The 72089-nt window shown below is 43.2% G+C and overlaps 1 protein-coding gene across 2 annotated transcripts; it reads left to right on the forward strand.

Moving 5' to 3' along the window:
• Positions 1-442: 442 nt before the first annotated feature.
• On the forward strand, positions 443-53913 carry cd2ap (CD2-associated protein). 2 transcript variants are annotated; one of them, XM_079180223.1, is made up of 19 exons: positions 443-722; positions 10636-10793; positions 20421-20598; positions 21624-21724; positions 23163-23289; positions 24549-24727; positions 28175-28262; positions 28585-28679; positions 30610-30708; positions 31702-31755; positions 33961-33997; positions 36193-36255; positions 40495-40645; positions 40802-40911; positions 45511-45626; positions 46965-47051; positions 50523-50731; positions 50956-51019; positions 53766-53913. In XM_079180223.1, the coding sequence occupies exons 1-19, from the start codon at positions 719-721 to the stop codon at positions 53805-53807; spliced, it is 1962 nt and encodes a 653-aa protein (XP_079036349.1). In that variant the 5' UTR covers positions 443-718; the 3' UTR covers positions 53808-53913. The 2 variants fall into 2 exon arrangements, with proteins under 2 accessions (XP_079036349.1, XP_079036350.1); XM_079180224.1 differs by lacking the exon at positions 443-722 and adding an exon at positions 10120-10235.
• Positions 53914-72089: the final 18176 nt, after the last annotated feature.

Genomic DNA, 72089 nt, shown 5'->3' on the forward strand with positions numbered 1-72089 from the left:
ATCAACTGACTTGAATCATATTTCAAATTCTCCTTAAGCATTATCGGTTCATATGAGTGGTAACGGTATTATTTTGTACTGTAACTTGCTTTCACGGCTGAGTTGGTTTACATCCCCATTAAATCGTGAAACCCTAATGAGTTGTGGTCCAGTAAAAAAGACACAAAAAAACACAAATGTCATAATAGCTGGCAAGAGCTCGAGTGAGTGACAAAAGTTGATCTCGCGCACCCACCTACAGTAGTTACTGTACTTGCTGAGTGGGCCAATAATTCAAGGAGGGAGGGGGGTAAACCAACATTCCATTAAACATTCCTCTCGCGGGGACTGTCCGAGGCGGAAACATCGCGAAGTTTCCTGCTATTTTGTATTTTGGTGGCAGCAGCCAGCAGCAGCAGCAACCCGTGGAGACAAGTCCAAGAAAGGTGGAGACTCCTTGGTTAACTTCCTGCACAATAATCTTGAAGCACCACCAAGAGAGGAGAACTGGGGACGCTGCTGCTGCCGCCGCCGCTGCTGTTGCTCCTGGGGCTAGGACGAATGGATATACGGCTTATTTCTTTTTCTGTCTTTTCGGCTGTTGTGAATCGGCAAAAGAAAACCCCACTTTGCGGTTGATTACATCTACCTGGCTAATAGCTAGCTAGCAGCGAGACTGCTGCTGCTGCTGGATAAGAGACTCCCAGCGTTTGATAGCGAGGCGGTGCGAAGCACGGGAATGGGTGAGTTTTTCCATGATGTGGCGCCTGCGTTTTAATATGTTCACTGCCGCCTTCTTTTCGACTCGACGCACGAAGCGAGTCGAACACACGCAAGGCGTTCACACCGAATGCCGGTGACATTAAATTGCGCTGTCTTTTTGCCAGCGGGGGAGTTCAAAGTTAGCAAGCCTAGTTAGCTAGCTGCTTAGCCTAGCCAGCTAGCTGTCCGCTTAACAGGATAACGCCACCTCCATCCTTGAATGCACGTCTAGCTAATGTGAACACGGAGCTGCCTCAAAGCTGATGTCAACATGGCACCGCTTTACGCCATAAACGCTGCTGGGACGTTAGTTGCTCTAAATTCACAGTTTGTTCTCGTCTGGCCGGGCAAAGTTAGGACTCCTTGCGGTTAAAGTGTTAAAGAACTCCACATACAATAAACTTAAAGGCATTAAGTTAGCTTCTTCTGATATGTTAGCTCCCCCTTTTGACATTTGGAATAGGTGCACGTTACTGTGCACTGTGTGTGTGTGTGTGTGTGTGTGTGTGTGTGTGTGTGTGTGTGTGTGTGTGTGTGGTGACTATCCACGACAGTGACGGACTTACTGTAAGTTCCCACTACTCAAATGCATGTGTGTGTATTGTCCCCACGTAACACAGGACCAGGGGTCTGGTTTTCTGGTGTGGCCCCAGGACCCCCATCTTTACCTTTACAGCAGCGTGTGAGGTCTTTTATCAATCGCTTTGGCTCTTTATTTCATGAAACTATTCTGTAAGCACAATCACTGTTTCATGGGACATCCCAACTCTTTTGCATGCATGCAAAAGAAGTAGTAACTCATCAAAACATTCTCATTCATGCTTTAGTCCCTATTGGCCAATGCCACTGAGATAGAAAGTGCTTCCTGTGAGCCGGGCTGGTCAATATGTTTGTATGTTGTTTGTTTCTCCCCATAGCAGTGAAGCCTGGAAGTGTTTCCTATCTACAGATCTCTGTTTTAGTTTTACTCATGTGTTGACACTGACTACTTACTGTACTATACACGTTTGTCCAGCTGAGTGCTATTTAGATTCTGATTTCTACAGTACATTTATTTGTGTGCCAATACATCTACTGTACCAGGAAAGTCACCTGTGATCTGTCACTTAAAGTTATATACAGTGAGTAGAATATTTGCCTCAAAATGACATCCATGCAAAAAAACCACAACCCTTGCAACAATGAAAAAAACCTGTTAATTCAGTAAAAAAACTAAACAAAGTGTACCTCCTCACACTACGTTAACACCATCATAGATATTAATGGGATATACTCATGTGTTTGACAGATTGTGATGACCGAGTGGTTCATTTTGCGAGTGTTGGCTCAAAGGATGAAAGAAGGTTAAGAAGTTGTAAAGAGATAACACCAGGAGTGAGCGATGCTCGTTGTCTAGTGGTCGCTGTGATGATTGAATGTAGAGGAATTAATCTGATCGGTGATCTGCCAGCATCTGTACTGTACTATGAAACCCGCCCACTGCGTCTTGCTCGATGTGCTGTCTGTGGTTTGTGAGGTAGTGAGCGGTAGGACTATGTTGTAAAACAGGTTATGAGCCCAGCCTTGCTTTGCCCTCAGACGTGGTGCTTTTCACATTGTAACTGCTTCCACACAAGACTGCTCTGCGTGAACTCTGTTGCTTACACTTAGTATTAAACACTACAGTGTAAACACAACAGTGATACACTACAGTGATACACCACTGACAGGATATAGCAGACATGTGAAGCTAACACTGCGTTTAATTAGCTACGAGAATAACAAAAAACACTGCAGGAGGAAAGCAGACAAAGAATGTGAGCCCACAGCTAATACAGATCTTCCTCTAGGATTCATTAGAATATCTAATCACTACGCATGAGAATCCAGCAAAACAGGCTTCTTAACTCGTGTCCATTTATAGAAGTCTACGTTCACATGTAGTGCATTGTCCTCCTCTTTGGTATGCGGCTCATCTCTGAGGATATCTTAGCTGTGTTTGAACATGTCCGAGCTGTGTGTGTGTGTGTGTGTGTGTGTGTGTGTGTGTGTGTGTGTGTGTGTGTGTGTGTGTGTGTGTGTGTGTGTGTGTGTGAGAGCCCCTGACATTATGTGTTAGTGTTCTCTGAACCTAGCTCAGGCCGCATGCCTCCTGCTACTAGTGGATCGACTAAAATCCACCAGTGCAGATACCGTGACTGTGGCGGCCCGCGATAGTCTGTTTTGTCCCGCCAAAGTTTCATATGAACATTTTAGCACTGTGGTATGGCTAGCCCTCGCCGGGGGCATGTCCTGCTCTGCGGCGGCGCCGAGAGCGGCCCAGGGTGAAAGCTGCTATCGCCCCATTATCTTATCATATCTTTAGTGATTTAGCACCAGTTCCTCTTTAATCCCCGGTTCCGGTACCCATCCCTACTTGTTACATTTCACCACTGCTAGAGCACAAACTTCCTCATAGATCTAGCTTCTTAATTTGGCTCTCAGAGTGCACCAGATTACCGCATTTCACTTTCAAATGATTCCGGGGGAAGCATGCCTCCGGACCTCAGTGCACCCACCACAGTCTTGCAAAGTCCGTGTTATAAACGGATCCAAAAACTGTAATTTTGTGTTGTCTGGTCTTCTTCTCTCCAGCCAGCAGCTGTTCTTCAACCGTGTGTTGTATTTATTTGTGCATTATTCCCCCTTTTTTGTTTGTTTTGAGCAGGGACGACGTAGTGCTCTCTTTCACGAGTCAACCTCACTGCAGGATCCCAGAGCACCACTGAAACAAAGACTGGACTTGTGCCACAATGTCTGATTGAATATTAACCTCACTGGCCTCAACTAATATTTACCAGCGAGTGGTTTTGTGATGATTTCCCACTGAGGTTTTAATTCAACCAATGAAGGCCAGTTAGCTTGGTGTGGTTAATCTGGTGTTGAAAGATGCAACGTGTGACATTATCAACAGAACGTGGAGAGGTTCCAGTGTTGACGTTATGTCTATGTATTGTGTGGCCTAATATCATTTTCAAATTGCAGGAGGCACAATATTTGTCAGTGAAATGTGCCTTAACAAACTGTTTAATTAAAATACTCTGGTGCTGCAGAGATGACTGGGTCCACACATCATATTATAAAACCCCGCAAAAGTCACACAACCATCATTTTAATATTTTCTTCAAAGAAGATGAGAATAATTAAGTTATTGTATCGTATAACAATTGCAATATCTTAACAGAAAATGTAGATGTTTTTTCAAAATCGGTCAGCTTTAAGACGTATGTATCGTTATGTAAGTTTGGATGCATTCACGAGAGAAAACAACGCTCAGCTGTTCTAGATCTTAAAGTGAACCCGTCACAATCTTTTGTCCGTCTCACCTGAACCAACACCTGCTTCAGGTACAAACCGTGTAGCCGGACACGTCAGGCAGATGTTAGCATCGTAACACCAGCCTTTGACCAAATGTGTTCAATTCATTAATGTAAGTAAGGAGAAAGCACCAAACCCTCATATTTGAGACGCTACTGAACTCTTAAACGTTGGAAACATGGCGTAGTTTCTGCATCATTTCCAAATGTGCTCATCTCATTGTTTCTTGAGTAATGTTTGAGGTAGGTGGTTTTTTCACGTTCCTCTCAATAAAAGTCAAAAGATAATCAATATTCTTATCACACGATGTAAAGAAAAGCAGCGATTCTCCACGTTCAAGAAATTGCAATTTCCGGTTAAATAGATTTATTGGCTAATAGTTGGCGCTGCAAAAACTGCAAAATGACGTGAAATACAAGAGGCACTTTGCACACATGGATACAAGCGCATTAATTATTGGCAGGAGCTACACTTGAATTAGCAGATAGTACCATAAAACAAGCGATAGATGTTAACACTCCTGCACCCACCACGGCCGTCTGATCCGTGCATCACAGCCGTAATACGCAGCACCGTTTACGCCTCCTCTCTGACTCATGGACACGTTTCACGGGCACCGCCGTTGTGTGCGCGCGGCTGTAGGCCTTTTAGTTCGCTAACGGAACTCTTGGTTATGTACATTGTGAAACAGGACGCGTTTCAATAGCGATGCAGTCACCGTTCAGAGCCTGTGCTGCTCCCAGGTGTGTGTGTGTGTGTGTGTGTGTGTGTGTGTGTGTGTGTGTGTAGAACGCACACATGTCGAGCTATTAGCCTCACACTCTGTGCCGTGGGTGACACGCAGGTGAACGGGAGGGTTGTCTTTTCATTGACTGAAGCGACTCACTCGCTGACACCGTGCCCTCCGTATCAGCTTCCTGTCAGCTCGCGGGGGAAGGAATGCAGTTGTGAGTTTCCTCCTCGCTGATTGTGTGAGCGACTCGAGAGAAGCACAGAGAGCGCACAGATCTTTTTTGACTTGTCTGCCTGGCAGTCGGCTTGCCTGCGTGGCCTCGGGTATTTCCCCTCTTTCCTTCTCTGCCCCCCTCCCCCCTCGTTACATACCCCGGTCTGTCACTGGCTTTACACAAGAGCCATATTGTTACAACACTCCTTACCTGGAAGCGTCGTGCGAGGAAAGGAAAACAATAACCTGGAAGTTCCGTCCCTTCTCCGGCACACTGACGGGAAGCGACGTCCAAAAATGTGCCGTGCACTCTGGGTTAGATAGCTACACTTGAGAGTGGAGATGACACTTAGAACATGATGTGGTATGCTTCAAGAAGTCTTGGAAATATGTCTAGTGAAGACTGAGATTCTCACTCTGTTAGTTTAACTCTTCGGCCACTGAGCCAGTTCAGTGAAACGACAGTGTGTGTGTGTGTGTGTGTGTGTGTGTGGGGGGGGGGGGGGGGGGGGGGGGGGGGGGGGGGGGGGGGGGGGGGGGCGGAATCTGATAAGAAGAAGACGGTTTAGAACAAGAGCTGGCATGACGGAGGTATGCTGAGGAGGCGATAGCACACACTCAAAAGACATGCGGAGCGGCGTACAGGCAGTAGCACTACTCTCTGTGATGAGTGCAGTAATCCCATCCTAGAGAGACAATGGTGTGCTGAGAGAACGAGTCCTGAAACCTGGAGATGAGTCAGCGTTTTAGCACATCCGGTTCCGTCCTCTCGAAGTCCATGTGTTGTTGTTTATAAATGTGTTTTTGGATAGGTGCCTGAAATAAGGTCGGTGGTTAAGGCGAGCTTAACATATGTTAATGTTTTGCTCTACGACATAAAATACGTCAGTAAATGCCCATCCTGTGAATTTTGAAGCTTTGACATGTGTTTAAAAAGGAGGCTGTATGACTGTATTCTTTTAATGATGAAACCACTCCCACAGGCCTAGGTGTCATGCCACTGTTAATGAGAAAGATAACAGGTTTCCTCAGTCAGTGTTAGTTTTGATAAGAAATTTTAATTTAGTTTTGGTCTCTTACTGAAAGTTGTAATCACATTTTAGTCAATTTGTTTAGTTTAAAAATCTAGTCAATGTTTTAGTGATCATGTTCTTTTTTCATGACATATGGATTCTATTAAAGGGTATGTCTCTGGCGTTCCTTGTGTTCAGCCATCTAGCTGCTAAATTGGTCGTCATTTTTCACTCAGTCGAACTCGTGATTCGATGAATGGTCAGTTACAAAAGTGTATGAAGAGCGTCGTTAAGGCAGATGAGCATCATCGTTATCTTGCTGATGTCATTATTTCTCGTGAATGTGTCGCTGATGTTTGGCGTGCACGCAGCAAGCTGGAAAGGGGAAATGTTGTTTTTGAAAGGCTAAACGGCAACAAATTGAAGCGGAATATTTCATTGGATGAAAACGCGTTGTGTATTGTAATTACCCATGTAGCCCAGAGAAAGATGTCCGCTCTCGTTAGAAAAAAAAACAGAGGCAATTCTTTGGTTTTAAACCAAACCAGAACATAAACAAGTCGGAAAATAGAAAATATTTCTACGGTGTCTGTAATATCCCATCGTGGTTGCCAGAAGACCCCAGAGCACCTCCTCGTATCTCGTCTCACTCTCTGGCTTTGGACTCTCGCTCTGCTGCCATCATCTGCTCAACAGCACACCATTTAGTGGATGCACGTTTGACAACGGCTCTCAGCTTTTTGACCTATTTCTGCATTTGTGTTGGAACAAAGAACAAATCTTGAGTGTTTGTGGCTGCTGCTGCTGCTGGGGCCCCATGATGTTGTTTTTGATCTTATATTGTTCAATAATGTGTTCAGGAATCGAATATAAATGAACCTCACATCAGCGACTCCCTCTGAGTGCTCTGCTTGTGCGACACCCGGAACGGGATGAAAGCTTCACATTGTACCGTTTGTACAGTCTGACCATGGATGACGAGCTGACCCGCTGACCCACATCCACATGTTGCATCAACTTCGCTTCCTGCTCTACCAGTGAAAGCTGTTGGCTTTAAACTCACAGAATTATTTCATTAAAGTGGACACATCATGAAGAAACTTGAGAACTACCTGTGCCATATTTTAGTTTTGTCGGGAGACAGGCTTAAAGAGACTGAATACAGGTATATTCAGACAGACTGCGTCCACGCCGGCCAGAGGAATTATGTTTTCGGGGTTGTCCGTCCGTCCCATTCTCGCCAACTCAGTCTCAGGAAACGCCTCGAGGGAATTTCTTTAAATTTGGGCCAAACTTGCACCTGGACTCGAGGATACACATCTACAAGTGTTGATATGCTAACTATGACAATTTCACACAAGTGTCCAAAAAGGATAAAATGAGTGCTGACATTTAGGACAAACGTGGATGTAAACTGCAGCCTGACAGGTCGACGGAGGCAAAACGAGGTGGTAGTTCCACTTTAAGCATTAAAGTGTGTAAACATGTTCTAGCGGAAACCCAAATGTGTGAAACTGAGAATGAGCATATGTCCCTTAACATCTTATTAGCATTCAAAAACGCATGCAATGTACTTACTTTGGCTGCTAAAGCTAAATATTTAGCCAGTATGAACATTGTAGCTGTTCCTGGTCCCCCCCCCCCCCCACTGTTTGCTGGCTGTGTTTAATGTACTTGGAAAGGCATTTCCTCCGAGGAACAAACCCAGAAGACTTTGTCCACAGCCCCACTGCTGGTCTTTCACAGGCCAACACCCATCACTCACTGCTCTCATTCAGCAGCAGCAGCCAGGAGGCTGTGAGCACCAGACCATCAGACTTCATCTGTGTGGTGCTTGTCCTCACACAAATACAAAGAGGAGACATTTTGAGACTACTGCCATAAGCGCCACACATTTCAAGCTTAGTTAATTATGCTCCTTTAAAACAACCCATTTTTATTGAGTCAGGTGAAACAAAGGCTTTCAGGTATAGAAGGATTCAGGAGGTCAACGAGCCACGAGTAGTGTGGTGGCCTCTCACTTAATGACTGTAATGTATGTTAAGGATTTCAATGTCAGAACCTCAATCTAATGCCATTCAAAATAAAGGTTATAATGTACAAATGTTAAAGGTTTGAAATTAAGAGCATTAATATACAATGTGCATATAATCTCTATTGTGCCCCACTTGCTAGCTAATTGAATCTAGCACCTTTAAGCTTTTCAATGAAGTTTTAATCTAGTCTTTGGACAAAAAGCCGCCTGTCAGTGTTTGTGTCATAAGCAATGTCACACTAGTACCTTCATATGATGTCAATGGATGTGCCCATACACCTGATGGGAACGCTGATAGGGCAGTTTTTGGTACATGTTCCAAGTGTTTTTTCCCCTCATTACAATGTAGTACAAATGAGAAGAAAACTAATCTTGATGCAGCTTACAGTGTTGCTTTTTCCTCCACTGGAGAACACAAACAATATTTAACACTGTATTATCGGCGTCTTCAAGATAAAGCAAAACCCTAACACAATGCATAAGCAAGTGTGCAGCAGTGTGATTAGAGGGGACTTGAGTGACACCGGGTTGTGTTTGTGCGGTTGCAGAGAGTCCCTCTGCTCCACATCCAGTCGTCTGGAAGATGCCCCATCAGCTCAGCGGAGCGGGACTCCTGCCCGTCGGTGTCGCCTCTTGTTCTGTTTACTACAGCGGACTGTTTATCTCTTCCTGTGGCTCCACGGACAGATAGGCCCAAATTACTGTCAGGGGGGGGGGGGGGGGGGGGCCTCGGCCCAGTGGTTTATTTGTGTACGTCTCAACTTGTGCTGTGTGATTCATGTGTCTAGACACAGTGTGCTGCTTAGGGCCTTGCTCACAGAACTGGACCCATTATTGACGGCGTGTGTGTCTTTTGTATGTGGATTTACGACCGCAGCAGCATGCTACTTCACCAGTCCGCAGGATTCAAGGACCTTTTATTGTCATTATGCAACACAGGGATGGGTAGCCCATTAGTGACTCAACAAACACAGTAGTACATTCCTGTAGAGCATTTTTAGAATTTGCGTCATAAGGAATGTAAACCGCAGCAACAATTCTCTGGGCAGACAACATGGCCGACATCTTCCCATTAAACATACAGGAGGAAAACATTGACCATCGACTGTGACTGTGTTTGAGCACAAGCGTCATGATGTCAGACAGCTAGCGGCAGGCTGGGTAGTGGAGTAGCCTCAGCTGGGTTAGCTTAGCTTCCATCTCTGCTCTCCTCCCTGGGCCAGTTGGGTGGCATATGGTCTGGCTGGTTGGTCGGCCCTGGCCGGTGATCTTCTCAAAGTCTGCTGCACTTAATACCATCCCCACGCCTCCTTTTCATGTGTTAATGAATGTGTTCTGTCATATGCCATTAGTGATAAACACAAAACCGCAAATAAAGACAAAAATGTAGCAGAATTCACGGGAGCTACAGGCCGTGGCAAAAAGATGAAGGTGATTGGTATCTGCTCCATCAGCCCACTCTGACCACATGGCTCATAGAGCCGCTGCTCTTTTCAGTCTTTCGGCGTTTGACGTAGTGGAGAAAGCTGCTCTGAGATCATTGGATGTGGGCCCGGGCTGCTGTAGCGTTGAGGCCAAGGTCGGTGATGTCAGAGGGGAGAGCCGGCGGTGGGAACGGCCAAGTTCAACAGCAGTTAATCTTGTGCTGCTGGACCACTGTAGCTGTGGTGCTGAATGACTCTGCCCAGGTGTGCCATTTTGTGTGTGTGTGTGTGTGTTTACGTGTGTATGTGCACCCTTCTTGTACTTGTTTTGGCTGTGCTCTGTGTGAAGTCGGCCGTGCCAGTGGAGCGTCTCTCCGCCGTGAGTCATGTGTTTTTAAAGGGCCAGACCGCACGGTGAAATACCTGACTACCAGTTAGTCCTCTGCAGCCCTGCTGTTATTTTTAGAGGCTGCTCAACCTGCTGCTCTGGAAGCAGTCAGGAGGCCTGCCAAACAGCCTCTCACTCTCACTCGCTGTTCTTGTGATCACAAACGTATTCGAGCCGCTCGGAATATCACACGCAGTGTGTACACGGATACTTGAGTACCTGTTTGAATTGCAAAGACCTCCACCTGGACTCGAGGGGGAACTGAATGGATGAATTGGGTGGTCAAAGGTCACTGTGACCTCACGTCCATCCCGTTCTGCTGATAACTCAGGAACGTCTACTCGCACTCTAGGTAAAAGCGATTTTATAATTGGGTGGTCAAAGGTCCCTGTGACCTCACAAAACAGGTTTTTGGCCATAGCTCAAGAACCTGTATGCTAATTATGTTTGATGTTGTGAGTACTGCAGGCTATTCTAACTACTGAACTGCCCTAGAGGTTTCTATACAAACTGCCAGAATGACAAAAGTTATTGCAACTATTGTGTTTTATCGCTCTGGAAAGAGTTAAGATGTCATTTTGATATTCAGTTAATAACTGTGTCTTATTGTTTCTCTTATCGCCCCCTCAAACCCTTATTCTCTTCCTGCTCCCCCCCCCCCCCCCCCGGCTTCCTCTCTTTCTTCCACCATTCCCCCCCCCCCCCCCCCCCGCCCTCCCATCTACTTCCCTCCCTCACCCTGTCCTGAGCAGAGGTCGTGGTGGAGTACGATTACGACGCGCTCCACGAGGACGAGCTGACCCTGCGGCCGGGCGACGTCATCAAGAACGTGCGCTACATAGAGGAGGACGGCTGGATGGAGGGGGACCTCAACGGGAAAAGGGGCCTCTTCCCTGACAACTTTGTTAAGGTGAGAGGAAGAGGAAGGCTCGATCACAATTGACTCTTCACTAGAGCTGACCTCGCGCTTCCTCTGAGGTTGCAAAGGCTGTGTTTCCATCAGAGATAATCTCATTGAAGCTGCGAGGGCTGTCACATCTGTGTTGGAGATGTGGGGGCGGATTTCTTAGAGTCACATCTGGATTTGTTGGATCCTGTAGATGTTTTTGCAGGAAATTACAGTAAAAAAGAGCATATGAGCAGGTGTTAAGGCGCACGGTATGGGGACGACTCGATTTCCATCAAAAGCTGTTGAAACTGCTGTGCTTGTAAATGACTCTGTGTACTTAGTCAGTTCATCAAGTCCATTAAAAAGTGTGAGACAGCGATCCCACAGTAAAAAAAAAAAAGCCCTGAGTCGTGACTGTACTAGACACCTCGTGCCTGTGCGCTCCCCTCTAATAGTACTAATAATACAGTTATCTCTTCATAAATATACTCATCAGAAGCATTGAAGTGCTGCATACATGTCTGGAATATCATTTCCCCACGTTGGTCCTGATGATGCAGGATGATAATCTCCAAAACTGTCCAATCTAACGAGTTACCCGTCAGTCTCTATGACTTCATGTTTACTCCTCCTGGCTTTGTTTGTGAGAAGTCAGTGTGAACAGGAACCAGAACTAAAAGAAGGCGGGTCTAGAGAGGCCGTTTGACCGATGGTTGTTGTGCTTTTGCTTGGATGAAGGACGTGCGCTGATTGACCGTTATAAGAGGTTATAGTCCAGCCTTTATTGATATCAGATTTGATGGACTATTTAAAAGCAGCACTTAATGGATCCATTAAGTCCTGATAGCGCGGGACTGAAAGCACGAGTTAGCGCAGTGTGTCCTGTCTGTCCCTGCAGGAAGCCTTTTGCTTGTCGATGAAGAGCATTTGTTTTCCGATTAACACAGAGCTGTGTTATTGTCGTCCATTCATCATGGTTAGAAGAAAAACAATCCTGATTGTCATCGACAATGAGGATTTTTGAATGAGGAACACACATTTTACTCTTTGAATTAGAGCTGGACAATATAGTGCATTCGTTCACATTTTTCCAATGTGTAAATCAAGTTATTACAATGCGCACAAAAAGGTTATTTTTAGCCAAAAAGTAACTTAAATGAAAACTGGTGACATTAGGCGGCTTGAGACTCAACAATCCTTTTAAAGGAATACTTCATTTATCATTAAAACCTTACTGTTTAAAACGCTTGCACAACGTGAGTGTTCATGCTGAAGTAAATATTATGGTTTTAGCAAATATGCATGTTGTGCAGTAGTGAGCATACGACTGGATAAACGAGTTATGTGAGATGTTTTATATACTGATGTTTTGCAATAGTTTTGCTGCTGTTATTTCGATTTACTAGGACATTTCTCGTTTTTTAAATTCTTTTTTTTCCGTTCCCTGCGGAGGAAGTGATGTCGTGAATAAGTGGCAATCTCGTAAAAATCTACCAGAGGAACAGACTGATAGAAGACCCTGTGTTCTTTTGATGAGCTATCAGTTATGGGTGTAGCCACTCAGTCTGTGGTTAAATGCAGGGGAGTTAGCGTTAGCTAGCCAGCTGCCTGCGGCTAACAGGCCATATATTATTTTTTTATGGCTGGTTATTTTACATTCACGACTGAATATAATATGTATTAAAAAAAACCTGTAAACTGAAGGTTTTACTTGTTTAGGGTTTGCTTGTCCCCACAAAATGATCCAATATATGAAGAAACCAGAATGAGCAAAACAGTTGCAGAGATGACAGCTTAGTGAAAAACAGGATCAAGAACTTAAAAATACGTTGGACATTCCAACAGGCTTCTCTTTCTTCATCGCTCTCTTCTGTTCTTGAATGTGCAGTGGGAGCCTCTCCCAGCTGTTAACAGTGTCACGCTGCTAGCTGTCCCGTTTATAAAGTTACCCAGCATGCCGTTTGGCGGTCTAAATTCTTAAATGCACGCTCATTTGTATGCATCATAAATTGTTGTATGCCCTGGCGTTTACCCTAACCCTCTGAAACCCAAGCAGTCACATTCTACTCTGTGTCCTTGACTTTCACTGCAATAAGTGCTGCACCTCTGTCGAAACGGCACACACGGCTAGAAGTAGAGAAGACTCACACACGTCTTATGTGCAGTTTAAGACCGTTAGAATGCCAGAAATCATGAAAAGGATAAACAACTCAGAAACAAACCAGTTTTCCAAGTTGCTACAAGTGTTATCAATGTTGTAAATAAGAATTGAGGCTCTACTTGCTATATATATTGAAATATTTACATTTTTACAACTTCTACTGACAGCCTGTCCTCTTCTCTCTGCTCTGTGTTCAGCAGCCTGCAGTTCAGATTCACAGAATTGTTGTCATGTGACTGTCGGTCTCAGCTGAGTCAATCATGGCTTCCTAGTGTCGCTGATGAGTTCAGAATGTCATGTTTTTTACAGCATCTGGTTAAAGCATTTTAAATGAGACATGTAGAATAGTGTGTTTTTGATGAAATATCACAATTTTAAGCTTCGTTTTGGTTGCTTTTTTTCTGACTGAAGCTTTTGTCGCACATGCCGCGTTCAAGGACCGTCGGAAAGATGAAAATCTGACGATAATAACGTTTCTTTTTTCCATGCTTCTGGCTGTGATAAACATTGTTGTTTTGGCGATTGTTTAAAAGTGATAAAACAAGTGAAATATATCGTTATATAGTATAGAAAATTACAATGGAACAGCTGGTTCCAAAATGACAATTTGGGTGACCTCGTCTGACCTCTCTGTACTAAAACCTCTCTAGTTTTGTTCTGCTTCACTTTATCAAAGTCACAATTTGCAGAGAGACTGTCGACATACTGTGCTATGATTTGGGAGAGGCTTTAGACTTGCAGCTGCATCATTCCAAAGAAATAATAACAACAAAAGTGCTTTTTTTTTTTTCAGGCGAAACTTTTCAATTTGAGCTGTGTGCCATCTTCATTTACTCTTAACCAGTAACATATACACTGATATTTACACATCTGAACAAATCTCACAAGTGCTCCCTTTATTATAACATCAAAATTATTCAAATAGACCTTGTAGTTCCAGAAATACACTCTTTTTAGTATGTGTATGCAATTTTTGAGCAGAGGCCTCAAAATAGGGCTCGGGCCCCAAAGGTTAAAGAAAACATGCTTTTCAAACCCGCCGGTGTTTTTTGGTGTTCAGAGGGTTAAAGAGAGTTGGTTGTGGGTTATTAGCTGAGTGAGTGAGAAGGGCACACAGTTGAGTCCCCTCTCGATGCCTACCAGCAGCAGCAGTAAACATCCCATTGATATAAAAATGTCATTTAAATGTAATATTCCATTTAAAATCCAATTTGTAATCTCAGTTTGTGGCTGATGCTGTCACACAGTTGACTCTGCAGCTGGAGACACGCTATCAGTCGAGTCATCTCTCGCTATGACTCGGTAGTACGCTCGATGCACCTGAGCGCTCTGCTGTGAAATCTGAGTTTTCTGGGCGAGGTATTTACACAGCCGATACAAAGTGAAATGAGTCACTACAGAGCAATTAGCTTATCTTCTCACCGCGCATGCCTTTTTGTCTTCGACCCCCCCCCCCCCTTTTATGGTCCTAATCCTTCGTAGTGAGATAGGTAATCTGCTAAACGGCCTGGCCCAGTGACTCGGATAGTTAATCCTCTAAAGATCCTGCTGCCCGGCTGAACTTTGCCCCCGAGACGCCGTCTCTCTTCCTGCTTCTTTTTTAAATGCCGTCGTAGCTGCCGAGGGGGGGGACATGAAACATGTCCGGGGAGGAGATGGTAAGGAGCCCTTCATTGTGCTAACTAATTGACTTGAATGTGTCCCTGGTTCCTTGAAATGACTGTAATCGATGGAAAAGCTTGTCATGAAGATAGACGTGTGATTTGGGTGGGGTTTAGGTGTTCAGGTCCGTGTGTACGAGCAGCTGGTTCAAGTGTTTCTGACTGTCAGAATATAAGAAACATGTTGAGACCTGCTGAACTTTTGTAATCTTAAAAAAATATTTATAGTGCACCACAAAAAAGTTCATATTGATGGATTACTATTATTGTTTGTGGGAGCAATCATGCTCTTAAGTTTTGGAACTACAGTTCCCATTATAAATGTTATGTTAATAGGAACAGGAAGCTTTTTTTATAGGAAAAGCATCCTCGCCTGGTGCATTTCCTTTTGTGTTATCTGCAAAGTAGCTAATATTGTCAAAAAAAGGTATTGAGCTAAAAAGTACTTATTTACCTCTAAGATGTAGCGGAGTAGAAGTATAAAGTTACATAAAATGGAAATACTTAAGTAAAGTACAAGAACATATTATTTACAGTGAAGAGCACAAATTCCAACCAATCAAATCGGGGGAAAAACAAGGGTTGCTTTTGAGTTCCGGAAGTAGTTGTACACAAATGTGAGCAGTTTAAAAAAACTCACAGAGAAATGGCGACAGACAGATCAGAAACCTCCGTCTAGAGGAGTGGAGTGATTTTGCTAACTACATAGCTAGCTAAAACTGATGAAATACACAGACCGTGGTGGTACGCCAGGTGAAGGCGTACAAGAGTTAGCTATCTCCCTGCAGCTAACTAGCTAAAACTGTGAAACACCTGCTACAGATCAGACACCACAGGGTGACAATATCACAGATGTGTCTGGTTATGTTTCTGGCGATATCACCACCAGTCTGTGTTTTTTTTGTCATCGTTTTGTTCATTCTTTTCATGCGGGAGAAAGCTAGTTTGCTATCTACCGGGGGATTTGTTTTTAGCGATGCTAGCTACCCGGGCAAAACCAAGATAGCAGTCGTTCAAGGCTACTCTGGTTCCGAAGTCGTGGACTAAAGTGCACATGAAATAGTTCTAAGCCTTTAGACTCTTGTCCATGGAGATCTCGGTCCGAGTCCTAGAACACTTGGTACAGACTGGCAGCCGTTGGCGTCACCTCTTCAGTGAAGAGCCCAGTGTTTCTCGTCATTTCTATCGTGTTGGCCGCTTCAACCATGAGACCTGTCAAACTTGTGACGGAAGACAAAAGGTCCTTTTGTTTTATGAGTGTGCAGGACGAGGAGATGATGCCTGTATTTAACGTTCAATCTAATTAACACCCCCGTGTGTGTGTGTGTGTGTGTGTGTGTGTGTGTGTGTGTGTGTGTGGATATGGATATATGTGGCGATGTGATGCTCTCAGCAGAGATCCAGTCACACGAACTACACGCACACGTTACGCTTTCCTCTCTCCGCATCCTCGTGTCTCTGTGGAAGCTGTTTTTACTGGAGTTTGTTTCTGCCTCTGTAATTGATGGGGTCTTACTATGATGTACTCTTATAGAGTGCTGCAGGGATGAAGCATTTTTATTGGCCAATTAGGAAGTGGGCATCACAGTGGTTCCCTAGACAAAAAGCCAGTGGGATTTTTTACCATTGGATTATTGCAGGAAATCAGCTCTGTGGCAAACCAACGTTTTTGTTCAGTGGGATACTCTCCACAGATGAACAGCACTATTTTTATTTTTGAAGGGTGAATGCAATCGTGTGGCTAACGCTAGGCTATGAACCAACTACACTACAAGGGGGACTAGTTACTTAGCCACTTGTTACCAACCGCCTTTTTTAAGACGCATAAAAGCTTGACAATTCCAGAGAGGGTTTTATTGTGCAGAATACAATCTCTTAAGCACAGACCTTATTCCAGACACTAAACCAAAAACCCATAAAAAATAAAACATTGACTTTGAGACAAGGGAACCAGAAGTGCAAAAAATAGCTGACTCATTTCCAGGTTTTAGGACACATTCCTGCAGTGCTCTATTCTGTCGCTTTTCCTCTCATGCCTGTTTCAGTGCCAGGTACGCACACACACACACACACTGCTGGACATCCTCTCCCGTGGAAGAGCGAAGTCAGCGCGTGTGAACCAGGAAGTGGACGGTGAACTGGTTCATCGTCCAGCTAAACACACATCTAATTGCTGTTCCTCTGAGCTCCCAGTGTGGCATTTCTTATTTGTAATGACTAAAACTGCGGAGCACCAGACCAGTCCCTCCGTGTGGGTGTGTTTGAGTGATAACAATTATCATTTTCTTTATACAGGAAGTTTTCCTTTCAGTTTAGGTAATACTGACTTGTTGGGCCTGTTTGTGGGCCTTGGAGCCGTTGGCAGGAAAAAGCTCCGTCACCTTTTGTCTGGAGTCCACACAGAGTGACCCGTCTGAGGATCGTTGTATACGCCGTCGCCTCGGTCCTTTAACCCTCTGAACCCCAAAACACGCTGGAGGGATGGAAAAGCATGTTGTTGTTTTTTAAACAATCGCTAAAACTACACGTTTTATCATAGCCGGAAGCTGTAAAGATCGTCATTATCAGTAGGGTTTCATCTTTCCGACGATTGGTTACATAAAAAAACAAAAAACATGTTATTCTACATGTCTCATTTAAAATCTTGCCACAAGTAAACCTTTTGCTTTAATAAAAAAACATTAAATTCTGAGCTGCTCAGCGTAAGCCATGATTGACTCATCTGAGACCAGCAGTCACATGACAACAATTCTGTGAAACTTTGACTGAACTGAACACAGAGCAGAGAGGAGAAGAGAGCTCAAAATATATATATTTATATATATATACACTACCGTTCAAATGTTTGAGGTCACCCAGACAATTTCCTGTCAATTTTCAGTTTCTTCGCAATTTCTCGCATGGAATAGTTTCATTTCTAAGAACAAGAATAGACTGGCGAGTTTCACATGAAAGTTCTCTTTTTCTGGCCATGTTGAGAGTATAATCGAACCCACAATGTGATGCTCCAGATACTTCTATGTAGATATTTCATTAAAAACCAGACGTTTCCATCTAGAATAGTCATTAACCACATTAACAATGTATAGAGTGTATTTCTGATTAATTTAATGTTATCTTCATTGAAAGAAACAGTGCTTAAATATCCCCGTAGTCGAAATTATGAGATAGAAAGTGGAAGTTATGAGATACTTAAACACACCGTCATAGAGCAGCTCTTTGGCTGGTTACTCTACATTCAACATATAAATGTATTGTGAGTACATTGAAGACGACTTTAAACGTGGCTTTACAACACATGAAATACTTCACGTGGGATTGTGCAAACGCACCCTTGAAAGGATTTTAAGCTTTGAACAAAGTTATTGTAATAACTTGTGTTTGATATTTGTAATATGTGATATTTGTTATTTTCTTTAAAAGTTTGATCTTTGATAGAGTAATGTGGGTTTCTTAACCCTATATTAAAAGGATTTAAGTTATAATAACAGAAATGTCCTTAAATATATTTTTACATTTATATAACTGCATGTACAATATTTTTACACTTGAATAAACAATAATCAAATGCAGAGACAGTTATTTACCAATATGTTAGGAGTAGTTACATTTACACAGTCTGACATTGATGCTGATGTGGCCCAGAGTGAAGATGAGTTTGAGACCCCTGACGTAAAGCCTTCATTTTTTTCCAACATTAACACTTGTGGCAACCTGCAGACATGTTGTAGATTCCAGTGTTTTCAAATGTTTGTAAATTAAATTATCCAAGAAATTGAACTTGTGTTTTTTTTCTTTTTTATGATTTATGGCATTGTAACTGTGTTAAACTGCACAAAAGACATCTGTGAGTTCTGTCTACTTCTAGCCATGACTGTGCTGTTTCTGTAGAGGTGCTGCTTCTATAGTGCAGTGAAAGTCAAGGAGCAGGAATGCCCTGAAGCTGCGTGGGGTTCAAAGGGTTAAAATTGCGATCCCACCCAAAAGTTGCTCCTCTGACAGGAGGACGGGACTTCCAACTTCATAAAGAACAGATACATAGAGCTGGAAAGAATAGATTGTGATTTGTCTTCCTTTTTGATCTTGTTGAGTCTAAGTCCAGTTTGGGTTGCTGGTTTTAGTCGAAGGCACACTTAAAGATGCAGGGTTGTTGCAATTTAGCTGTGCACGGCGTCTGCAGAGCAGACTTCTTTATGAACTGTTTGTTTCAAGGCAAGTTTATTTCTATAGTGCCCAGGGTCCAGAATGAGCACTCTCCAGTCGCTGCATGAGTGAATTACGGAGGCTACCCGCCGCTCTGGCCGGTAGAAGGAAATGAATGTTCTACATGTGCGAGATAAAAAGCTGCTGGATTGAGGTCTGTGTCCCTTATTCTGTACTTCACGAAACATTCAGATACCTAACTGCCCTTAATAAATGCACTGAAAGGCTAATAGCACTTTTTTTGACAGTTAAAATATTTCTGCGTACATAATAATAATATTACTACACAATACAAGGTATATCAGTCTTTCACAATGCGGTTGAAAGAATTCACAATAACGACGATGTCTAACATTGTTTATTGTGTTTTAATGACACTCTGAAACCGTTCAAACTATTCACAGTGCCGCACAAAGACGTGCAGTAGAGTGACATTTAAATACAATAAAATAGAATACAATGAGACAAAGTAAGTACAAATAAATCAATAAAAATCAATAATGCACCACACATATAGTTACAGTGCAGTAATAAGCTGCTGCAAAAGCATTCCCCAAGCAGGTTAGGGTCATTAGAGACGTTTAAGTTCCATAATGTTGTGTTATATAGTGATGGACATGTATCCTGAGTCCTGACACTACCTAGTGAAGGTGCGACTTGGACTTTGTGCCTTCCGTCTCAGGGAGTTCCCCGGCCGGCAGAGCAGCTGGCTGCGTGACGCTACATTCAGCACCGGTGGGCTGTGACCAGTGCCACGCAGCACTGCCCCACGTTGCCATAGCTGCGGGTTATTTCGTGTCTCTTCATCCCGGCAGAACGTCACGTCTCGCGTCCCCCCTCCTTGCGTTACGTGACCGCACTGTTGCTGTCTCAGCAGCCTGGGCACTTTTTGCGCACATGGCTCCTGGATGTGGAACGGAGAGGCATTGTGTTTTGCGGCGTAGCGGGACGTTCCGTAGACCACATCAGGAAGTGGTCTGGGGGAACCACACTGTTTTGGCTGCTGTCCCAAGAGGAACAATAGGATCTGCTGAGCTTATTTTTTGCCTCCCTGACGGGTTCATCTGGGGTTTAAGATTGTGGGTTATAAAGTGAGGTTTCCTCTCTGAGAAGATGACTTCATCTTCTATAATGTTTCCCACGTTGTTCTAACATTCACCTATATGTTGGTTAATGCAAAAACCTATTTTCTTCATTATTTAGATGTAATACATCACCTGTTTTTTAAGAAATCATTCAAAATGTCTTGTACGAATATGGATAAGGAATCATGATGTGTTCAAATGGAATCTTGTAAAAGGACGTTTTTGGTGAGAAACTTGTTAACTATCCTGTGTGAAGATGTTTTCTCAACAATAAGAAATCGATGTGTGTGGATTTGAGTTTGGTATCGATCTGGAGAAGTCCTGCTATCGTGACATCCCATAGGACGAGGAGTACGAGTTGGAGATGCAGCTGCATATTTGAAATGGAATTAGCAATGACATAATTTCATGACATCTTGCAGATAGAACGACAGTTTAATAACAGTGATCCTAAAGTACGCCGCATCAGAGACGCGGTGGAACAGAGAGCTTCCCACTTATTGCCGTATCTGGTGTTTTTATTTGTTTTTTTTTGTAGGAAGTGAAGAAGGAATCCAAAGAGGTCAAGGAAACCAAGAGCGAGCCTAAAGAGGAGGCGTCTCTGCCTCTGAGGAGAGAGAAGAGCGCGGGGAACGTGGCCAACCTGGTCCAGAGGATGAGCACCATCGGCATCCCAACCGGCGGCTTCCTGCCTCAGCCGCCGGCCGCTTCCAAGAGTAAGACGCTCTGCTTGTTCTGTGGCTGGAATAGTCTGCGTTAGGGAAGCCTATTTAGTATCGATGAGGCTACTTTATGTCCTCGTCTCAAACCTCCTCTCTCTGTCTCTTTGTGCTTTACTCTGACACGCACACACACACACACACACCGGCTCAGTACTTATCACAACATTTGGCCATAGTATGTGGAGATGTTCTGAAACGGGGCTCACTTCCCAATAATGTGTTTAATACAAATCCCTGTACGGTCTACGCTTTCCTTCCTCCAATGTATTTTCGTTATTTCAGTTCCCCTTCACCACGGGACAGCTGGTGCAGGGCTCCTCCTGCACCAGCTGTCTGCTCTTTACTCTGCACACTGCTGTCAAGAAACCCGGGCCGTGACGTGAATAAGCACGAGAGATTTTGCTTCTTGATTACATTGAAGATAAAGTAAATCAGGACACTTCCTTATGTCTTATTGTTGAGCCTATCCCGACCGTACGCCGGCTACACCTCCCCGTTTCTCACGAAGAAAAAGTCCCCACGCTATCTTCTGCATCTGCACCGTTTGTGAGTCTTCACTGCTCTCGTCATGCACATTAAACCACATGGCAGTCGATCAGGGAACGTAAATGAACAAAGTTGTCCTGTAAATGTGGGGACCAGCTTTGTGTCCAGCCGTCCTCAGTCTGGACTTGAAGTTCTGCTGGATGCCGTCCAGCAGACGTCCCTTGACGTTCACGTCAGCGCCGTTCCTTCTTCGCTCGCTCGGTTTCCCCCGTGTGCAGCCCTGCTTGTTCAGCAGGGTGTGTGCCTGCCGCCTCCCACTGCCTGGATTTACACCTCACTTGCTGTCCCCCCCCCTTTCATATTCTAGAGGAGACAGACATGCCCGTGGCTCACACACACATGCGCGCACACCCAAGCTCTTCTCCACATTTGACAAAACACAGACTGGCACGAGCTCACAACAGGTCGGGTGACTAACTGGTGTGTGTGTGTGTTTTTTTTTTTTTTTATGTCTTCTGACCCGCCCTCCACAGAGCCCAAGAGGAGACAGTGCAAGGTCCTGTTTGACTATCAGCCGCAGAACGAGGACGAGCTGGAGCTGAAAATCGGAGACATCGTAGACGTCATCGAAGAGGTACTTTTTAAATGCGTGAATCAACGCGATAGACTTGAAGTTCTGTCATGAGCGGCTGAGTAAAGCAGGCGTTTCCTGGATTATCCACACGGGCCCTTTTTAATGGCTGACCTGCTCTTTGGTGCTTAGGGTAAACAAGACAGCGGGGCGCCGTTTTTTTGTGTGTAATTTGAGTTGCTTTGGGTGTAATATTACAACCACTAAAACAAATAACTGTTAACCGGTTGTTTGTGGTGCTGGCAAGTCAGAACAGGTAAGAGACGGGAGAGAAGATCTCTTTAGGAGGTAGATGTGTGCGCAGTGGCGACCAACATTAAACGCATATGTGTATTACAATGTACAAGTTGGTCTTTAACATGTCAATTTATACTACTTATACTTATACTACTTACTTAAACAAATGCACTTCTCAGGTTTTTTTTCTAAATGTATTATTTGCTTTGCATTGTTATTAAAATGTGTCTTAATAAAAACGGTATTATCTACGCGTTGTTCATATATCTATGGCACCGCATGTGCAGCGTTCGCAGCACCAGTGGAACCGTTGAGCTTCCTTAAAGCCACAAGAGTTTTGTAAACGATTGTGAAATGGGGGCGGCCGTGTGGCACACTGGGTTAACAGGGTCAAGGTCGAGGGTTCGATCCTTGGCTGGGACGTGTCATGTGTCGAAGTGTCCCTGAGCAAGACACTGAAGCCCTAACTGCTCCCCGGGCGCTTCTCAGCAGCCCACTGCTGCCTATAAGCTATAGGGATGGGTTAAATGCAGAGGTCGAATTTCATGTATGTGTGTATGTATATGACAATACAAATCGTAACTCTTAATAACTTTAAATCTGGGTTTCATCACGCTCGTAACGGGAATATTCACAGCTGAGAACTAGATCTGAGAAAAAAATGGCGCATCACACACACACACACACACACACATTAAGATTGTTGTGCCAAAAACAACAACGCCCGTAATCTCTCTCTGGTGATCTCATGGGGAAGCCGATGTGAACAAGACGGGGACTGATGTGGCGCTACGACTCGCTGTAGTGATGCTTTGCAGTGAGAACCCCCCCCGCCCCGAAAAGGTAGAAGGTCTTGATGAGACACAGTTGGGGAGACGCAACCAACACGAAGAACTGTTTTAATATCCGTCAGCTGTAGCGTCCGTGGCTAGAACGCTTACAAGTCGCTTGGAAACACAGTCGGCTGCTCCGGCTCGTGTCTCTCGTTCTCGGTCGACACATATATGACATATTGGATGAGTCTGGCAACAGTTCTGGAGGTTTAAGACTGGATCTGTAAACACTAACGACCTGATTTCCCCTTCGTCTGTCGAGAGGGGTTAGTCGGGGTTAAATCAGCCATGTTGTTTTTGCATTTTAAAGAACAGAAAAAAACCAAATTGCATTACTATGTCAGGTTGTTTAAATCTTCTTCCCCTCGCAGGTGGAGGAGGGCTGGTGGAACGGCAACTTCAACGGCAAGTCAGGACTGTTTCCCTCCAACTTCGTCAAAGAGCTGGACGCCACGGGAGAGGACGGAGACGCCAACGAAGCGGTCGCGGACGAGACCGGTAAGACGGGAAAACGGAAAACAAGCGCCCCCCCCTCACACATGTGAAGGGCTCAAGGCGGGCGGATTTGCCGCAGTTCAACAAAAGGGTTTCTTGTTCTTTTTCGACTCAACTTTAGCTGTTATTGGATTATTCGTGTCTCTGAAACTTGGCTCACTCGAACAAACCCATCAGGTGTCTCTTGTGTTCCAGGTTATAGCGTCTAGAGACCGAGAACATTGGCTAAATGGAACCGCCCTTTAATGTATCAAAGAAGTGCTCTTATTGACGACTTCAGCCGAAACTTCTAGGTAACAGACGCAGAAAGAAGTCGAGGGACGTTGCCAACAAAGTGTTAATTAATTAATAATAAGAGTCCAACAAGAATAACAAGCTCTTCAGTACTCCTCTCTCATGGTACAGTACAATAACAAGCTCTGTTTGCATGTGACGGCAGCCGCCTGCGTCAGAGGACAGAGACCATTACTTTCTCTCATGTCTGCCTCAAGTCCCCCCCCCCCCCCCCAGGTGTTACTGAAACAAGCCTGAACAAGACGTTTGGCTGAGGGTTCAGACGTTTTAAGCCTTTTGTCTGCTAGTTGTGTGACTGGGAGGTCCAACAGCTCTGTGCATTAAGTTCCCCATTATGTGTTGGTGTACTGCAGACATAACGTTTTTTAAGAATGAATATTGTCATTCATACATTTTAGGAATGGTGTAATGTAATCTGTGTTCCCTCACAACCAGAGTTCTAGCACCTTCTGGTGGCTGAAAGGGGAATACAATGTGTATTTTCCAAGAATAACAATGTATCTTGTCCTATAGACCCTTTCACAGCCTTGGGCAACAGAAGTCTTTCCAAAGCTGTCTCGACGAGTCAGCAAGCTTTAAACGTTGGGGCTGAATTAAAACCATCGCCCGATGTCTGCTTGTTGCATGTTCGGTTGTCAGAATTGATACTCCAACAAGTCCACAAACCAATGGGTGACGTCACGACGGCTACAGACACTTCTTAGCCTCTGGTCGTCACTTAATGGTTGGCGTAGATACTGAACACAGATGAATATGTATCTGATACTGATTGAAGGCTTTTACAAGGACGCCTACATGTTCAGTTCTTGTTTTCAACAGCTGATATATTCTACTATTCTCTAGTCAAACTAGACAAGCGTTTGCCGTGCTTCCGTTGCCATCATAGTTTCCAAACTGTAAATGGGTCCATAGAGTACTGCAGCAGTAAGATGTGATTAACTCACCACCGCCGTGTCTCTCCTCCGCAGATGGAAGTGGAATAGAAAGCGGCGCCTCCCCCGCGTCCCCGCCGCCCGCCTCGGGGAACGGAGTCATCGCTCAGCCCAAGAAGATCCGAGGCGTCGGCTTCGGCGACATTTTCAGAGAAGGGTCGGTCAAACTAAGGGCCCGACTGCCGAGCCACGAAACGGAGGAGAAGAAGGAGAGAGTAAGTGAGAACGTGCAGTCTATGAAATGTCGTTCTAGCCGAATGTGCACGTACATCCCACTACTCCCCAGTGTCCCTGTTAAAGTCAGTCGATACGACTTTTTCAAATGTAAAAGTGCATAATCGTACACACATGCAGGCCGCAGTGAATGAGAAACCGAAAGATTCACACCCACTACTGTTCACAGAAACAATCTAGTCAACTCACTCAACCAGCGGTCCTTCAGTTTCCCAACTCGTAGCCGTTCTAAATAGCCTGGCATCGCATCATATATAGCGGCAAGTTATGCAAATTAGATGAGCTGCGGCTGGGCTCATTTCCATCTGTGGTCTATGTCAATAACATCCACCAAAATGTTTCAGTCCTGACAGTTACTTAGGCTATGTACACATGTGTGAGTCTCACTTCTATCTCTTAACTATCTATACGACTCATGTCTATTCTCTGTGGAGGAAGATGTGCCTTTCTGCTGTTTACTGCCTGCACTGGAGGAACAGTCCCAGATTCACCAGAAGCTTCTGTTTTCTGTGAATACACTGGTTTCGCTGTCATCGGCACGTTCATTGACCGTAAATTCAAGCAGGAAATATCACACTGACGCACAGTTTAAGATCCATTTAGCCAGTGTGGAAACAGGAAGTCTACTTTTTTAAATGGAAAGAAAACCCAATTATTATTTTTTCTGTTGTTTATTCGTTTATTTCCTATTTTGAGCTTAATAAACCATACCTATGGAATCAATGGGCTCAATGGCATGTTGATATGAAAGGGATGGTTTGGAAGAGGTGCTTCTCCATAGTCTGTGGAGGGAGTTTGGAGAAACTATTATCAGTTAAAGTTGACGCCACATTCAGAATATTTGCACCGGATCACCTTGCTGTCAGACAGCTATAAAGCCGACGTGTTCCTACAGGCAACTGAAGCAGTTATATATGATCTCGCCCAAGCCTCCAGGCTCCATTGGGAAAACAACAGTCTCTTTACCTCGCACAGCACGGGAGTGGCTGTTCCACCGCTGCCTCCATCAGGAGCTGGCTGCAAAATATAGACTCGTTTCAAAGCATTTAACAGCGACTAGTCCTTCTTTGTATAATCCCTCGACGTGTAAACGGTGCTTTTATCAGTCAACTATTTGTGACAGTCACAGAAATTCAGCGGGGCACGACGAAGCACCGCCGGGATTCCGTGGTTTTCTGGCGCGCGCCTCTCACCACGGCGAGCGTCAACTCAGCTTAACAGATGGAGGCGGCGGCAGACAAGCAACCCCCGTGTTCTTCCTGTTAAAATGACTTTTCTTTTTTTCCAATGGAGTCTGGTGGCTATGAGGATCACACAGATGGATACGAGGACTTCAGTTTCTAAATATAGCGTACACTTAAAGTGATATCGATTTGTTTTAGGTGTCTACAGGACGTCCACAGCAGTACATTGCTTTACTGCTGTGCTGGTACTCCTGTCTGGTTTTGTCCAAACTCCATCTACTGCAGTACTACACTGACTGTGGAGAAGAACCTCATCCAACCACACTCCCAAACGTCCGACTATGCCTTTAACGTACTGATGTGGCCAATGATGGCGTGGGTTCACTGCTTACTTCAGCACGTGACTGCGTTCTGAAACTCTTCCCTTCTTCTCCTTGTCTCTCCTCTTCACGACAGCCCTCCTACTCCCTTTCACCACTAACACGGCTTCCCTCGCTCTCCTCCACTCCTCACATGTCGCATGCTCTCACGCTCTTCCTCCTCGCGGCCAAAGATCTCTCCGCTTGGCCTCGACCAATCCTCTCGCTGCTCTCTGCAGCAGTATGGAGGACATGAAGCATCCTGCTCGGGACGTTTCTTCTCTTTTGGGATGATTTTCAGTTAATCCGAACTGTTCTGTTGTAGACCTGCCTGGTTACGTTTAGCAGGTTGATATTATGCTTTCATTTCTGTTAGTCACCACAGCATGATAGTACTTTTTATTTTTGGGTTTTTTATTTCCATTTAGTCTTTTTTATTTATGCTGTGACTGAATAATCATCACTTACAAGCTGTAACATCAGACTTTACCTCCCTGTGAAGCAGAAAAGGTGTTCCACAGTTTACTGTCTTTGAGTAATTCTTCTTTCTTTCCATATAATCTACAATCCTAAAAGGGTGGGTCCATTATTTCTTTATGTTTTCTGTTTTTACATGATTCTGTAGCTTCCCAATGCTGTTCTTTATGCCTTCAACACAACAGTTTGGTCGCAGTAGGTACGTTTTTGCGTCAAAATGCTATATTTCCCCCAAGCGTTTCTACAAAACGTTGTTCCAAGTGGCCTGACGTAGGTTTACGCATGATGACGCTGCTACATACACAGTTTATATACATCCTTGTATTCAGTGTATAGGTTACCGCATGAACAAGTCCTTAAACCTGGAGATGTTACCACAAGCTTAAGAGATTTCATCGCTTTGTTCTACGACCTAAAAGGATTCAGTAAAAAGCCTTCCGTTGAGTTTTGAAGCTTTTGCGCTAGGCGGTAGCTAACAAGTGTCTCAATGAGACGACTAGACGTCTCCTCTAGAACACTGGTCCTCCTTTAGCTTAGTGGAGGTGACGTGAGGTCATGTGACTCTGGTGGAGTTTTGTTTACTTCGTCCAGTTGCGTTCACACTTTCAGTGGTAAAATCCCATCGTCTTTTGTTGATGCTAACTTCCTGGTGGCCCATTAAAAATCCTCAATCCCATCACCACTCTATTGCGTACAGTAACTTAGATGACGGTGGCGCGCTCCTTAGCCAGGAGAAGCACTTAGGAGTACCAGCGAGGAAGCTCAGTAGAGTGCTGCTGTGGACGCTACGCTAGTTTGTCGCTAGTCACACGATAACAGAAACAAACGGACGGACCGAGGCCGCGGTAGAGCAGCAGATCTCGTGTTCTGCCGTGTTAAATACTGCTTTTGTTAACGGGATCTGGTGACTTTGAAGAGCCCAAAGATAACTCCTCCAGTGGCCCGTTGAAACGGGCCGTCAGACAGCCTGCTACGACGGGGGGGACGGAAACCGTTCTGTTGCTTTCTTCAAAACCACCATTGACAAAAACAGTAATTTTAGCACACTGTAGAAGAAGGGAGAATACACACAACGCTGACTCACCTTGTGCTTGCATTCACATTATTCATAACCTTATTGATCAGCTCACTTTGGTAACTTACATCACATGAGTTTTTATCTGAAAACCTCTGAAAAGGATGCTGCTGGACCCGCCCCTTTAACTGCCCTTCAACCCCCCCCCAAAATTAACAGCATCTTTCTCACACACACACACACACACACACACACACACTCCACACTCACGGAGCACACGTGACTCCGCTCATTGGGTGCAGACAGGAACCCGTCTCACAGACGGGGGACTCCGCCACACATCCACTCATGTGCGCTAAATCATTTCCATCTGTATGGTTTGCTCCATTTTAGCCAATCCCATCATTACCATCCGCTGCAAAGCCCGCCCATCCCAACATGACAGACTCGCAGAGAGCGGACGGAGACGGCAAATCCAAAGGTAAAGCACCGCAAAAGTACTGCAGAGGACACTTTGACGTGTGGAAACCTGTATTGTGTGTGTGTGTGTGTGTGTGTGTGTGTGTGTGTGTGTGTGTGTGTGTGTGTGTGTGGTTCTGTTCATCCTGTTTACTTCTAAAGTGGGCGTGCTAGCTCTGTTAGCATTTCTAGCGTCTGTCATTAGTTAAAAGCTCGACTGTGTCGTTTGGATATGATGAAACCCTTATTATTGATGTAAACCATGTGTGTTTGTGTTCATCTAATGCGCTCCGGTTGCTTTCCTTGAATCCTTGTTCAGACCCTCGTTGTATCTGTTTCCTCAGCAAAAGAGTACTGTAAGGTGACTTTTACCTTTGAGGCGACAAATGAGGACGAGCTGACCATCAAGGAGGGCGATATCATCCGCGTCCTGAGCAAGGTACGTGTTCACCAAAGGAACACTTCACCGCTTGGTTTCTGTGGGGGAAACATTTTCACAACGTTTTCCAAATTTGTCAGCAAACCTTTGCTATTTGCCAACTTTGTGTTTGCACCGTGCCGACCCAATGAACTGGGGTGAATGTTTTCATCGACTAGTTACCAGTGTTGGTCAAGTAGGCAGCGACATCTGGAGTTCAAGCTAAATGTCCAATGCTCATACAGTGCAATTTACTGGAAATATGCTCGAGCCAAAACCCAAATCCCCCTCAGGCCATTTAGACAAACGGCCAGCAGTTGGCCCGAGGGCCGTAGTTTGGCCACCAATGAGTTAAATGGGAGAGATTTGATGAATGAACATGTATATACACGCTGATCATAAGTATTATTCTAAAACAAAACACCGTCTAAAGTCGTGAATACAAACTGAAATGTTTGTTGAGGCATTTATAAGTCATCTTTTTTTCTTTTATTTGGTCACTCTAATTATTTCATATTTGCGTGTCGTCTGAAATGAATGATTGCCAGTAGCACCAGTAGCACCAGTAGCACCAGTAGCACCAGTAGCACCAGTAGCACCAGTAGCACCAGTAGCACCAGTAGCACCTCTGTGTTGTGAAGTTGACGGATTTGATCCAGAGGACTGGCGCCGTATAGAGCGACTGATTACATGGCAACCAGCCAGCACATAGAGATACACAGGGTACACCCCAGGTCTCTGAATTGCATTCCCGTTTCCCTCACTTGCATCTTTTCCTTGCGTCTCTCCATGCATCCCCGGTAGGAGGGACTAGGATGCAAGGAAACCATGCGAGGAGAGAGGAAACGAGGAAATCTGTTTTAAGAGAAATGAGACGTTCTTATTCTCCGAAGCGTCACGTGAGAGTAGAGGTGTTTTCTCTCTGTAGCCTTTTACCTCTTTAACAAACGGCATTGAGTATTTATACACAGTCTGTAGTATTTATACTGTGTTCTGTGTCCTGTTTATAAGTGCAGGACCGATTTCTACCGGCGGGATGCGTTTGTCTTATTTATGAATTAATTGCGTCTTTAAATTCTGAAGTCGTTATTTAAAAAACAGAATGTGATTATGGTTTCTCTTAAATACTGGAATTATTTGATTAGGCTCCATGTTTCAGGTTAAACTTAAATGATAAAACTCATCAAATACTCAGGACTCACGTGACTGAATAAAATGATGATAAATGATGTAAAAAGCTCTCTCTGACTTTAATTGTTTCATAATAAAAGTCATTGAGGGAAATATCAGATCATGAAAAGACAAATCTTTCTAATAAATGAAGAAAGTTGTTTGTGGTCCTTTTGTTGTTCAGACTACAATGAACATCTATTTAAACCAGACGGTGAATCAGAAAACTAATCAAATATAAACTAGAGTTTAATCTGATCCGTCTTCACTCTGGTGTGAAACTCCAGAGATGTTGAGAATCACCAGCAGCTGCAGCATCCAATCCCATAACTTATGAACAACGAGGGGGCGTGTCGGTCGCTGAAACACTTCCTGGAAGGCTGCTCTCAAACACCCTCGCTCATGGCTCCTCGGAGATCCCTCCTCGCTCGAGGAAATGACAATTAAGAGGCTTGGGATTGGGCCACAGACAGTTGGCTGGCTCAGCTGCCTGTGACATCATGTTGAGGTGTGATGACTCTGACTCAGAGGTTGTGAGATGGAACGGGGACTCCTTCAGGTGCCCCACTCAGACTGTAGTAGAACGCTACCACCATCTAGTGGAGACAGATGAGAAGTGCTCTTTTTTTTCTTCTACCTTTCTAGACTGACTTTAACTTTTGGATGGTAGTTTGGGAAGTTTCATTTATTTTCTTTAGAATCTGCCTCTTGCTGCAATGTAAATAAATAGCAGGCCCATTGGAGAGAATGTGACTTTTTTTGGGGGGGGGATCTGCTACAGGACACAGGAGAGCCCGGCTGGTGGCGAGGGGAGATCGGGGGCAGAGACGGCGTCTTCCCAGACAACTTTGTAGTCGCGGTGTCTGAAGCAGAGAAAGAGGTGAGATCAGTTTAAGAGCCTCGTCTAAAGAAAAGACTGAAGTCGTTTCAGGACAAAATCTAGTCTGCATGAAAACAAAAACAAATGAAAATCATGTCTTCACTTTTCACAGAGTTCAATCTTTGAAGCATCAACAGTCCTGATAATAACTTCCAAACATTCATTTGTTTTCAGAACTTAACCCTTGAAAGGCCTATTACTACTTTTTATAATAATGATAATGAGTACTGTGTGTATTTCTCATGTTTTAGTGTCAAAGAGACTACTGGGGACAGCAGTTTTTAATGTCCAGTATTGAGGGAGAACGCCGTTTCCGGCAGTTTAGTTTTGCTTGTTTTCTTCGTCCCCCCTCAACAACCCGAGCTCGTCAGTGGTAGAAGCACTGTTAGTGGCCTTTAATGAGCAGCGTGCCTGTATGTGATTACATCGCAGCCCGTTTAGAGGCTACTCCATCTACTGCGTTCCTCCATTGCCCTGATTAGTCAGTTAGCCATAAAAACATGGGAGAACAGGTTAAAAAAAGACTAAAGTTACCTTTTAAAAAGCTCCATAAAGCTTCCCATGGAATATGTTTAGAGCCTGGAAATGTTCCATCTTAACGCCCTTCCACCCAGATACCTCAGCAGATACCAATGACACTGAGACGCATTCAAAAACCAAAAAACTATTCCTCACCCTGCTCATGTTAATCTCAAATCTTGACGCATGGCGGTCCATGACCTTACGTCATCTAATTGATATTATGGAGCAGTAAAGCACAGCTTATGTTTTCCACGTCACACATTGAATTCTGACAAAGAGCTTTCCCACTATCGGGTAACGAGGCCGACGGATAATCAGCCGGATGCATTTCGGCTTATTGCTCACACGTCTTCTTCCGGGAATCTGTGACGATCAGTGAACCGGCTTTTGAAAAGCAGCTGCAGCGAGGCCGTGATTTCCACAGCCGTCATTACTTTATTTGATCCTGTCGTCCTTCTGTCCGTGTTTCAGACGCCCGCGTCGAGAGGCTCGGTGAGATCATCTCCCAAGCAGGAGTCAGAAGAGGTAAGCCGCCGGTGATGTGAGTGCCGTGAAACACGATGGGTTCCTCTTTGAAGGGACGGTTGAGACTTTTTGAAGTGGTATAACCTATAGCGGATGGAGGTACAGACCCTTCTCTTCAGAGCCACCAGACTCCCATGTGTGTCTCTCTGTCTTACACAAAGATGCTCAACACAGAGATGAAACAAGTGTCCTTATAACCCCGTGAAGGATACACTGCACTGAACTGTGACTCAGTGACCAATCTCTCTCTATATAAAACATATTTCTCTTGTGTGAAGAGCACCACGTCTGAGGGCAAAGCAAGGCTGGGCTCATAACCTGTTTTACAACATAGTCCTACCGCTCACTACCTCACAAACCACAGACAGCACATCGAGCAAGACGCAGTGGGCGGGTTTCATAGTACAGTACAGACGCTGGCAGATCACCGATCAGATTACTTCCTCTACATTCAATCATCACGACCATCACAGCGACCACGAGACAACGAGCATCGCCCACTCCTGGTGAAATGCCCTGATTATATAATCAGCCAATAGAGTAATGAATCCATCACCATGACAAACTCAATGCTTGACTGACAATTATTCTTTCAAGTCCACATCTGTGAGCTCAGGTTATCACACAGGGTTTTGTGAGACTATAGTGGGCGGCCCTCGGACCCTCTGAGGGGGTGTAGGGGGCATCTTCCCCCCTAATGGAGTTAGATGCATCAGTCTGGTGCACTTTGAGAGCCATATTAAGAGGCGGGATCTATGGAGAACTTGCTGTTTTTCTGTCTGGTGGAATATAACTAAGCACACTTATTCAAGTACTGTACTGAAGTACACTTTGAGGTACTTGTACCATACTTGAGTGTTTCCATTTGATGTAACTTTATACTTTTAGTCTAATACATGGGAAACATGAAGACATTAGTTTGTATTTAGGCTTCTTTTCAGATTATTGATACAACATATGAATAACCTATGATGTATTGTTAAGTAGTGTACAATTATAAAGTATATACAGTAGTTAAAATGAGCTCCACCAGTGGTGAAGGGATGAACACATTAATGCATCAATAGTTCTATCCAATGATATAGGCCTACTGTAAATATATTATGTAAATAGAGTATACTTTTACTTTTGGTACGTTAAATATATTTTGATGCGAATACTTTTGTATTTTTACTTCAGTACCATTGTGAATGCAGGACTTTTGCTGTCGTATTAAACAATTTAATCATAAAAACACTGTATAAACATGAACAGCGATGACAGAAAGTGTCCCACTCAGATACCGGAAGTCACTTAAGATGTACGCTTTGGGATGAGTCCATGACGACATCAAGAGCTCCGGCTCAGTTTGTAGCCTTTTAACGTTTGAAGGCACTCGCTGTACGGGGCCGCGGTCACCCGGTTCTATAGTCGTCTGAATGTGCACGTCTGCTGCATAATCACGGCAAGATATGTAGTCGTCCGATAATCTGAGCTAGCGGTGAGCGTGTAGCGGTAGAACAGAAGAGAACGGAGCTTTGGGGATCTCCACATGTCGTTACGCTCAGATGTGTTAATTACAGACAACTAAGTGGCCTCCGTCCTTCAATAGGAATCCACGCAGTGACGTGTCGGGAAGGCCAGCGCTGAGATTTAATAACACCACAGAAATAATTATACACTCTGTGTTTTGAAGTGCATGTCCATCAAGGACTATTGACAAGAGCAGTCTCAGTGAATAGTTGCTTATTAAGCTGACCTTCTGGAAGAATGTGCTCCGGTCACGCCTCCCTTTCAAGCTGCTGTTGCCATGGTGTCTGCAATCTCTCTCTACCAATGATCGAAACGAGGAAAACGAACGTTGTTCTTATTGAATATTCTAATAGAAAGGCAGTGGTAAAGCAGGTTCTTTAGCTTCTTCATGTACAGGCTGGGAAGCATGGTGGAAGTCAACAGCATGTGTATTACATGATATGGTCTCTGTTGCATCAGTGCATTGTTGCCCAGCCTTTGTACTGGATGCGAAAATAATTTGCAATCTTCCAACCATTAAAGGCTTAAGTTCCAGGCTGGGGTCTGGGATATTATTAGATGTTCTGTGTTCAGACCGAACCCCTAATCCGTGGTCCTTTTCTCCCTCCCTCTGGCTTTTGATTTCTGCAATTGAGAGAACAAACGTGAGTCGCTCTGACCAATTTTTATTTTCTCACCCTCTCTTCCTGTCAGAAGCCGAAGAAGCCACCTCCACCATCAAAAAGCATAGGTAAGTACCAGCGTCTGCCTCATTAAACGCCCCCAGCTCAGTGGGGAGTGTGAGCAAATGGTGAGACGTGATTAGTGCTGTGGAACACGCTGGTTCTCCAACAAAAGCCCACTGGATACTGAATCACCTTTTTACACTGAGTGTGCAGAGCCACAGCAGGATCAAACCACAAGGCTAAGTCAAAGTACACAGTCAGATTTCAATTATTATTATAAAGAATAAAATGTGTGTGTTGTTGTAATTCTCATATCAGCCACAAGAGGCTGAAGTGCACCATTACAGCATTCATGTTTTCCCTAATGGCAGTTTAGAGCCAATTTAAATACATTTTTAACCAAAGAGTCCACGGAGAAATGTAGAACTCACCTGGAAGAAGTGTTTAGTGCTAATTAGAACATGGAGTAGTGTTTTGTGAGTATTACAACAACAACAACAACAACATGTCCCACCTGTGTGACAGATGGAAAAAGTAACATAAAAAAATGTTCACCTGTTCATGAACCCAGGAGAGAAAACTAAACATGTAGATCAGACTTAGAAAACGCATCACCAGAATTCTTCTTCTCTCTCTCACTCTATGTGCTTAGTTGTAAGACAGACAGCATGCAATGCAACTCACGTCAGCTCAGCACGTGCTGTGTCCTTGAGTGTGTTCTGCAGAGCAGGTAGGGGAGTGTTGAAGTGTTAAATGGGTTGTTATGGTATCCAGATGTCCAATCCCCCCAAGGCCAGTGTCAGTATAGAAACGGTGCATGAAACAAAAAAAGAAAAGAGGCAGAGAACCTCTGACTTTACCCGATGAGAGCAAATTGTGTTTCCTTTTGCATGATGTTTCCAAAATCCGATCAGGGCTGAAAACGGCCAGTAATCCCATTACTTAAGTGCGGTTCACCAGGAGAATGGAGAACGTACATGCAGAGGTCGATGAGGGCTTTTCTTTTTCCTATCTCCTGGCACGTGGTTACCACATGAGAGAGGACCAAGCGTTACATGTAGAGTTGTAGTTCAACTCAATGCATGGAACGTTTCAAAGAAAACCCCTTGTTCCAGATCTACGTGGTGCTTTCACTTAAAGCGTTTTGCAGTTCTTCTTTCATCGAACATGGAAGCAGACGGCAGCATAGTTTGAATGGTAGGGAGACACCACCTGTGAATAGAGTAAACATGTGAACTAATAGATATATAACCATGAAAGTTCCACTGTTGTTTACTTACATTAAGGCGATATATGCAAATATGTACACATTTCCAGAAGATAAATCTGAACATTAGATGAAGCCAGGTTGAAAATCCTTCATTTTGTGTACATATAGAGCCAAAGGTTTTTACTGAGGATATATTTTTATCACTACATAAATTGGAAAATATTGTCAACAGCCATAATAAAAACACAAACAAGTTCTACAAATCAGGATATGAATGATAAATGAACAATGAACTCTGTAAACATCTGTAGAATCCAGATGGAAATGAAAGCAGAAGGTTTGGTGAACGTGAGCGCTGCTGAAGTGGACATCTGTAAATGTACATACGATTTGAAGACAGTACTGGTGAACAGGGTAAAAGAATAACTAATCTATCACTAGAAAACCTCCCCAGTTGATTACTTAGAGTAAGACCATTATGTTTTGTTTCTCTGAAATTTTACATTTATACATGCAAATGAGGCATCTTCTATTGGTAACTTGTGGTTAATTTAGGGGAAATCTACCGACGCAAAAAGACAAATGTAGTCAAATGTATTTTTCTCCCCACTTGTCTGAAAGAAGAAATGTTATGGACGCAAAATCGGCCAAAGTCGACCAGCGCATGAAAAAATCAATGTTTTTTCCTTTAGTGTCTCGCCTTAAAGCAGCAAGCGCTTCATATCGGCACCAAGATCTGCAGTTTGCAAAATACACGCTTGCATCATCGTTTTCCTGTCTGCACAGGAAGTATTTGCGGAGCGTTTGCATTCACAACCTCTACACCACTACACTGTGTTACAGTTTGGTGTGTGTCTCTCTGAGAAATCTGTGTCTGTGCACAGAAAAACCACATGCGAGTGCATGAAGCTATACATGCACAGTACAGTGTGGGCCAGATGGGGGGGGTGTGTGTGTGTGTGTGAGAAAGTGTGTGTTCCTCCTCATTGTCTGGGGAGTCTTGAATCAAGTCGTGTTCGGACTGATTGTGGACCATGTTTCGTTTTTCAGCTCTCAGGCCGGAGGTTCCCAGCGCCGACAAGAAGCCTCATCCCATCAGACCAGAGGACAGAGGTAGGACTGTCCATCTTTACTTCTTCACCCTCCTCAGCTGTTTCTATCCTCTGCTTTGCTCAACGTCGTTCTCACCTTTGCATCACTTGTTCGAAGCTTTGACCTCTTTTTGTAAAGCGTGGAACACTATTCCTCATGCGCTGTGGTCCGTGTCACCACTATTGACCTGATGTAACCAGGAGCCATTCTGTTTCCTTTTAATTCAACCGTGCCTTCTTCCCTTTGTGACTTCTTACTCGGTGGTTGAAGATGCATCATAAGGGTTAGGGTAACAAAAAAATAAGTCTGGTTGTATAGAAGTCTATGAGAAAATGACTACTTCTCTCTTGATGTATTTCCTCAGTAAACATTGTAAACATGAGTTTATGGTCTCAATCTCTAGTTTCAAGTCTTCTTCAATTCAGCATGATGTTCATTTAGTAAATGATGGTACATTTAGAGTCAAACAGACCATAAAGCAGGGGATGCTTTAGGGCAGGGCTACCTTGTGATTGACAGGTCGCTACCACAGCGTTGTCCGGTCTTGGAGTTGTCCATGTTTTCGTCTTAGAACTGTAATCCATTCACAGTGTTTTTAGTTCATGAAAGTTGACTATAACATTTGGGTTGCCTACAAATGTCTTATTCAGCGTTTGGTTGTACATAGCTCCGCCCTCTTGTGTCACTTCCGGTTGAAAAAACAATAACATGGCGACGGCCATAAACTAAGTTGGCGACAGTCAAAAACCAAGATGGCGACGGTCAAAGTGCCAAACTCGAGGCTTCAAACTCATAGTTCATAATCTGATGGTTGATGTCATTGTTACAAAGTCCACTTCTTGTATACAGTCTATGTTTTGAATACAATTCGTCCATTTAGTCCAGTCTAGGAATCAGGCCTTCCAAAGGGTCGTCAGATTAATAATGGGAGAGGAAAGAAGAAAACAGTTCTGCTCGATTGTTGGATGTCACGTAAAATGACGCAAGACCCTTTTTTACCATTGTATTGTATTAAGATTATCATATGATTTTAATGGAAACATCTTAATCTGAAAAGTAATCATATCTCCTGGAGTATAAAGAAGCATAAACAAGTAATCAAGTGAAGTTCAAGTACCTCAAAATTGTACTTAAGTACTGTAAGAGCCTTTTTGTTGTTTTTGTTTTGTACTACCTCCCACCACATGGGGGCGTAGTGCTGGTGGGAATTGGGGCACAGGTACATAATCAGTCGGGTCATTGCAGACAGGTGTTGCTGATTTGGCAGGGAGCAAACAGTTTTTGACCGTGCGACATCGACCGTTCCATATTGAAGGAATATAAGTGTTATCATTTTGGTTTATGTAAAGGAGAAATAAATCGTTTATATTGGGAGTGGAATTCGTTCTTGGGCACGCGTCTAAACAAACAGTTTCAGCAACCGTGGTGACCTTTTTTTTTTTTGGGAAGCAACGGGGTCACTACAAGTACAAAGCTTGAGTAAATGTAACTTTCCACCACTGTCTATTCATTTCGTCCTTCTTTCAGCACTCCTTCCTTCTTTCTTTTTTTCAGTGTATTCATTTTTCCTACATTTGCTCTCCGAGTTTCATCCTTGCTCTTCTGTTACTCATGCTGCTCTTCCTCCACGTATACATAGTGTGAGAATAGTCTCTTAACTCTAGACACCGTAGCATTTAGCGCTCTTCCTCGTCGCCTGAAAGGCATCTCTTTAGTTTTGTGTGTGACTCTAGTAATGCTCCTTTGAAAAGCCTCAAGCAAAATTGTTCCTTGTAATTGGTTATTTGTCTTTTGCCATCCGTCCTTTTCCATGTTTTCTCTGTCTTCTTACATTTTTTGATTAGATTTTCTTTTAATCTACCAAATTGGAAAAATTGAATAAAAAGGATGACATGTTAATGTGACATTTCCAATATATTAAATTCAAAGGTTTGTTAAAAACCCGCATAAAGTTTGAGTTATCTAATCGCATCACATGTCGAGGCGAGCTCTGTCAAGTCATTCTTTTCTATCTTACTTCGGATTGCACAGGAAATGAGCTGTGTGTGTGTGTGTGTGTGTGTGTGTGTGTGTGTGTGTGTGTGTGTGTGTGTGTGTGTGTGTGTGTGTGTGTGTGTGTGTGTGTGTGTGTGTGTGTGTGTGTGTGTGTAAATAGGTCTGCAAGAATTTGCTTATACTACTGTGTCAGTGTCGCATCTTTTTCACCTCACCACCATTTCAGATGTGATTTAATTGTATATTTAGAATTCAGTTTGGTTATGTGGAGCTTTCTAAAATCATTAAAACTGATTATTAATAGTAAAATAATAATGATTTATTAATATATAGTTATGAAATAGTGGTCGGTATAGTAAATGTAGATTTTAGACAGCAATGGCATACACATTTATTTAAAAATGTGTTCCTGGAGAAATATATTATTTATTATAAAATAATTTAATAAGACAATATGAAGGCAAATACTGTGAGGTTGTTACTGACCAAATCAACCCTTTAGCTGTCAGTCCTCAGCTTGTGAAGCTCATTACCCGCAATTTCATTTATGTCATTTTCAACTTGCACCCTCGGCGATGTCACTAATTTCATCCACGTTTTTTTCCCCTCACTAAACAAGTACATGGTAGGCCCCACTTTCAGATACAAATTAGATCATGGAGTATTTCGAGCATAAAGACGTTGTAGATGTGATGTGACAATCATTCACTATGAGCTACATCAACATCAACACTGCTAACTTTTTTTTTTTTCCGGAATATAAGCTGAACAGATGTGTTAGATGTTCATTGGATTGATAAAGTGACAGTTTTTCAGATTTCTGATGTGACACCGGTACACATATTGACATTGTCATTTGCAGTATTCTTTTGTTTGTTTTAGTCGAGGCAAACCAATTTCCCTCTCAGTAAGCCAATCACATGCTCAAGTGATAAATCAATTCAGTCAAACGGTGATTGCAGGGCTATTTCTACCTTGTGTAACAATAGAAAAAAGAAAACAATTGTTTGACCGTCATACAGCAGTAATATAGATTTCTTCAAATACTTCCAGTGTGTTTGACGGCTGTTGCTGGGGCTCCATAAGCTCCACAGTAATACTTAAACGGAGTCATCACTCAGTCACACTTCACAAGAGCTAAAAAATGAGCTAGTTCACGTTTCTTTCTTCCGTTTCCTTTTTGGTCTTTTTAAAAAAAAACTGGTGGGATGGTATGGCGTCCAATTAGTCTCAAAACGTGATTGGAGCACACAGAACAGTATCCATGAGCAGAAAAGTTTGCTCAAAATGGAGAATTCCTGCTCCGCTTGCACTAATGCAGTCCCACGAGCACGTGGCAGTAGCCATAGACTGTATATAAGAAGTGGACGTCGTCATCTTGACGTAGCCCATTTTAAAGCCACGAGTTCGGCGATTTCCCGTCACCATCTTGGAATACGGCCGTTGCCATCTTGGCTTGTTTGCATCCGATGAACGGAAGTTACCATCTTTGGAATGCGGAGGAGTGACGTAGAGACGCCGTATACAACTCTGGTAGCAGCAGCGACCTGTCAATCACATTCAGCCCGCCCTAAAGCATCCCCTTCTTTATGGTCTGTTTGACTCTAAATGGACCATCATTTACTAAATGAACATCATGCTGTATTGAAGAAGACTTGAAACTAGAGATTGAGACCATAAACTCATGTTTACAATGTTTACTGAGGTAATAAATCAAGAGAGAAGTAGAGTCATTTTCTCATAGACTTCTATACAACCAGAGGAGTCGCCCCCTGGTGGACAGTAGAGAGAACGCAGGTTTTAATACACTTCTGCATCGGCTTCACTCCACAGAACCAGAGGTTGCAGCCTGATTACAATCAAACTCTTTTTCACTTCCCCCGAAGACAAGAAGGGGCACACATTCTGAGCGGCCACTGCACTAGTCATCTCACTCAAAACAACGAACCAGTGCTGCCTGATTCGTTCAGCTGAGGACAAACTTCTATCAGCAGATAAGCTTGTCGAACATCAATTTGTTCTTGTCGTAAACAAATTTACTTTTTGAAACTCAGACTTCGAAAGGATTTGCCTTGGTTTCCTGTGAGTCATTGTCGAGTTGATTGCGGGAAGCTGAAATTTAGTCAGTTTCAATGTTCCATAATGATATTTTCAGTGATGTGTACAATTTCTCCTCTCTGCCTCTTTGTTTCTCTTTTATCATTCACAGTTTCATCAACATCTTTTTCCAACTCTCTTCTCACCTCTTCTTTTCTCTGCTTTCAGTTGACAGGCCCACGCTGGATCACAAACCATCCAAGCCCGCGGCGCCAGTGGTCCCACCCAAGAAGCCAGTCCCCCCTCCCGGGAAAGGCAGGCCCGGAGGCTTCCTCCCGAAGAGGCCGGACAAGCCTCTCGCTCCCTCGCCGAACCTCAAGTGAGTCCATTATCCATGTCTAACTAGCCATCAGTCCAGCATCTGCTCGTGTGCACCATTATTAGTCTTGTCTCTTGTGTGTTGATGTGAGCAGCAATTTTTACATGAATGTACGGTAATTTCATGTTGAAAAGGTTTTCCCCTCTTTGTCTTCAGGCACAATGGAGAGGTGCCTTCCACGCGACCAAAGTCCGACTTCGAGCCGTTATTGCCCACCAAACCCAAAACGCTGTCCGGGGACTGGGGGGAGAAGTCTTTGGATATGGGTATGTACAGTATTGCCTCTAGATGTCAAAGACCAGAGTAATGGAGGTGATTAGTTTTGCTTGTTGTTATGTCGGAATCTTGATTATTTGAACTGCAAAACACACTCGGGGTGAAACGGAATGTTCCACGAGTGAGATGAAATGAGTAGTTTCCAATCTGTTTTTTTAGGCCAAAAGCGATGAATGGATTAGTTCCCCAAATGGTGCAGCACCCAGATCTGCCCCTGCAGTATATACTGCTTCTAATACGACTACTACTATTCATGTTGTAACATGCTACTGAGTGGTAGATTGTTTAATTCTTTTATGTATTTTGTTTATAAAAAAAAAAAAAATTGAAATTCTGCATTTTAGTTAGCATTCGTTTTGAGATGCATTAGAAACGGTAAATATTTTACAGTCAAATCAAATAGTTTAAAGCATATTCAACCTTCGTTTCTTTAAATTTGCATTTAATACTTTACTTATTGCTTTACAGGCCTCGTATGAAGGCAATAAAGTAGTGCATGAATATGAGATATTAGTTTACAGATAACTACAATCCCTCCTCTGCATTGTGGAGGTTGATTTATGGCTTTTGCCGGTGACACCCACAGTCTGTGGGCATATCTCTGGGTTACATTCGTGGTCTTCTTGATTCGTCACGGTTCCTTTTTGTTTCTACGCCCTCTGGCGTTTCGGCGAATAATACGAGTATAAACGGCTCCGTTCATGCCCGGATCTCGCGCGCCGTCTGCGGAGGCTCGCGCTACGGCGGGTATAAACAAAGCTTTATCTTCTACGACTCAGAATCACAAGAAATCAACTACAAGGATGGAACTCAAACGCGACAGCACAGTTTACAACACAAACCTTCTACTTAATTTGGAAAAAAATGGGAGTTCTTAAATCATGCGATAGTTATATAATACTAAAGCATGTGGAGTCAGCCAATCATGAGGGAGTTCTCCCCTGCTGGAGACGTGACGTCAGTAACAACCCTCTCTTCTTCCAGAACACACAGACTCAACTTCTGTTTTTACATATGAAATGTTATCCTCCCTATTATACAAGCATTCTCATCTAGATTACACTTTTTCATTTAGTTTAGTTAGATACAAAGATCTATTTGTATACCAAAGAAGTTTATTTGTTAATTTATTAGTCGATTATTTGCCACAAAGTATTACAATTCTTTAATGAGATATTTAATAATCAATCATAAAAATTTTTTTTTTTATTTCAGAGCCGTAGTTTAGGTTTAGATGCCCTGTAGAAGAATAATACCTATTGGAATACCTGTAATACCAGTTAAAAGACGCATTCCTCATGAACATTTTTACCACCAAGAGTTCCTTCACGTCGACCATTGAAACGTTGTCAATCAGCAGTTTGCAGCCGTCCGGCTTTTGCACATTATGAGCTGTGCATCAATATGCAAATTTGCCTTCAATAAAATGCAGTGGCGGGCAGTGCATTTTATACCTGGGCCTTCACTGCTGTCTTACCACCTAATAACCTCATGATGGCGCCATAGCTACGGTTATTTGTTTCTAAGGGTGTAACATCACGTATTCATATTAAACCGTTCGGTACGACGCTTACAAACCGAACAATACGTTTGAATAATACAAGTGCATTTGGAAAATGCAGAAGCTTAAATTGTGATAAATATAATGTTTTTTTGTCTGTTTAGTTTCTGACCCGGAAGCAAAACAAAACACAACTGTGTTCTGCGAGGCTATACTAAACTAGTTTAGTAAGGAAAACAACACGCACAAACTCGCGCTATACTCTCCCCGCAGCGTTCAGGCAGCTGTTCCTACTGATTCAAACTGGGCTAAGCAATCGCCACACAATCCCCATTTCTCTAGACCATAATTCTTGCTTTGTAAAAGAAAACAGCCCACAGATTCAATTATCCGGACCCTAAACCCAGGCTGTTTTTTACTATGTCCAGTTTGTCCGGAAATGTGCTTCTTGAGAAAGGCGTTCCCAGTAACTCCGCCACTATATCCGTTTCTCCTCCTCTTTCCGCCATTTGATGTTAAAAAAACAAAGCTAGGTAAAATGTCTTTCATATATTTCCACTTGAACTCCGACTGCTACAACCTAAATTCTGCTAGCAAGCACACTGCGGAGCTGCAGTAATGCTGATGTAGCTGTAGGCCTGCAGGCCGCTCTGGCGCGTCAAAGAATGTTAAACTAAAGATCTGATTGGTTGAACACTTTGACAATCAACAATATCGTCCCCATTCACTTAAACTGCACATGGATTCACTGGTGAGTCTGCAGGCCTCGGGCCTCTCTTCTTACCTAGAGACACAGAGGTGAAATCTGATTGGATAAAAGCTCTACTTAAAACAAGCTGCACTGGAAGCAGAGCAACTGAGGAACACAGTAGCTGTGCAATGAGAAAATAAGATAATGGGAAAAATATTTTTAGAAATTATAATACATATAAGAAAAAATGTAATGTATTTAAGAAAAAATATTAAATTATAAAATAGCTATAACTTTGTGATTCTGTTTAGGCCAGCAGAGAAGGCTTTGCAGGCCCTGACGGCCCGCCACTGATAAAATGGCAAAAGACGTGAGGGAAAACACGCAGAGCTTCAGTCGACATAGGCAGAGCTCGGTGTAAGCGTGAGAGAAATGAAGAAAAAAAAGACAGCACATGGCGAGGAAACTGAACAGGGGGAGATGTAATTGAAAAGATGAATAGTTTTGAGGCATTCAGTGATAAACAGAAGCACAGGGGGGGAAGAGAAACGTGGGCGGCAAAGGGTCCAGAAAAAAAGACGAGGACGGATTTGTTTTTACCCACCAGAGAGTTCTCTGTTTGCAACAGGTTCCGTGCAGAGGTGACTAAAAGCCACTAAAACGCCAGACCACTCATTCTGGCATCCTGACACACACACATTGCCGTCGAACATGAAAATCCAATCCCGCCTGCAGTCACGTGCGATGCTCTTCCGACTGCAGGAGGTTTGTTACTGTGAAGCTGCAAAGTGCTGTTACACAATGGCCGCTAAAGTTGCATCTATAAAGTAAAAGTGGAAATGACTCATTCTGTCCTCTGTTTAAGTTCGTTGTGCTCATATGCACACACTCGTAGACAGACGTCATATTACCGTATAGTTGCATTTAAATGTGTACCGTAAATCCTCTTTATTTCCAAAGTGCAAAGTCGTCATGCGGAAAATTAGCACGCAGATTTACCGTAGTCCGCATCTCATTTTCGCATCGCACTGAGAAACGGCTTCGTGAGAATTTACGGTTGCTCAGCAGTCTCTCGATGTCTGTTTGAGAATGTGTTCAGATGTAAAATGGCATTTTACCAGAACTTCGATAGAATGCCCTGTAGCATTTAGCATTGTGCTAATTCTGCTGTTCCAGAGAGAAAATACCTGATGTTAACTAGCTATTAACATGGCCTCTGAGGGAAAATACGTCCAAAGAATTGGTGCAGCAACAGCTTACGTACCAACGCATACTAAAGGAACCTCATTTGTGCATTTTCCAACTAATACACCAATGTTGAAGCTTGTGTACTTCATTGCTGAAGTACTTCCATAAATACTTACTAGCTCAAGTGACCCTGATGAAAGTTAAAAACAAAAACATTCTGCCTCTACAGGTTAGGAGAACCACAAAATACCATATGCATGGCATTGGCTTTGCATACCCTACCCACGATACCCACTTGATCATTAGTGAAGGAATGTCCGCACTATACGTGTGCAGATTTCACAGTCAGTGAAGCCAAGCAAATAGTTAAAGCGCTTTGAACTTGAACAGGGTTCGACATTAACGCTTGCCCAATTCAAGTAGACTGTGTTTGGGCGAGTGGAATACATCATGCAGTTGTCCAATTGGGAAAGTGAAAAATAAATGTGAAGTTTATAAGTGGCTGAAAAATATGCAATCAGGAGATCGGCCTTGATGCTTTTTAGTCACAGATACCTAATAATGCTAATTAGTGAGCAAGAGGAGAGCTAGTTAATATTAGCTGTTAGCAGCCAGTGGACGGCACAGTCCTGCTTGGCTAAATAACAAAGCTACCAGCATAGTAACATTTGGAACTACTAACTTCATCGACATAATGTATTAATTAACATGCTGCTCAGAGTAATCACAGCGACAGTCTCTCCCTAGAACAGTCTTGCTCCTAATGGAGCTAACCGCTATGGTACGAAGGTTGCATTGAGTTACGTTGTGGTGCGTTCAAGCTCCAAAAATAGTATCGGGCGAAGGGAGATTACAACGTCATCATGACGTGTTCAAATGTAATCTGGCAAAACGTACTTTTTTTTTTCAATTTTTCAAAAATGTGTTGATCTGGATTACTCATCTAAAGTGTCATTGTGTGGTTAATGTCACTTTGTGAAACAGACCGGACCTAGCCTAAGTGTGCCTAAACTTTACCGACCAATAGCGTAACTTCATCACTGGGCAACTCTATCACCCATTGACAGACTTAAGAGTTTAAAGGGCTATAGGCTCATTTTTCTGCTGCCAAAGCTGTTCACGAGCAATAATGAAATGAGATTGTGCGTTCACCCCATTACTCATCGGTTTTCCTTCTCCCTCTCTGCCTCCCCCATCTATTCCCAACAGATCTGATGAGTTTTGACGAGTTGTCGTCTACCTCGGAGAAGCTCTCTCACCCCACTGCTAACAGACCAAAGATGCCTGGCAGGAGGCTGCCCGCCCAGTTTGGCGGAGGACATTCGGTGAGCGCACACAAGCACCTCGGCAACTCGCAACTAGCCCCATCATGACCATCATGGTCTACATGTCGGGATGTTTAGGATTAGCAAAATGTTGGAAATCGTTGCCGTTTCTTTCCAATTTGCATTTTACTGCAGGATGTCATGTCACATTGCTGTTGCAGGTGGATAGTCACATGATACGGTTGATTTACACATGCAGTACTGTGTAGCAGATTGGGTTGGGTTCTGATAACCGTTCCATTTTAGACCCAGCTCCAGTAGGCCAAATGCCCATAGTCATTCAAGTTAATACAAGGAACGTTTAACTGGTTATAAAGCAGTCTCAATACTCTGTATGACCTACGCTAGTAAACGAGAACGTCAGAGAGAAGATTGGCTATTTCTATGTCGTTATTCTTAATGCTTGTCATCGGTGCCACCGGGTCAGATTCTGCTAAAATCAGATGAAATCATGCTGGTTCACCAGAAACTCCTTCGGCTCAGACTCCAGCGGGGCTTCCAGCAGAGACCAGTCCACCGTGGACGGACCCGCCAAAATCAACACAAAGATGAAAGCAGCTTTCAGCTCAAACATAAAACAAGATTTCTTAACAAACCTTTTTTTCCTTCCTACCTCTTTTACATTTTTTTTAATCTATATTATATTTTATTATTCATCATAACCTAAAACTACAAATTAGCTTTTGATAAACGTTGCTTTCTCCAGTTGACATGAGAAAACACAACTGGCATCAAATGAATCAGCTGCAGCTAATCAACGTCAATTCAAGCTAAAAAGACACTTGTGGCTGTTTATATTAATCTACAGTAGAAATTCAACCAGGCCATCAACTTCATATTTTTGCATATGGACCTTTCATATTCAAAGTCAGCTGTCATGAGGCTACACTTATTACTTTAAAAAAGTGACATTGTTCAGATTGGATCAACAGGTTATACATGTTAATAAGGCTACCATTAAAAACTGTCTGGCTCATCGGACACAAATACGTTATTACATATCAGATCTTATTTTCTCGCTCTCTTCTGAAATGGATGTACCACTCCATGGATTTTCCTTTCACTCTGAGGTCCCTTGGCTCTCTGTTACCCATCACTCCCCTTCACTCACTCGCACTCTGTCACGCTCTCTCTCACTCACTCACACACACACACAAATAGCCCCGCCTCATGTCGCGACTGTGTGAGAGTAACCCTCAGGAGTCACCGGGGACAGGCACTACCCCGAGTGTTATCACGTTCCCCATCAGTCAGGTCCGCCTCTCAGGAAGCTGTATGCTGAAAGTCAAACGTAAAGTGAATGTGACTCAAACAATGAATCAAACTCTTCCCTCGCAGCCCACCAAGGAGGTGAGCGTGGAGAAGTCCTTCAAGTTCGATGAGGAGGATGCTGCTGCCAAACCAAAGCTGACAGAAACCAGAAAGGTAACTTAGAGCGCCATCTTTCACCAGATGACAAACACTGCAAATGGTACGATATCCATCAAATGGTTTGCTACAATGACCCCCTTCAAATGCCTCATTACTATAACAAGCATCAGAATGACAGTGTGTGTGTGGGGCTACACTCTCTTGTCGCACAAGACAAAAAATAAAATACAATATAGATTTTACAGCCATGTTATTAATACTGGTTGAAAGTAAGGAACTGGAGCTACTGCGGTAGAATGGTTAAAGGGCCAGTGTGTCGCATTCTGGTGGATCTAGAAGTGGAATATTATATTCATAATAATAGTTCTTTGTGAGCCACAGTGAAGACCTCACCTTGCAGTTTTCTCTCCTCCTCACTGAAATGAAGGGATGTCATTTTATTTCGCACTCCTTTGTGGAAAAGACGAGCCCAATATAACATCACTGCTTTTCTACTGTTCTATTTCAATCTGTTTGGAGTTCAAGTCTAAGTAGCTTACACTCAAAAGAAAGATACATCACAGTCTTGAATTGATTATTAGTAAAACACACTTGCTCATTTTAATACACTGGGGAGTCACTTGGTCTGGCATGACCATTAGCTTATTGTGGCTAACGTTGAATTGTTAGCAGACTTAAAGGGCCAGTGTGTAGGCTTACGGGGGATCTATTAGCAGAAGAATCATCGCTGGGTTTTTCGTTGGCTTAGAATGAGCCCCTCATGTCTGCATAGGGTCCAGGTCGTCTTCATGGAGTCCTCCATGTCGCTCCGCTGTGTTTCTACAGAAGCCCAGAATGGACAAACTAACACTGGCTCTAGAGAGCCTTTCACGTCACCTTGAGGCCGCCGTAGTCTCCAGACGTGAGACGCAGAGTGCAAAACCGTGGAACCGCCGTCCGACTTCAATCGCTTCCAAAGTAGTGTTATTATGGTCTGGATGTCCTCTGAGTGAGGGGGAGCGGACGGCATCACGGTTTTGCAGCTTATAAGCTCTTTGTCCATTTTTTTCCCCCAGAAATTATAAGTCCAGACCTAACAAATCTGCAATGGCCAGAAAAAGTCAAAGAATACAAGAGAGCAAAAGGAAACCGTGAAGACAATAAAAAACAACCTCAGATCAGCCATATTAGAGAAAGGAAATAAGTGGAATGGTACACAGCGAGATCTCCCACCAGGACAGTTCTAATGAAATACTGTAGATGCAGACGGGTGACGAGTCGAAGGGAAAACAAAAGAAGCGCAGGTACTTATCAAATATTGATGTTCGCAGGTTTGTTTTCTTTTTTTATACATTTCAAAGACCTAACGATCAATCGATTAATCACACGCCACTGTCACAATAATCTATTGTTTAAGTGATAGTTGCAAGCATGGAGCACGTGTACATATGATCTTTTTTTTGAGCACCTTCCGGAAAGACGAGCTGGTTAATTGGCACCTTTCCGACAGTGAGACAGTCCTCCGCGGTGTGACGGAAGAGAGTGTGGGGAGGACCACCGCCTGCTATTCAGTCAGCATTTCAGTAATTGCCTCAGATGCTATCGAGTGTGGATTGGTCATGGTCAGGCCGAGACCAATTCAGCTGGGGGTTTAAAAAAAACAAATACAAGAGACAGAAGAAGCAGGCGGAGTAAAGCTTAGCTCGCAGCACTCATAACCAAACAGCTCAGAGTGTGTGTGTGTGTGTGTGTCCTTCTCCTTCCTGACTGCTCCACCTGCAATTGGTGTTTATAATGTTAAAATGAAATACTGTAGATGAATTAAAGGATAAAAACTGAAGAAAACGCACGATTGCAGCTGCTTCCCTTTAAAGGTGAACTGCGTATTTCGTCAAGGATGCGTTTGGGTCTTAAAGCAACAGTCGCATGTATGTTGAGAGAGTTTCCGGTCACTGTAATCATTCCTCCTCTCATACCGGTGCTGAAGGGATCCCTTTTAACATTATTACAGCAAGCAACTTTCTGAGTGATGAGAGAAAAACGCTCCCTATCGTCTGTGTCACTACACACAGGCAAACTATTTCTATACGGTATGACGAACACGACATTGGACACAGTCCACACATAAACTTGAACCTCGAGCCTGGTGAACATGTAACTCTAATCATCATGACTGAGATAGAATCTGAAAAAACAAAAGGCCTGGTGTGAACCTTCCTATATGAACAGTAAATATAAACCGTACTGCTCCAATCATCTATGTCTCTTTTTATTTTTTATTATTTTAACTTTTGGGGGGTTTTCATTCCATATTTTCAGGTCTTATTTTATTGTATTTTGAGTATTTTATCTCTCTCGTTTCATTTGCTGGACTTTATTGAATTGGTTTAAATCTAAAGGAAAGGGTATTTTACAAAAACGCTAGGTTTGGAATTTGTGGTCAAAAGCACACATTCCCTTTGTGTTATCTGGTATTAGTGGAATATGTAAGGAGAAACCGAACCAGAGCGAATAATGTCAAGAACTGAATGGACGAGTACACAATAAGAAAATGGTGTTTGTTGTTATTGAATCATTTATTTCATTTTGCGTGCCCACCTTAACTTCATATGCTCATCGTGATACCAGAAAGCTTGTAGTAAGAGTGGGTCCTCCATCGATCATTCTACATATTAAAGGTAGCCTGTATTTCTTTTACTTTACAAACAAATGTCCACTTTCACTGTGGACATTTGTGTTGAATGCATTTCCCTTTTCAGAGCAGATTTTTGCAGAAGAATCTTAAAGGAATACTTGACCACTTGTATATCTTCATTATTCACCGTGTGTTACCGGTACTTCTTGAAGAACATTTGTTTCTCGCATGCCTCCACGTTTGTTGACGTTGTTTGTTCTTTTCTTCCTTCCTTTTTGTGGCACATTGGAATACCGAGAAGCTGTGTTGTCTTGTGGGACTCCAAGTGGTGCAGAACTCCAGAGTAGCTTTTTAAGTTCACCACATAAAGACAGCAGGATGTGCCGTCGGTTAGAAGTGCCTACGGAGAGAACGCCTCAATGAGCTTAGCTTCTAGTACCGGTGAAGTCGGTGCGTACATTGTTATTTCTCACAGAGGCATTTCTCTCCCGAGAGACTGACTCGCGATGGACGTGATAAAAGCATCGACGGAGAATGTTTCGGTGCCGCGTGGGATCAGAAAGCCTGTTAGTGATGAGAGGTCTATGCACTGTAGCCCAACAATATCCTTTTATTTGCTGTTTTCTTTCAAAGGTGAATGCTAGTTTGAGAGTGCAGTGATGCCACAAATGAAGTGAAAGATGTGGCAACGATGTGAAAGGATCTGATCAATCCTAGGTCACCCACATGCTCTAAAGAACGAGTCATTGCAAATCAACAGTTGCCTTGTAACAAGCCCTGCACAAAGGATCACTGAACAACTTGATGAGTCTGAAAATGAACGATCTGTGAACCAAATAGGGGGAATATCTGCTGCTCTGTCTGTCTGACTCTGTCTTGTGTTTTTTCGTCCTTATTTTTGCCCCTCACAGCCTTCCACCAACACCTTATCCTTGTCACCGGCACCCCTCAGGCCCGCCGCGACCAGCACCGAGGCCAAGCCGAGCCCCGCGGCGGCCCCGAGCTCAGAGGGCAGCCGGGCCCGGCTGGAGCCCGACGAGCCCAACGGCGAGCTCACCGAGCTGAGGAGCCAGATGAAGGAGCTGCTGATGTCCGTGGAGCTGCTCAAGGCCCAGCAAATGTAATGAGATGCAGTGCTTGTAAATGACATTTAGCTTTGTTAGTGGACCTTCAGCTCAGTGTGTTGGCATTCCAACATGACTTTCATTTTAAATGAGAACATTTGTGTTGGGATTTCTTTTTTACATCCCCAAAGAACACACAGTCGTCATCACGAGTTTGAACCTTTGTCTCTATGCTGCACTACACATACTAATGAGTCCATACGTGTGTTTGTGTGTCCAGGAGAGAGATAGCGGAGCTACGAGCAGAGCTGGATGAGGAGAGGCTGAAGCGCGTGGCCTTGCAGGTAACATTGATCGCCATAGCAACACACGCTGGGCTGTCGACATTCATTAGTTTAGCCAAATATTGATGAAGACCAGAACAAAGACAATGGCTGGAAGTGGTGAGAGTGATTGACAGGTGGCCAAAAACAGTAGTTTAAGATTACACACACGCTCCTCCAGCCAGTCCTGGGCCCAGGGTGCAGTGGTCCCTTTGGGTGCATCTTGGTGGCTTTGCAGCGTCCCTGTTTTTCTTTGTATATACATCCAGCATCGTTTTCATCCACGCTGACTTGCGAGCGGTCTTTGCTGGTGCACCAGTCCCTCAATTTCCGGGCAAACATCTGCTGATGAAAGTCATGTGATATCTTTGAAAGCTCCAGAACAGCTACTAAACGGACGTCGAGGTGATTGTTTTGTCACTTTCTTTTTTTCCCCAAATTCAAGAATGAACTTGTATTCACCAATTGGTACACGTAAACTACCTGTAGTTTACATTGGTTCATGTTAAAATAAAAGTAAAACAATCGTTTTCAGTAATAATGGTACGCCATAAATAACCATGTTTCATTACAGCTGCTGTTACATTTTATCAAAAGCAAAAAGAGCAGGACCTTCAGCCAATGTTTCTTTTAATTTATTGTTGTTATTTTTATGTAAGCCGGGTCAGCTGCTTCCGTGAGTCACATGGCTGCTGGCCTGCTGGCGTTAGTGGTCCCTGGAGAGTGAACACATTCAGCCTCCCTGATGTCGGGTCACACCATTCGATTTTTCTAGCGATTAAAAAAAAAGCAAACAGCGGTGGACGCGAACCCCGGCCCATCCCAGCATGGCAGCGATACCAATCACATCACAGGAGGAGGGAGCCCCCTGCAGAAAGCCCTCGGCATACACAGTCCACACACACACACACACACACACACACACACAGAAACATAGCCGCAGATTAGTTCCCCCCCACCACCACACCCCCTACGGTTAATTTCTACTCCCACAGATGTGTAGGAAGAAGAGATGCCAACCAGGGAAAGATGAAGAAAAACATTGGAGGGATTGCAGTCGCACTTCTTTTCCCTCAGGACTTAGGAGCTTTTCCTCTCGGTTCTCATTCAGATGTTCCCGTAGCAGCAGGAGTTCTAGTAGTACAGTGGTGGTCATTAGAGGAACACAAAGATGATTTGAATGGATTGTTCAATGCTTTCTCTCTTTCCCTTCCATAGAAAATCTTCTTCCGCTGGCTTCCTGTGCACATTAACTCTTGTATTTCTTAATGAGTTTTTGCCCACAGCTGCCCCTCGTGTTAGTATATAGCATCAGTCAGTAACGTTTCCAGTCTTTATGCTAAGCTAAGCTGTCTCTTGACCCAGTTCACCGTACTGACATGGGACCGGTATCGATGTTCTCATCAACTCTCGGCAAGAAATAGAAGTGTATTCAACTATTCCTCCAAGTTTTTTTAAACAAGGCTCTGTATGTATTCATGCTGGTTAATGCTCAAGTTAGGTGATAATAAGTTGTGGACCTGCGGGTTTTACCCATGGACTCTATCCACTTCCGCCCACTGCACAAAAATGAAACCGAAATATCCCACCTAGCTGCTACTCTCGCACCTTTTTGGCTAGAAAGACACAACAGCTAACCATAATATCTCGATGAACCTCTGTTTCTATCAGGAAAACACAGCATCATGTTGTATATTTCATTTGTTACAGAAAGTGTCAGAAAGTGAAGATCATCTGATAAAACATGTTTTCAAAGTTATTCTTAGAGCTGTAACGATATATTTAAGTACTAATATTGGTACTCGGTATCGGTAAGTGCGCCAATGTAAGTACTTATACATACTTGATGTCGGTGCATCCCTAAAATGTACGCATCTGTCTTGTGATTCGTGTTTCAGAAACGCCGTCTGTTATGTTCACATGACAATGCGACAGCGCTGGCTATCAGTGGAAATGTTGCTAAGCTAACTAGCATCAGCAGTCAGTGACTGAATGAACCGTTAACTTTTTATAAAGGTCTCGTACAATTCCTGACCTTTTGGCGCCGCAACTACTTCACTCAGAGCAGAGCAGCTGTCAATCATAATGCCACGCCCCCTTTTAATAGCCTCGAATAAGTCATTAAAAAAGAATCACTTTAACATACATCAGTGTGATAAGAGCTACATAAAATGAAAGAATTCAGCTTTGTGAAAATGTATTTAAGGTGTAAGAATGATTTAATTTCTTTTGGTCTACGTCCCATCCGCTAACATGGAGGGGGCGGGGTTTGTGACCTTTACTGCAGCCAGCCACCAGGGGGCGATGGAGATGGGTCATGAGATACCCACGACTTAATAAGCAACAGCCAAATTCAAAGTTTGAGAAATGAAACAAACATCCAACACTGAAAACGTCCAACTCGTCTGCTTCATTAGGAAGTGTGGGTGTGGTTTCGTCTAGCATCGTGTCATTGTGCTTTTTTAAACGATTTGTCAAAGACGTGCTGCTCGGCTGAAGTTCTCAGCTCCTGGCTCCGGCTTCATTGTCATTCCGGTACTCCTCCTAATCCCCGGCAGTGATAAAATCCCTTCCACAGCGGGACACCTCCACCATTGTGCCTCACAGCGGGGACCAATGTTGCCTGGATCACGGGCTCAAAACCCTCCCTGGCAGATAGAGTAGACAAAAATCTGCTGGAGGGATGGGAAGTTCTCTATCAGCGTCACAGTCCCCCATACTGAGCGTGTGTGTGTGTGTGTGTGTGTGTGTCATTGTGTCCTCACAGATGGAGATAGAAAAACTGAAGCGGACCGTCCACTCGACGTGAAGCCGGCGTCCCAATCAGCGGCGAGCCTCGAGGTCAGCCGCCGGTCCTTTCGGACCAACCGGAGAGCGGCAGAAGGGGGAGCGGTGATCGGACGGGTAGTTCAGCGGACGGGAGAGAGGGTGGGGGGGGGGGGAAATCACGAGATCCACCTGGAGCACAATCCTAGTTTGTTTCTCAGCGACCTATGAAAATAAACTCTCCCCATATTTGTAAGAATTACACTTTTGCACATATAAAAACATTATCAAGCTAGATGTAATTAAGTTACAAATGTATACGTTTTTCCTTTTCTTTTTTTTTTTTGCCAACACACAACAGAATTACAACAGAGGCCTTACTTCAAACTACTGTGCTGCCACTCCCACTCTCTCCCCTGTCTCTCCAGCGTTCCTTGAGCCCCTCGGGGGGGAGGTTCGCTCTCAGTACTACTGACTTTGTATAAAGCAAGGGAGCGCTTGTTTTCCTCGCCTCAATTTTTTTTAAACGATGCACACATTTTAAAAAAAAAGAAAATGTTTGATTTCAGTTAACATCTTCTGATTCCTCAGCGAATCGATTTTTTTTTCTTTTCCCGGTGCTCCACCCCGAGGCTGCGGTGCTTTCGGGGAGCGAGCTCTGCTTTCTTTCCTCTTTTTTATGTTTTTTCTGCCCAGGGTAACACTACTGTGCCTGTTTAAAAAAAAAATGATATTAAGTTTGTAACGGGAGCATATATATATATACCACAACGGTGTCTGGAAAGTTTGCAGCATGATATATTGTATATTTTTTAAGTCTACTGACATGCCTAGTCAAATGCTATATCCAGGGCCTCTCCTATGCTGGTGTCTTCTATTTTTTGTCGAGCTGTTTCGCTCGCAGGGAATGTTTCTCAGAAGTTTACCAGAGTTTATATATTCTGCAGGTAATGCAAACCCCAATCCACATGCACACGAAAAAAATCAGACCGACTGCACTCTTCTATTATCAAGGTTGCTGACCAACACATTGATCATCTCTGCAACCTGCTTTTAAGCCGGCCACCTCTTAATCTCCATCGCGGCCCCTTTCTACCTCTTCCTCTCCTTTCTCCCATCCCGCTCTGATTCAAAGAGATTCATTTGTGTCTCTGCTTTGTGTCGCGCATGAGAATCAGCTGTCCTCTCCTCATCCTACATGATCTGTTCTGGTCTACATTCCGAGTACACACTAACTGGAAGCAGCGTGAATGAGTGAATGAAAATGAATTAAATCCCCATGTGTAGATTTTTTTTTTTAACGTGATTTTATAATCCTTCACATTACTTATTCTTGGTGGAACTTTCTGTGTGCGTTGAAAAATGAGACAATCCCGGGTGAAATTGGTGCAATCTGTGTGTTTTCTTTTAGCCACTTAGCATCATCGCTCTCGAGCTAACAATCGCTGTCCGTCTGTCACTTAGTTTGTCGATCCACCTCTTTGGACCCAAACTGGAATATGTTGATCACTATTGTACGGAAAGAAATTTGGTGCATTCATGGTCCCCAGAGGGCGGATCCTAATGATGTTTGCAACCCCTTGATTTGTGTTTTTTTTTTTTTTTTTTTTTGTGCGACGCCATCAACAGATCAAAGTTATTGATTTGAAATATCTCAATATTTAACAGACGCGTTCATTGTTACCAGATGATATATCTTCAGTGAACATTTTAGAGTAACCTAACGCCAGGCTGGAGCGCAGACAGTGAGGTCACGGCGTACCGACACACCTTGGGGTGCACTTCTAAGTCACTGCAGCAAGGTGCAGTCGGTTTTAAGTCTGTTTTGCTGTCCAATACTTTTAACAAATATCTGCTCAAATAATGAATTACAACAGCCTCAGCTGCACTTATTATTAGCAAATGTTAACATGCTAATCTGCTAAACTTACACATTTACTTTGTTGCCTGACCAATACTGGATTATCGAGGCCGATATTAATATATGAAGTTTAAAAAAAAATCTTCCACAAACATCTCGACCGTTACATTTTTAAAAAAATATACAAACGTACAGCATAAAAAAAACATTTGATAAGGATTCCTTCTTTTTCCAATTACAAACAAGATACGCAAAGTCAACTATTAACTAACGAGTTGTGCATTTTACAGTTTCTCTCGCCAACAAAAAGGGAAACATCTCTTTGGAGCGTGTTAGCTCAGAGCTGCTAGCGCGTGGTGAGACCACCAGTAGAAGTCGCCAACGGCAAAAAAAAACGTCCAAATCCTACTCATTAGAACTTTAGGAGGAAGCTTACAAACAGCCAATGAGCCGATTCCTTTTCTAACCGTACAGCAGCACAGAACTACTGCGAGCAAGGTTCAGGGCTACAGAAATGAGGAGAACTAATGCACGATGTGAGTTAGCCCCGAGCTCTGGATGCACGGCGCGAGTGGTTTAAGCCCCCCCCCCCCCCCCCCCCCCCCCCCCCCAAGTTCTCTGGTCTTCTTTACGGCTCAGTGGAACGTTTCAGCCGCGAGTGTTGATCACAATATACACAGCAGTTTTTAATTCCAAGTCAAAATTATGTACAACTGTTTCACATCTACTCCCGTGTGCTGGTTCATGTCATTCCTCTTTATTTTTTATTTTTAATGTTAAATATCTTTAAACATGTCTTTCACAAATGTCTTAATCAAGTGTTACTTTGCTTTTAAATCATCTTCAGGCTTCCTTCCATATGTTGGATGTGTGTGTGCGTGCCAGTGTGTGTGTGTGTGTGTGTGTGTGTGCGTGCGTGCGTGCGTGCTTGCTTTCACTGGTGTCTGTCCGCAAAACTGTAACCGAGTCCATGATGTTAGCTTGTGGACTCCAGAGTGCGAGTTGATACTGCACGTCTGCGCTTACGGAGCGCCGGCCCTCGATGTGTCGATGCCTAACGCTCCCTTCTAGCAAGCGGCTCTTAACCAATATGGCCGGGCGGTGAAATATCTGTAATACGACTCAACTTCCACATTGTTGTACATTCCAGAGTTTGACACCGAGACGAAGAAGAAGAAAATCTGTGCACATTTATAACATATTTTCAAGTGATATTTGTTTACAAGAGCTGTATCCTTGCATGAGCTGAGATTCTCATAAAATAAAATGAATAAATATCTTTATTTACTGTCGCAGACTATTTTTGTTTTTAATTGTGCGTCACTTGAAAGTGTTCAAAGACAGCCGTTCCACGTTGGCCCTGCTTGAACTGTGGCAGACATCGACTGCTCAGAGGAGAGAGCGATGGTGATGTGTTCCGTCTGTCGCGGTGAAGAGGGCGCTGAGCCGGGAAGGCGAAGCTTTCGATTTACCAGTCGATCCCGTGTTCCAACCCTCACCGCTGGTCATGAGCTTGGGGTAGTAACCTGTCTGATTACATGCAGTTCTAATTCTGTTACCCGTAAGCAGCTTTAGAGCCCCTGAAAGCTTCTCCTACGTTAAATACTTTGTGAATAATTAAACAACAAATGATGAAGGCATTGTTCATGGAGAGTTAACCAGGTGTGAACTACAAACTGCTTCATCAGGACTGAACACAATCTCTCATGAAATAACAAAAACTGCACCAACGATAGCAGAAAAGTGTGTGTTCATGTAGGACACCATCACTGACACATCATACAGGTTACCCAGCATGCATTTTTGATATCTGTGTAGAACGGAAATACCGACGAAAATAAGATTCTTCATTTAATTTAATGTAGTTTATATGTATGTGTATGTATGTATGTATGTGTATATATATATATATATATGTGTATGTATGTGTATATATATATATATATATATATATATATATAAAATTTATAGTTTTTTCTAGTCTTGTAAAATAATAATTTTGTCATCCCTAATATCTATTGAACCAAATACCGGAACATGTCTGTATAGGATTAAAAAAAAGGAAATTAGGACGGAGGTGGTTTTGCCTCTTTAGCAGCACCCCATGGGGCCTCTTTTCTAGTATTAATCGTTACATCTTTAGTTTTCACACATCCCCCCCAATACGCCTTGCACACAATCATGCTATCTATTAATATAAAAAGAATCAGGTGCAGCTTTAATAAATATAAATGTTGGGGTTTGAACAATGTTTGGCTGCTCTGCATGAGTTCATAATACAAAACCCATTAGCTGCTTGTCCAAAGGGTTAAAACAGCAAAGAGCTAAATCAACCCTGAAAGAAAAAAGAACATGACGTTGATATTTCCTCCGCATGGAGTTTGAAGAAGATTGGTCTGCTGAGGGTTGAGGTGTCAGTCTGCAAGGAATCAAACGGGGCTCGAGCTTCTTTCTAAACGAGTCATGAACAGATATATACGGGAACGCATCAGTCATAAAAGATGAACGGCATCTTCCCTCAGTAGACCGGAACGCAGCGCAGCCATAGCTTCTATCTGTCACCCCAGTAAAAAATAAAGAAATTACTTCTCAGAAGATACGCTGAACCTGAACATCATACCTTCCTCTCTCTCTTTAACTGAAGACGACGCAGGCCGCCCAAAAATGTTGATTAGAAGATAGTACATCTGGAGTTCAGGTCAGTTCAGTATCTGTTTTTTCCATATCAAGAAAAAAAAATCACACAGGATTGGGCATAAGCTGGACCATGCGTGTCGACCATGCATGTCTGCGTGAGCGCTGTATGTTGGTGTACGTTTAGTTCAGAGAGCCGGGCCCCTGTGGCAGAGATCAAAGGGCCGCCTGCGATAAATGAAACCGTTTGTGCGGAGGGGAGGCCGAGGCTTTGTCTGGCAAAAACAGCAAAAATAATTGGGTTTCTTTTGAAGTCGCTCTCTCTTCCTCCTCCCTTCTACTTTCTTCTCCTTTTATTTAGTCTCCGTGTGCTTTGACTCTCTTATCAGCATCATGTGACCGTTTGCTCATTTCCTGTTCCTTGGGCCTCCGTTGCTTTCGCCATGCGATTCAAACTATTTCTTCGTCACCGTTCTACATTTTTTAACTTGAAACAATTCTATTCAGCCTTGTCTCACGTCTGTGTTGATGCAGTGGAACTGAGCCCACAAGATCAATACGTGATTATTGTACTGGAGTGTTCTCGTCAGGGCGCGTTTTGCCAACAGCCACCTGAAGGCGCTCATCAGTAGGAATCATGTTTTCTTAGAGATGGTTCGATAGCAGCGGCTCTGCGCATGTGAATCTAAAGAAAACGGTTCAGTAGATCCCGTCCGCGTTGGAGCCCCACACAGTAGATCTACTTATCTCTACGAACACTTTATCTCGGGGGTTTTATCGAGCAGTTCTTGCACACAGATGTGTGGAAAAGAGTTGCGATTTTGGGGCTTTGCCTTAAATAGAGGAAGCTGGATAAAAGGAATGCGATAAAAGGATCAGATAGCATTCTTGGTAAAATCGGTAAAATCCATACATGCCCATCTTCATCTGCTGAAGGATAATGTAAGCTTTTCACAAGTCTGCACTCCAATATCTTACGCAATGGTTTTGGCTAAAAAAAATGTAAAAGGCTATCATTCCAACTATTCTGATTTCCGCCAAATACCGTCGCTTGACCCCCTCAGCGTCTGGTGCCGCCACGTAAGCAAGTCGTGCAACAAGCCTACTTATTCAACGTGACAAACTAAATTATTTTAAATCCGAATCTTTTCCTAAACCGAACCAACTGGATCAATGTCGGAATTTTATTTAAAAAAAGACACTGTGCATGTAACGGAAACTGAGCACGCCATCGCCGACAAGTCAGAAACTGCCGCCAGAGGCGTAGGGAAGCGTAGGGCCACTCACAGAGTGGACATCAACCAGGTGACCAGAGACACTACTCCAAAATGAACCATGTCTTTCAATCAGATAGATAGTTTTTTTCTGCTCACCAAATCATCAACTGAATGATTAATTAAATAATTAAATAAAATGATTCTCGGGGCGATGTCCAATTTTTCCACGAATGGATTCTTTATCCCTGCACCTCTCCGCCATCTTTGCACCGAGGTCAGGAGAAGCTCATCCACACTCTTCCTCTAACCTTTTGCACGACGTTGCACAAGTTACTCAACAATTTGATTTGGCAGCAAAATATTTACTCAAAATTCAACTCCCAAACTAAAGCATCTAAAAATGAATTGGCCTCAGACATGTTGATAGTGCTCAGAGTTTGGGCAGCTACTGCCAACTTAAAAAAATCCAGAGGTGTGGGACCAAGCGCCGCAAACACTTACACAGCCTTCGCCCACAACGCGCAGGCCACGATTAAATCATTTTCTGGCGCACAGGCTTCACTACGCCAAGTAGAATTGAGCTTTAGAGCCCAGAAGCTCATGGAAGCCCAAACCTGGACTCTCTGTGAACATGATCCTGCCTTTGTCTCTTCGATACATTTGCTCACGCGTATTAACAATATAATGTCTATTAGCTTGTACGTTAAGCTCATTCACAGTCATGGAGTCAAACATGCCTCGTTGAGGTCCTTACCCTCACCTGAACCATAACTTAACACCTATCCCCAACCCTTATGCTGTGTTCAAACTACGAGTGACAAAAAGCGTGGCCAACTACATTGTCGGCGATTCACTGTTGAAGTGCTCGTTGGCGAAGCTATGTCATTAAATATCACTGGGAAATGGCTAACAGCATTTTTTGTTAAGATGAAACTGATCAGGGTGAAACAAAAACATAGGAATGGTTATCGTTTTACCTTCTCAATGGAGCACAGAAAAAAGACCAGTTCTAGCGCCTCGTAGTGTTGGCCGTCACCGGCTTTTATTGAAAATGACTTGTAGCCTGTTGCTGTGTTGCTTGTAGTGTAAACGCAGCATTACCCTAAACCCGACCTAATTCTAACCTTTAAACCAAGTCTGAACCCTCAAACAGGCCTTTGAAGAAGTGAGGTCCTCACTTTACAAAAATGTCCTCACTATGTGGTTAAAAGACCGCCTATGTAGCAAGTACAAGAACACACACACACACACACACACACACACACACACACACACACAATAAAAATAATGTGACAGCTACAGTCTTTCTCTTTCATACAGTACATTCAGTTCAGTGTTGTACTTCACCCAAAGGCTATTTCCGGGATCAGACTGTATGGACATGTTGGATTGTGCTCGCGGGGGGTTGTGTGTGTGTGCACCGGCGCACCTATCCAACAGTGGGCTTAGGCGTCGTTACACAGCCACTAACTGTGCACCGAGGAACAAACAGGGGACATTTTTTAGGTCCCCTGATGGTCATGCCTTATATCAAGCTCAAATCATGTCCAAAGCCCTCCGGTAGATTTTTTTTAATTTTAGCCAAGTGGGGACTTGCATGTGTGTGAGTGTTTAAGTCCATGCGCAGCACTTATCCTACAGGCTGGGGCAGGGATTTTAACGACCCCATTCACACACGTCGTTTAAACACTCCTCCATTGTGTGAATGGCTTGCAGCCCCAAGCCTGTCTTTCAGACTGTGGAGGGGCTAACAGGCCACTTAGTGAAGACATCAGTCTCTTGAAACATGTTTGTTTTAGAAAAATGGTAACAAAATAATCAACTTTAGTGGATACCTTAAGTTTTATTTTTTGGCACTGTATTAATTTAAATGGCTACCAAGAAGGCAGGAGAGCAACGTGTATTTTAGAATCTAAAAGAATGGAAGAAAATACAAAAACAACCAGGGTTAAATTAAGAATATAATACTTAAGTACCTAAATACTTAATAAGATTCTTTCTTTTCAGTTTTAGTTCACTAAAAACTGATTTGTCATCAGCCTTTCCAAAATACTTGCCTGACCGGTTTGCACAAGCACTGGATGTAAATCAACTTTTCAATATACTAGTGTGCTCAGTCTACACTTGGATTCACTTTACAGTAAAAAGGTCCACACTTGTACTGTAAGGAATGACAGAGGTCCACCGTTGGTTGGTAAATAATGACACAAGTTCCCTCTTGGATAGCATGGAGTGACATTAAAACTCCACGTATGAAAAGAAATAAGCTAAATTAATAGTACTTGTGAAACAAATTATCTAAACTAAATAATTCTATATTATTCTTTAAACATGTTGTGTTTTTGAAAAATATACATAAAGGCACAGCTGTAGTGGATGGCGTAACCATTTTCAATCTCAACACTATTAAAATGAAGTGTTACCCAGAAGGCAAGGAAGTAATGAGAACTTCAAAATCTAAAAAAAAGAAGAAAAAAACAGGATGAAATTAAGAATAAAATAGTCACATTTGGATCCTTTCTTTTCACTTTTAATTTTTAAAATATTTTTTATTATGAGACTTTGCCCTTGGACAGTTTTTACAAGCACTGGATTTCAAACAATTTTACAATGCATCTCTGTCCTCAAGCTTTATTTATTGGAATTATTGTTGTTGATTCATAGTACAGGATGAAAAAGGTCAACACTTGTATTGTATGGAATGACAAGAGGTCCACAAAAAAAAAATCAATATTGTATGTCAAAAACATTAAAGGTAAAGTATGTCGAAGAAAGTCACAAAGTCATTGTATAGTATGCTGAAAAATTATCAAAGTATAGTGTGTCGAAAAGGTCGTAAAACGTCACAGTATAGTTTGACGGATATAGTCACACTGCCACTGTCACAATAATATGTCATAGTTTAGTATACCATAAAGAAATCGCCCCAAAAATATCAGATACAATAAAAAAAAGACATAAAGGTCTATGGTACCAAAGTGAGAAAATAAAAGTTACAACTGACTGCATTTGATAAAGGTTCCAAAAAATAGAAACACACACGGCTAATTTCACCCTTTAACAGGAAGCAGTCTCACAGGCAATATACATGTTAGCCCCATCGAAGCGTGTTGTCTCCACTTTTGTTTAGAGCTCTGCTGTATGTTAACATGTATTGGCGAAACAACCGTGTTCTTTTGACATTTACTTATTCTGAAAACCACTCTGTCCATATTCTCCACCTCTTAACTCCACAAGGAAGTAAAGAACGGTCATCAATGGCAGAAAGTGTGTGAACTGAATCACTTCTCTGTGCCCGCTTCACGCTCAGTGGGAAATATCGCATCTCATCATCGTGGTTAGCGAGACAAAACACTTTAGAAACACATTTCTCAAGTCAAACACTATAGAAATGATCCCTGAAAGTATAGTCTTAACAATCTTACGGGTGAAAACAGTAAGTCATTCACAGGACAATAATTCCCTCTGAGGGTTCCTCTCTGCCATCAACAAGCTCCTCCTCGTCTTGCATCTCATCCAGTCATGTGTGTTTATGTAAATTACACAATATTTCACAGCTAATCTCTGCATGACTCTGACAGCACAGCGGTGATACAAAGAGATATCAGATACAATTAAAAAAAAGACATAAAGGTCTATGGTAACAAAGTGAGAAAATAAAAGTTACAACTGACTGCATTTGATAAAGGTTCCAAAAAATAGAAACACACACGGCTAATTTCACCCTTTAACAGGAAGCATTCTCACAGGCCATATAAATGTTGATCCCATTCGAAGCGTGCCAACTTTCAGAAAGCACAGCGGTGATACGAAGAGATCACAGTTCCGTTTTTCTCATACTGCACGCTCACTAAGATAGCAAGCCTGCAGTTTAAGTACTTCAGAGATCCTACAGCATCGTCCTCCTTTACTGGGACCCCAAAAAGAGGAATTTTAGAAAGCTTTCAATTAAAAATGAATATTTGTACTAAGATGAGAGTCCACAATACCTTTTACATTTTAAACATTAAGCAGAACATCCTTTGTCGCAAAATATTATGGACCAAGTCAAAGAAAAGCCATATTACAGTATGTCTAAAAAGTTTAAGTATTGTATATTGAAAAAAGTCATATAAAGTATGTCCAAAAAGTTTTTGCCAAATCCATGCAGCATAGCTAAATTACAGCTAGCTGGCTAACCTTAGCTTGCTTGCTCGCTAACATTGTAGCTAGCAAAATATGAATTACTTCACAAGCTAAAAAAGTCATAGTTTAGCTTTAGCATGTCGAATAAAGTAATAAATAAGTCACAGTATAGCATATTGAATAAAGTCATAGTAGGCCTATTATGTCAAAGAAAGTCATAGTAGTAAAATGTAAATTAGGTAATCTTTTCTTCCAATCAGAGCGGTGAAACGTGCCACGCAAACAAAAAATAATTAATAGAAAGACTTATTATTATTATTTGTCTTAATAACTATTAACCACCAAATACTTCAGTTCAAAACAGTTTTAAGGTCTTAAATCCATCAACTGACTAATTCCCAAACTCAGGAGCAGGTGAGATTGGATGTTGCTATAGTTACCATCAAGTACACGGGATGCAATATATTAGCATTTGAATATGAATTTGCAAACATAGACAGCTTAACAATGTTAAAAGGAGAATTTGTTGAGTTACTTGCAACAGCTTAAACTTTTGTTCTGACTTGTGACTCTGCAAAGCAATATACACATTTTATTTGTAATATACAGTGTTATTTCATTACTGCTAACTGGTCATAATGTGTGGAGTTTTGTGAAAACTGTGCCATGGAAAACATAGTGAACGCTGGACTAGCAAATAGTGAATCCCTAAAAGAAGACATTATCTGCCGTTGAGAATAGAATAGAATGCTGGATGGAACACGCACTGTTCTCTGACTCGAATAAATTAGAATGTTGACGTGTCATCTTATGTATGAAGCCAGGTTAATATGCAAATTAAACTCAGTATCTTCCAAAACTTTACAGAGGACAGCCGGACAGCTCTGAGGCTCTGAGGTAGGCCGTGGGAAAACAACTGCTCATAATTTATAGTACAGTTTTATTTTATTTGACTGTGGTCAGACTTCCTGGGGGGCTCCCTGTTGACGTGAAGGTCTATCATCCGGCTCGTTGGCTGAGGCTTTTCAACCTATTACAGTCGGGTGTTGCCCTTTCATGTAAGCAGATTCATGCTCACTGTGTTGAGCTGTTTGGAGAGTGTCCTGCAGTATATGTTAACAACTACATTCTGGTTAGTAGCCCATGGCTTCTCGGAACCAAAGGTGACGGTGAGCGTTCGAACTGTGGGGAAGACTCGGTAGCGCTCTGCCAACTGCAGTTGTAGAAATGTTGTATAGTATGGAAAAAAACAACTCCACAGAGGACAGCTGGACAGCTCTGAGGTAGGCTGCAGCATATTTTCAGAACTGCCCCCCAGGTAGTAGCTGGCTTCTCGGAGCCAATGCTGACGGTGAGTGTTTGAACTGGGGGGAAGACTCAGTCGCGCTCTTGAGTCCTGCCAATGATAGGTCACTGTGTGGCTTACTTCGCTGGGTGGGGCAAGCCGCAGGCTGCCGTCAGCAGAGTGTAAAGATGGTCGGCCAGTTTTCAGTGCTACCTGGGGGCAGGAAGTCTTTGTGCCAGTCTGCCTCAGAGCTCACTTCAAGCTTCCCGTGGTTCTGATGTAGGATGCTGTGGTAAGATACTTGCACCAAACTCCTGTCGTGTAAACCAGTAGCATATCTGACCTGTAACTTTGGATTCAGAATAGACTTTGACTGCTACCACATTTTGTTATTTGGCTCAGGATGTTTGGTGCCACCAGACTGATTTTAGGATTACCAAATCCCTCCTTGAATATCAAATTGTTCACATTGATTATTAATTTAGTAGAATAAAAAAGAGCTTAGCTTACAGGAGAGAAAGGGAAATGTAGACATCTTTATTTAAAAAATATAGTGAAATTAAATGTATTATAGTCGTCATTATATACATATGAAATTCAAGCTCTGCATTTAACCAATCCCTAGCATATTGGGAGCAGTGGGCTGGGTTTAGTGTCTTGCTCAGGTATACTTCGGCACAGGACATGTAGCAGCCAAGGATGAAACCGCCGCCCTCGCGGTTACCGGACGACCCTCTCTACCCAATGAGCCACGGTATTTATAATCACACAGTTGTAGAAATGTTGTATAGTATGGAAAAAAAACAACTCCATAGAGGACAGCTGGATAGCTCTGAGGTAGGCTGCAGCATATTTTCAGAACTGCCCCCAGGTAGTAGCTGGCTTCTCGGAGCCAATGCTGACGGTGAGTGTTTGAACTGGGGGGAAGACTCAGTCGCGCTCTTGAGTCCTGCCAATGATAGGTCACTGTGTGGCTTACTTCGCTGGGTGGGGCAAGCCGCAGGCTGCCGTCAGCAGAGTGTAAAGATGGTCGGCCAGTTTTCAGTGCTACCTGGGGGCAGGAAGTCTTTGTGCCAGTCTGCCTCAGAGCTCACTTCAAGCTTCCCGTGGGTCTGATGTAGGATGCTGTGGTAAGATACTTGCACCAAACTCCTGTCGTGTAAACCAGTAGCATATCTGACCTGTAACTTTGGATTCAGAATAGACTTTGAGTGCTACCACTTTTTGTTATTTGGCTAAGGATGTTTGGTGCCACCATACTGATTTTAGGATTACCAAATCCCTCCTTGAATATCAAATTGTTCACATTGATTATTTACTTAGTAGAATAAAAAAGAGCTGAGCTTACAGGACAGAAAGGGAAATGTAGACATCTTTATTTAAAAAATATAATGAAATTAAATGTATTATAGTCGTCATTATATACATATGAAATTCAAGCTCTGCATTTAACCAATCCCTAGCATATTGGGAGCAGTGGGCTGGGTTTAGTGTCTTGCTCAGGTATACTTCGGCACAGGACATGTAGCAGCCAAGGATGAAACCGCCGGCCTTGCGGTTACCGGACGACCCTCTCTACCCAATGAGCCACGGTATTTATAATCACACAGTTGTAGAAATGTTGTATAGTATGGAAAAAAAACAACTCCACAGAGGACAGCTGGATAGCTCTGAGGTAGGCTGCAGCATATTTTCAGAACTGCCCCCAGGTAGTAGCTGGCTTCTCGGAGCCAATGCTGACGGTGAGTGTTTGAACTGGGGGGAAGACTCAGTCGCGCTCTTGAGTCCTGCCAATGATAGGTCACTGTGTGGCTTACTTCGCTGGGTGGGGCAAGCCGCAGGCTGCCGTCAGCAGAGTGTAAAGATGGTCGGCCAGTTTTCAGTGCTACCTGGGGGCAGGAAGTCTTTGTGCCAGTCTGCCTCAGAGCTCACTTCAAGCTTCCCGTGGGTCTGATGTAGGATGCTGTGGTAAGATACTTGCACCAAACTCCTGTCGTGTAAACCAGTAGCATATCTGACCTGTAATTTTGGATTCAGAATAGACTTTGACTGCTACCACTTTTTGTTATTTGGCTCAGGATGTTTGGTGCCACCATACTGATTTTAGGATTACCAAATCCCTCCTTGAATATCAAATTGTTCACATTGATTATTTACTTAGTAGAATAAAAAAGAGCTTAGCTTACAGGAGAGAAAGGGAAATGTAGACATCTTTATTTAAAAAATATAGTGAAATTAAATGTATTATAGTCGTCATTATATACATATGAAATTCAAGCTCTGCATTTAACCAATCCCTAGCATATTGGGAGCAGTGGGCTGGGTTTAGTGTCTTGCTCAGGTATACTTCGGCACAGGACATGTAGCAGCCAAGGATGAAACCGCCGCCCTCGCAGTTACCGAACGACCCTCTCTACCCAATGAGCCACAGTATTTATAATCACACAGTTGTAGAAATGTTGTATAGTATGGAAAAAAAACAACTCCATAGAGGACAGCTGGATAGCTCTGAGGTAGGCTGCAGCATATTTTCAGAACTGCCCCCAGGTAGTAGCTGGCTTCTCGGAGCCAATGCTGACGGTGAGTGTTTGAACTGGGGGGAAGACTCAGTCGCGCTCTTGAGTCCTGCCAATGATAGGTCACTGTGTGGCTTACTTCGCTGGGTGGGGCAAGCCGCAGGCTGCCGTCAGCAGAGTGTAAAGATGGTCGGCCAGTTTTCAGTGCTACCTGGGGGCAGGAAGTCTTTGTGCCAGTCTGCCTCAGAGCTCACTTCAAGCTTCCCGTGGGTCTGATGTAGGATGCTGTGGTAAGATACTTGCACCAAACTCCTGTCGTGTAAACCAGTAGCATATCTGACCTGTAACTTTGGATTCAGAATAGACTTTGAGTGCTAGCACTTTTTGTTATTTGGCTCAGGATGTTTGGTGCCACCATACTGATTTTAGGATTACCAAATCCCTCCTTGAATATCAAATTGTTCACATTGATTATTTACTTAGTAGAATAAAAAAGAGCTTAGCTTACAGGAGAGAAAGGGAAATGTAGACATCTTTATTTAAAAAATATAGTGAAATTAAATGTATTATAGTCGTCATTATATACATATGAAATTCAAGCTCTGCATTTAACCAATCCCTAGCATATTGAGAGCAGTGGGCTGGGTTTAGTGTCTTGCTCAGGTATACTTCGGCACAGGACATGTAGCAGCCAAGGATGAAACCGCCGCCCTTGCGGTTACCGGACGACCCCCTCTACCCAATGAGCCACGGTATTTATAATCACACAGTTGTAGAAATGTTGTATAGTATGGAAAAAAAACAACTCCACAGAGGACAGCTGGATAGCTCTGAGGTAGGCTGCAGCATATTTTCAGAACTGCCCCCAGGTAGTAGCTGGCTTCTCGGAGCCATGCTGACGGTGAGTGTTTGAACTGGGGGGAAGACTCAGTCGCGCTCTTGAGTCCTGCCAATGATAGGTCACTGTGTGGCTTACTTCGCTGGGTGGGGCAAGCCGCAGGCTGCCGTCAGCAGAGTGTAAAGATGGTCGGCCAGTTTTCAGTGCTACCTGGGGGCAGGAAGTCTTTGTGCCAGTCTGCCTCAGAGCTCACTTCAAGCTTCCCGTGGGTCTGATGTAGGATGCTGTGGTAAGATACTTGCACCAAACTCCTGTCGTGTAAACCAGTAGCATATCTGACCTGTAATTTTGGATTCAGAATAGACTTTGACTGCTACCACTTTTTGTTATTTGGCTCAGGATGTTTGGTGCCACCATACTGATTTTAGGATTACCAAATCCCTCCTTGAATATCAAATTGTTCACATTGATTATTTACTTAGTAGAATAAAAAAGAGCTTAGCTTACAGGACAGAAAGGGAAATGTAGACATCTTTATTTAAAAAATATAATGAAATTAAATGTATTATAGTCGTCATTATATACATATGAAATTCAAGCTCTGCATTTAACCAATCCCTAGCATATTGGGAGCAGTGGGCTGGGTTTAGTGTCTTGCTCAGGTATACTTCGGCACAGGACATGTAGCAGCCAAGGATGAAACCGCCGGCCTTGCGGTTACCGGACGACCCTCTCTACCCAATGAGCCACGGTATTTATAATCACACAGTTGTAGAAATGTTGTATAGTATGGAAAAAAAACAACTCCATAGAGGACAGCTGGACAGCTCTGAGGTAGGCCGCAGCATATTTTCAGAACTGCCCCCAGGTAGTAGCTGGCTTCTCGGAGCCATGCTGACGGTGAGTGTTTGAACTGGGGGGAAGACTCAGTCGCGCTCTTGAGTCCTGCCAGTGTTAGCTCGCTGTGTGGGGCAAGCCGCAGGCTGCCGTCAGCAGAGTGTAAAGATGGTCGGCCAGTTTTCAGTGCTACCTGGGGGCAGGAAGTCTTTGCGCCAGTCTGCCTCAGAGCTCACTTCAAGCTTCCCGTGGGTCTGATGTAGGATGCTGTGGTAAGATACTTGCACCAAACTCCTGTCGTGTAAACCAGTAGCATATCTGACCTGTAACTTTGGATTCAGAATAGACTTTGACTGCTACCACTTTTTGTTATTTGGCTCAGGATGCCTTGATTTTTGTACAATTACACTTGTTTTAACTTATATTCAGGAGGTTTTCATGTCACATAAACATGAGCAGCCTCCCCTCTCCAACCCAAACACATTAACCAATGTACCTGTAGTGTTACCTCAACAATTATGGATATAATAGAATAAAAATAAATACAATGAAATAAATGAAAGGAAATAAAGGAAAAAAGAGAGTTCTGTCATCGCCTGTATTAATAGAGAGCTGGCCAACCAGATTTTAACTTGAGTTTTGTTCAAAAGGCAAATTATTATTTCACTTTTGTTATGACTGCGAGTCATAATATAGGATTTTATATGCTGTGTGCCTCCCTGCCTGAGGTTGGGGCTGTGTAGTGTGACAGTTTTCTGTGTATCCTGTAGGTGACCGGTGATTGGACGGGGGACCCATGAGGCGGGACATAAGAAGGCACCTGTGGAGGCCGGCCGTCTCTCTCTCTTCTCTCCGACTCCCAACCGGACCGTGCTGCATCTGATACAGATCGGGGCGACCGCCCTAGTACATTCTATAAACAGTCCCTGTAGTGGTAGGGGTGAGCCGCTCTTTTGTTTACTCTGTTTTCTCCTGTTTTGGGTAGGGAGTTAGGGAAGCTGCCTGTCTTTTCTTTTGTTCAGTTTGGGTAGGTTAGATAGTTGATTAACGAAGCTTGTTTTGTTTATTATTTTGGGCCAGGCTCACCCTGACGTATGACCAATGGCGTCACTAATAAATATCGTGGACTGAACATTGGGATAACTGGTCGTTCTTGGGAGTGGGAGAGAGAGAGGAAGTCCTTATACTGTGTTGCGTCCAGGTTCCCCTAGACCGGGCGTAACACTTTTCACAATAAAATGAACGAATGTGAAAAGCAAATTCCTTCTTTAAGCTGAAAAGGACAATTTGTCCGAAGAAGAATGTAATAGATTTCTTTTTTTCTGCATTGTAACATAAATGTACATTATTTCTGCTCTTGAGAAACATTTTAAGAACTCCAATATGTTGATACTCTTTGAAAAAAACCTGCTTTTTGTGTGCTGCCAACCTAAAGTCCTCACGTGAAGTCATTCAATCAGAGGAAACGCTTCGTCAGGCTTCACGTGACGAGTATGTTGTTTGAAATTCTGCCTCAAGTTAGTGTGTGTGTGTGTGTGTGTGTGTGTGTGTGAGAGTGGGTGTGTGTGTGATTGTGTGTGTGTGTGAGAGTGTGAGTGAGAGTGTGTGTGAGAGTGTGTGTGTGCGTGTGTGTGTGCGTGTGTGTGTTCGTGTGTGATTGTGTGTGTGTGTGAGTGTCAGTGTGTGTGTATGTGTGTGTGATTGTGTGTGTGTGAGTGTGTGTGTGTGTGTGTGTGTGTGTGTGTGCGGGACCGGTACCATCTTTACTAAGTTATGAACAGATTGCTCTGACTCACTCCCTTGAAATATGTTTTGTTCATGCATTGCTGTCGGGGCAGACGTAATAGGGCTAATGGGGCTCAATTCTCATCTCCAAAGGTTGATAATGGCTGAAATTTGTGTCATGAAAACATCCAATTCAATTAACTTTTATTTAAAACGCCTCCAGCGCAATGCGTCAGCCAAGCTTGCTGCTCTGCTTATGTCGTAACACACTGCGGGCAGAAACCGTGCAGCTCCATGATGCTATCAGGAGGATAAATAATCTCAATATCGTAGGACATTGGTAATAGTTGTGTAAAATGGCATGTTATGATTGATTTGATATCTTAATGAAATGAAAATGCATGATAATGCAAATTATCATACATCTACACAGCTTAAACTTAGATTATAACATTAACTCCATTTCACTAAATACATTAATAAATGTAACAGCTTGGCAAAGTTCCAATCTACCATAGATACACTTTAGTTTTATACTTTCACTATTGTTGTATGAATATGACAAAACAAGGTCACATTAGGAAAAAGACCAATGAGTCTCTCACCACGGATCTAAAACTCAGTAGATAAACAAAACAAAGTTTACATGAATTAGATTAGTACAAAATACAGTTAGGCCAAAATTTAGCAGATTGACCATCATATTCTGGGGTTCCACCTACTCTTGTTTACATATGAAAACTCAAGACACAAAGAAACAATTTCAATTCTCATATTGTGGGAAAAATGAATTAATTGTGATTTGATGTGGGAACTTTATTGGTTTCCTGTGACACTCATCCGGTTGAAACAACAAGCAGAAGGGTTTGAGCTTCAAGAAACAAGAAGACACGTTTATCTTAAAAAAAGATTACTATTTTGGTCACCCTATTTCCCAATCTGTCACCTTTGGCACATGCAATAAACTTTGAAACATAAGAACATGAAAAGTTTTTCGACTTTCTTTTGCCCCTGTGTGGGCGATTCATCTATCGATTGTATCCGGTTCACCTGTAGCTGTGATGGATGAGAAATGAACTGACGGTTAACTAATGAAACACAGCACGCCACATTCTCAAGAACGCCAGCAACCAGCACTGTACTCAATGTCTTCTAAATGCAACAAGGTGTGACAACTACTGAGAGAAAGACATCGGGAAAACAAAAAGGCAGGCGGATGGTGGTCAGCCTGCTGAGTTTCTGGGAATGTCAGCGGAGCCGGAACGGCCGAAAATCCAATAGTGAGAT

Source organism: Pholis gunnellus (assembly GCF_910591455.1).
Source record: "Pholis gunnellus genome assembly, chromosome: 19".
NCBI classification, from domain to species: Eukaryota; Metazoa; Chordata; class Actinopteri; order Perciformes; family Pholidae; genus Pholis; species Pholis gunnellus.

Bases quoted from the DNA above. Each gene is read 5' to 3' on its own strand.
- cd2ap (XM_079180223.1), top strand. The intron at 30,709-31,701 runs GTGAGATCAGTT...TCCGTGTTTCAG, and splicing joins TGTCTGAAGCAGAGAAAGAG to ACGCCCGCGTCGAGAGGCTC. The intron at 51,020-53,765 runs GTAACATTGATC...GTGTCCTCACAG, and splicing joins TGAAGCGCGTGGCCTTGCAG to ATGGAGATAGAAAAACTGAA.